Here is a 72089-nt window from a genome sequence, read left to right as displayed (position 1 = left end):
CCCACGCGGGTCTCCGATGCCTAAGTTTGAAAAAAGTCCTAGATGTAGGTGCAAAAGTATGTGAATGTATGTTCAATGTGTGTCTTAGGATGTATTCTAGTGTCCGATGAGTAGGGTAGAGGTCTTCCAGATAGATCTTAGAGAGAAATGGTAGAGTTCGAATAATCCTTGAAGGTTTAAAAAAAAGTCTATTTGCCTCAGAAGAGGCACATATTTATAAACACTAGGTGAGGCCCATGGTCGAGTCCTTAGACTCTTTCGAAGAATGCATCGGGTGAGATTGGAGGGCCTAAAGATGTCTTTGGGGGAAAAACGCCTCGATGACTATCTCTGAGTGGCTCGAAGGGATCTTTAGAGCCATTGGGAATACTTTATCCAGGAGACTCTAAGAGAGTTTTCGAACTTATTCAAATCAGGTCAAACCATCCTAAGGGACCTTCTAGAAGGCCCAGGTGATTGTTGTCCCGAAGACTCTCCAAGGATATATCTGGAAATTACTTAGGACTTAGGGAGGTTTTATTCAGGGCGCCCCACAACAAAAGGAATTGCTCTGAGAGGAATCGAGTCTACGTGCTGGCCAATGCTTCTTATAGAAAGTGTGCTTTGGGTGGAAGCTGAAAGTAAACCAAGATCGCTACGAGGCAAGCAGCGTAGTTCAAAAAAATTTGAACCTTACCCCGATCCTGGCAATTGGATCAACGTCGAAATCAAACAATCACATACATAATAAAGTAAATCTAACATTTAGATTTTCGAGTCGTTTGCAGATTCGAGCCATCCAAGTGTCCCGCCTCTAACTTGTAATACGCGGCGCTCGTCCGTTGGTGAGGAGAGCGGAATGGGACTGCTAGCTCCTTCTCCTAACAAGGCTTATGAATGGACAAGAAAAGAATCGATTTTTAACTCTTGAAAACCAACAAAAATGAAAGGCTTAATTTGGGCACCCCATAAAGGGCTATTTATAGAGAAACAACCTCTTAGGGTTTCCCAAACCCTAATGGATATGGATTGGGCTAGCCTATTAATCCTAATCCAACTAAAAATTAAAGTGGCCCAAATCCATATATAAAATATTTAGCCTAAATCTAATTCAAGCCCAAATATTTAATATTTAATATTTGGCCCAAATTTAATTTAGCCCAAATATAATATTTATTCTTTAATATTTGACCTAAATCTAATTTAGCCCAAATATTTAATTTAATTTAATATTTGGCCCAAATACTTTATTTAGCCCAAGTATTAAATTAAGCCCAAATTATTAAATTAGAAACTTCTTTCTAATTTAATCATTAAATTATAAACTTCTTTCTAATTTTCTAATTTAATCAATTGTTATTTTAGGAAAGTCTTTCCTTTATGACGACCCCTTGTCATATCGACGTCATTACGTCTGTTTGTTCTTTTCCCGTGAGAACCTACGACGACACAACTTCTTGCCGAAGTGTCCCACTTAACCATACGTCCGCTTTCCTGGTTTAAGACAGGGATCGTGCCTATTGAGTATAACTCATTAGGCTCCCGAATATGTTGGCAATGTGTCGGTACGAACACATAAGACAAGATTGGCCTCTAGTGTAACGACCCGCTCCCACTTACGGGGGCCACCGGTAAATAATCGATCGGATTACTCACCCAACGAACCACAACTGAAAGGTTGGACTATGTTTCAACAGGAAACGCCCTAGGTGGGAACTAGGCATCGTCTTTCCCTTCGCTGCACTCAGGAATTGGTCATTCCCTTCCCTTCATCCTTCCCTTCGTCCTTCCCAACTCAAATAAGAAAATACAGCGAACCAAGACCCGAAACCTGAGTGAGCTTCACCTTTCTTCGGCTCACCTCATGGCAAGCCAAAGGTGACCCAGGCACAACGCTAGCATAACAAACATTTCGCTAAGCATGAAGGATTTATGAGAACATACCTCGTTGGTCCTTACTCGATCTGAACTTGGCTTCAACGACCCAAGCCACATGTAAATCACGCAGACTCACAATCATCTATCACACTATTATGATTACAACAACTAGATACCTCTAGTGCTCAATATCGCTTACATTCAAACACATGAATACATATAAAAGAATATAGGAGATTACATAACAACACATCTCAGGCAACAAGCTAATTGCCACAATAGCCTCCCGAGGCCATCCTTGCTTGCTTCTGGACTTGTATCATCTACACATGAGGTAAAACCTCATGAGTCATAATGACTCAGTAAGGGTGCAATGCATGTAAATATGAATATAATCATGTTTATGTATGTCAATGCATGCAAGTGAGGCTAGGCCCACTCATCCTCACAACCCTCCAAGGTTTGAGGCATTAACCTATCAGCCCTTATAACACTAGTCCTCCATATGGCCATAGGTCCACTAGATCTCACATCACGCGAGTGTTAACCACTATATGCGAATGCAACATAAAAACATTATCAAACACATTTACCAACTTGCAAGGCCACCTCCACATGGGGTCGTCCCTTACCTGGCTCGAAGCCTCATCTCTGCCTCGGCACGAACTCCAGCCCAAACCCCAAGCTCTTCTAGGATCACCGCATCCCCGGTCGAACCTAGATGCAAACACACACAAACCCAACTCTATTAACATTCGGCATTAAACCAATGCCCTTAACTTCGCCACACACACCATCAGAACCATCCATTAATAATTCAACAAAAACAATACCAACCACGGCATAAACCAGACATCAACAACTTTCCAAACAACCCAACATAGGGTTTAATCCAACAAATAACTATTCTACATTAACTCGCTTAATGTAAATAATTTGGGAATGAAATATTAATTTACCTCGGCTCATCTGGAAAGAAATTCGAAAACGCCCACACCGACGTTGCCTCACGAGCTGCCCTTTGCGCCCAAAATCCCATTTTCGAGCTTTCGACACACTCCTCCAGCCCCAATTAAATTTCCAGAACTTTCCCTATTTTTCTGAAATATTTTTGGGATTTTTCCCTTATTTTTCTGAAATATTTTCCTTTTTATTTCTTCTTTTCTTTTCTTTTCTATTTCTTTTTATTTTCTTTTCTATTTTTCTCATCTTCCTCCCTGATCTTCTTTTCCCGCGCGCGCATCTCCTTCCTCATCTCATCTTCTTCCTCGCGTAACTGACCAGCGTGCGCACCAGCCATCGCCGAAGGCCGCCGGCCCTACTTTGGCCCGCCCCCTACGTCGCCAGCTCCCGAACCACCGCGCAACCATCAGCCGGCCACCATTGCCACGGCTGGTTTTCCCCCCGCGCGCTCGCTGCCTGCTCGCTGAAGCTTCCATGGGCGACGCCCCTACTACCCCCAGCCATCGCCGGCTTCCTCCGTCGTCACTGGTCACCGCGGCCACCACAGGTCGCCTCCACGTGAGCCACCGCTGCCATCGACCATTCCCAGAGCTCTAGCACCACGGCCGCTACAACTCCCACGCATCAGCCATGGTTGACGGTCGAAGCTCTTGGCTGCCCTATCGCGGCCGCCTTCCATCGCCATTAACAGCTCCTGCAACCCCCGCCATCCGACGATCGCTTGAAGCTGCTATACGGCCAATGCTTCAGCCACCACCAGCCCTCACCAGTCGCTGCTTCCTTGTCGGCCATGGCTGCCGACACCTCAAGCTCTCTCTCTCCCTCACGTTTTGCTTCACTCGGCCAAGAGCTCTCTCTCGATCTCATCTCTCCCTCACGATCTCTCCCTTCCTTGCTCAGCCTTCTCCCGCTTTGCATATCTCGGCCATTTCAAAACGGCAGAGACATTACATAGGAAGCTTCCTTGAAGCTTCCTCTCACGCGGGAATACATATACATATATATAACACACTAATTACATATAAATCCTCCATATATCTCATAATTCCACTTAAGGAATTAATAATTGCACTTGAAGATTTTTATAATTGCACTTGGGCCCACCCAATGCTTAAATTAATTATAATTAAGCTACTCTCAACTCGATTTTTTTGAAAATTAATATTCGACTTTTACTCGAAAATACCGACTTCGTCCCTGTGCTTGCACGGGACTTTTATTTCACCCAAAAACACTTCAGGGTTATCTTACTCGCAAAATCGGACCACCCTAAGGTCCCCTCATCTTCCCGAAGGTCCCCTGCAACCATTCAGTACTGGCACCCACTCGAGCTTATACAGAATTTTATTCCAAAAATTATTCCCGGTCGGACCGGTTCCAGCTTCATTATTCTCATCTCGAGACACTCACCAATCTCTTGCCCTCTTCCCTGGACATCTAAGTCCCGAGGCACTCCCAGCCGCCAATTCAACAAATTTCATTTATTAAATTCCCGGGACCGACCTTGGGCTTCCCAGACCACCCGAGATCCTGACAAAATAGTCGAAAATTATTTATTTTCAATACCATGTAATACCGGGTATTACGTCTAGCAAGGCATCATGCCTACCCAATTATTCAGAAGGATTCATAATCCGCAAATAACCTTTCACGAGCATGGTTACCGTGTAATTCGATCCTCTCGTCAATGTATCCTATGTGATCTCAAGTTGGCAATGTGTTGCTTGATTATGATCAAATATGTCTTTCTTCGATCATCCGGATATCTTCACTTAATAGAAAGTGCATCAATAACTCCTTATTGATCTCTTTCACCATGGCCATGGATTTAAAGTGAATATCCACCGAAAGTGCCTTAGATACATCATCCTCTATCAAGGGATAGACAAGTCCCATCTTGGTTATGCACCCATCTCCATAAGTCTCATGATATGCCCAACGATCGCCCACGTGCAGCCTTTATCTAGGCCCATCGAAACGATGTCAAAGCATATCGGTCTTTTTATGAGATGACCGTGACAACCTTAGGTCTAAGAATTAGTTACACTCATCTCGTATAAGAATTCCATCAACATATAACCAAAATGGATTCTCATGGAAAGTCATATCCAGTGACACGTTCTCCAACATTGGTCACCTATGTATTTGTCTAGGCATCCACATGCCTATGGGTGTGAGACCCCCCTTGCTATCACATAGAAAAAACATAGCACATACAAGTCTTACCGCAATTGTCAATGTCCATTCTTGACATTGCTACGACTTGGGACATTTAATGATGTCAAGAAACTGTGATGCATCATCTCACATCTTTAGAGATTAATTACAGTATACATCATATGGACTTCTATCTAGTTTCATCCGATCATTACATTAATAAGAAGAAACTAATAGAACGACTTCTTGTAGAATTAAATAACTCTTAATTCAATATGAAATATGATTACAAATGTCAGTGTACAATTTGCTCAATTTGATTGGGTCTAGAGCACCTACACTAACAATCTCCCACTTGCACTAGAGCCAATCACTCATGTATCTCATACCTGATGATCGAATATGACTTTCATGTTTCTCCTGGGACAGAGCTTTAGTTAAGGGATCTGCGACGTTGTCGTCCGTCGGTACTTTCTCTATACGCATGTCACCTCGGCTGATAACTTCTCTTATCAGATGGTAACACCGCAATACATGTCTGGTCCGTTGATGAGACCGTGGTTCCTTTGCTTGCACGATGGCTCCATTGTTGTCACAATACACTGTTATTGGATCAACAATGCTGGGCACCACTCCAAGTTCACCAATGAACTTACGGATCCATGCAACCTCCTTAGCTGCTTCGACGACTGCTATGTACTCGGCTTCGGTTGTTGAATCTACAATTGTCTCCTATTTGGAACTCTTCCAACAAACGGCCCCGCCGTTCAGGCGGAATATGAATCCCGACTGTGATTTAAAATCATCATGGTCAGACTGGAAACTGGCATCCGTGAACCCCTTAACCGTAAGCTCTCCTTCTCCATATACCAAGAACATCTCTTTAGTCCTTCTCAAGTACTTAAGGATGTTCTTCACTGTAATCCAGTGTTTCTCACCTGGATCAGCTTGATATCTACTACATATGCTCAAAGCATATGCGACATCAAGCCTCGTACATAACATGGCATACATGATCGAGCCAATGGCTGAGGCATATGGTGCTCGACTCATTCTATTTCTTTCATCTTGTGTCTTCGGACACATAGCCTTGGAAATATGTATTCCATGTGACATAGGAAGATTCCCCCTCTTATAATCTTCCATGCTAAAGCTCTTTAGCAGCTTGTCAATGTACACGCTTTGGGAGAGTCCTAGCAACCTCCTGGATCTATCTCTATAGATCCTTATTCACAGAATATAGGTTGCTTCTCCCAAATCTTTCATGGAGAAATTTTCTGAAAGCCATTTTTTAATTGATTGCAACATGGGAACATCATTCCCTATGAGCAATATATCGTCTACATAGAGAACTAAAAAGACCACCGCGCTCCCACTAATCTTATTATAAACACAAGGATCGTCTTCGTTTTGTGAAAAATCAAACTCTTTGATTGTTTCATCAAAACGTTGATTCCAACTCTGGGATGCTTGCTTTAGACCATAAATGGCCCTTTGTAATTTACAAATCTTATTTGCATGTTCTTGGATGACAAAACTATCAGGTTGTGTCATATACACATCCTCAATCAGGTTTCCATTGAGGAAAGTTGTTTTGACATCCATCTACCAAATCTCATAGTCATGATAGGCAACTATTGCAAGCAAAATCCGAATGGATTTTATCATTGTTATAGGCGAGAAGGTTTCGTCATAGTCAACTCCTTGTCTTTGACTGAAACCTTTGGCCACGAGCCTGGCTTTGTACGTCTGCACATTGCCTTCCATGTCAATCTTCTTTTTGAAGACCCACTTACACCCAATGGGTCTAATACCCTCGGGTGGATCGACCAAAGTCCATACTTGGTTAGTGTACATGGAATCCATTTCGGATTTCATGGCATCAAGCCATTTCCTAGAGTCAATGTCTGACATTGCTTCGTCATAGGTATTTAGTTCATCTTTCTCAACCAGAAGCACATCTCCATGTGTCGATATGAGAAATCCATATCTCTCAAGCTCATGATGAACTCTCGTTGACCTACGAAGTCCTTGTGTGGAAGATTGGGGAATTGATACAACATCTTGTGCCTGATCTTCCTCGGGTTCCTGGAGGGGAGTATCTATTTGTGGATCACCTCGAATCTCATCGAGTTTAACATTCCTCCCACTAACCACAGCATCTAAGAATTCCTTCTCAAGGAATACTGCATGCTTGGCAACAAACATCTTTTGTTCCTGTGGGTGGTAAAAGTAATATCCATTTGTTTCTTTTGGATATCCCACAAACAAACATCTCATTGATTTGGGTTCTAGCTTATTACTATCAACACGCTTGACATAAGCTTCACAACCCCAAATCTTAAGGAAAGATAAATTTGGCTTCTTTCCTTTCCATATCTCATATGGAGTCTGAGTAACTGATTTACTTGGAACCCTATTCAAAATTAAGATCACGGTGAGGAGTGCGTATCCCCAAAATGAAATGGAGAGTTCAGTGCGACTCATCATGGACCGAACCATGTCCAACAAGGTCTTATTCCTTCTTTCAGACACACCATTCATCTCTGGTGTTCCAGGTGGAGTCCATTGTGAGAGACTCTCATTCTTCTTCAGATGATCTAGAAACTCACTGTTCAAGTATTCACCACCTCGATCTGATCAAAGTACTTTGATGCTTTTCCCAATTTGTTTCTCTACTTCAAATCTGAATTCCTTGAACTTTTCAAAAGCTTCAGATTTGTGTTTCATGAGATACATATAACCAAAACGTGATCTATCATCAGTAAAGGTTATGAAGTAGACGTACCCACCTCGAGCCTAGGTGGACATGGGCCCACACACATCAGTGTGCACAAGCTCTAACACTTCTATGGCCCTCCATCCCTTTCCTTTAGAAGGAGACTTAGTCATCTTGCCAAGTAAACAAGATTTTCAAGCACCATATGATTCATAATCAAATGTGCTAAGGTATCCATTTTTATATAAATTGGATATGCGAGTCTCATTTATATGGCCAAGGCGACAATGGCATAAATAAGTGTTATTTAAATCACCTTATTTCAGTCGCTTAATATTTATGTTATTAACAGGAGTATCAACATCAAGAACATACAAACCATTACATATTGTTGCTTTACCATAAAACAACTCATTTTTATAAAATGAACAACTATTGTTCTTAAATAAAAATGAAAATCCATCTTTGTCCAAACAAGAAATAGAAATAATATTCCTAGTCAAACTAGGAATAAAGTAACAGTTATGTAAATCTAACACAAGCCCAAAGGGCAATGTTAATGAAAAAGTCCCTACAACTAATGGAACAACTCTTGATCCATTGCCGACGCGTAGGTCCACCTCTCCTAGAGTCAATCGTCTCGTACCTCTAAGCCCCTGCACAGAAGTGCAAATGTGAGCACCAAATCCAGTATCTAATACCCATGTGGACTGATCAGAAGTAGATAAATTAACTTCAATAACATAAATACCTGAAGTACTCGAAGTAGAACTCTTCTTTTTCTACACCTCTGCAAGGTATTCCTTACAGTTCTGTTTCCAATGGCCCGGCTTGTTACAGTGGAAACAGACCGCATCCTCCTTGCCCTTACGGGCTTTAGTCTTCTGGACTCCTCCAGATGGCGCTGTAGAAGAACTCTTCTTCTGTTTGGCTTTCTTACTCTTTGGCTTGCCCTTGCGCCCCTTGGGACCTCCAACTAAGAGAACACTTCCCTTGGCCTTCTTGTTTATCTCGATCTAGGCCTCCCACAACATGGACAGTAACTCTCTAAGAGTCTTATCCATATTCATCATATTGAAATTCATGATGAACTGTCCATAACAATCAGGAAGGGACTGTAACATAAAATCAAGGGTAAGTTCTACATTCATACCCACACCAAGCTCTGACAATCTGTCAATATAGCCTATCATCTCAGTGACATGCTTTTTAACAGATGTTCCCTCAGCCATACAGCACCTGAAGAGCTTTTTGGCAACGTCATAACGTTCATGCCTAGTTCGCTCCTCATTGAGATCCTTGAGCCTAGCCATGATCTCATAGGCAGTATAACCCTTATGCTGATGCCTATGTTTTGGAGTCATAGCTGCCAGGATGATACACTGAGCAGTGATTATATCACCCTTGTGTGTTTCCAGTCCTCATGTGCTATGGCATCCTCGAGTGATGGTTCGGGAGAAAGAGGTGTTTCTATCGTATAGAGGATCTTCTCATGAGTGAGGACTATCCTCACATTCATCTCCCAATCGAGGAAATTCGTCCCGTTGAAGGTATTATCGCCATCGAGTATCGATCTTATCGACACGTTTCCAGACATTCTGGATCAACAACCTAAATTATAGAGATAAATGTTATAATCATATTTAATTAAGAAATCATAAATTGCAAAAAGTAACATTTTATGATTACTCCCACTATTTTCTATGAGTTTGCCACCCTCAAGACATAACTCGGGAAATCATGTTGGAGGATTTCCTAATGGGCTAGGATCCCATATCCCTTGGCACAACCTTGAGTGACTCAACAAATTGTGCTAGGATCGATTAGATAGGTACTTGCTACCAATTGCATCTCCATGCAACTCCTAGATTCATTGGGTTGACAACTCCTTGTCAAGCACATTTTATGTGACTCCCAATCTTTGCCTCTATATTCAATAAGGCCTTGAGTGACTCAACAAACCCCACATTTTTAGTTAAGTCGAACCCATCATTCAGGGACATCTCATGGCCCATGAAACATAGGAATCATAGGTGACACATGACCTTGAGTGACTCAACAAATCAAGTGCCAGCTAGAAACCTAATGCTTCATAATGATGGAAGGCAAGTTGGCTTAATATTAATGAAGGATTTATTATTTATTTATTTAGGTCTCATCACATGCAATTAATCAAATTAATAATGCATAATAAACAACTCAAACTAGTGTATGGTATGGATAACTACAGCTAGCCCCCTTGAGCCATAAAAGGGAAGCTAGCGGGTCAAACCTAGGTGAAGAATCACAACTTGCTTCTCAAGTACATTCTTCAAGCCTTCATTGGTCTTCGAATCTTGTCTTCAATTTGGCTCCATCTCTTTCTCTTTATACAAACTACAACTATCACTACTCTATTCTATTCTACATACATTATATAGAATCAGAAACCTCGAGTTACATTTGGGGGGAGTGAGATGAGAAGAGAATGTACATCAAAGTATAAGAGAGGCAAGACACGCAGACCCTATTTCAAAAATCAAATTTACAAGCATTCATTCCTAATATAAAATAAATGATCGACTCGATCCATACCATACACCCATGCAATCAATCACATTGATTTATTCACAATTATGTTAATTAATTGTCGCATCTATTTCAATCTTAATGAAACACTTTCAAAAAAATTGAAAATTTGTATAATTTTGAAAAAACAAAATTGTTTTAATTGAGTTGGGCTTGGGCTCCATCCATTAGTCTAACTAACAAGGCTCAACAGGCCTTGTATCAACCAATGCATGTCAAACATACACTAGTAGCCTAATAATTAATAAATAACTCAATTAACGGCCCTCGCCCAATTTTAATAACGGCCCATAAGTGTCATACACTTATGGATCGGATAAAAAAAAAAAAATAGCCAAACAATTAGGCTGAGCCCCACCTAAGGGAACGGAATGCACTGGGCCACCGAATGGTCAGCCTGAGTGCTTCACGTGGACCCCGGGGAAGGGTCAAACCGAAGCCCGAGGGAGTGGGAGGGGCCGGGAGGCGGCAAGGCAGCATGTCGCACATGCTGCCAGCCCAAAAAGGGCCAATGGTCGCGGCTGGGGCGTGCTGGGCGCGCGGCAAGGGCCGCTGGGGGGTGAGCGCTGGCCATTGGGGCTGCGCGGGGCGCGCAAGGGCCACGTGCGGGTCATTCGCGGGCGCCTAGGCCGCGGGTCATGCTCGCTCCCAGCCGCCCCGCGCGCGTGCGCGCGGGCCTGCATGGCTGCGCCAGCGCACGCGCGGTCGCGCTTGGCAGCGTCCCAGCTCGCGCGGTCGGGCCTGGTCGGGCCCTGCACGAGCCCAGGCCATGCCCAGGGCGAGCGGGCCTCGCTCGGCCGCATCTTTCGACGCCCTAGTGCATCCGTATGCACCCCAAACCCTGTTTCGCCCTTTTTCGTGTCATACACGATCTTTTTCCCTTTCACCAAAAATGTTTTGCAATCCAAAAAAATACAAATGCAACAATTGTTTAATTATTTCATAAATAACAACATAACTGAATCCGCACGTAAGGAATTAAAATATTTCGACGATGGCTCTAATACCACTGAAAGTAAAGCAAGATCGCTATGGGGCAAGCAGCGTAGTTCAAAAAAATTTAAACCTTACCCCGATCCTGGCAATTGAATCAACGTCGAAATCAAACAATCACATACATAATAAAGTAAATCTAACCTTTAGATTTTCGAGTCGTTTGCAGATTCGAGCCGTCCAAGTGTCTGGCCTCTAACTTGTTATACGCGGCTTGCGTCTATTGGCGAGGAGAGCGGAATGAGAGTGCTAGCTCCTTCTCCTAACAAGGCTTATGAATGGACGGAAAAAGAATCGATTTTCAACTCTTGAAAACCAACAAAAATGAAAGGCTTAATTTGGGCATCCCATAAAAGGCTATTTATAGAGAAGCAACCTCCTAGGGTTTCCCAAACCCTAATGGACATGGATTGGGCTAGCCCATTAATCCTAGTCTAACTAAAAATTAAAGTGGCCCAAATCCATTTATAAAATATTTGGCCCAAATCTAATTCAAGCCCAAATATTTAATATTTAATATTTGGCCCAAATCTAATTTAGCCCAAATATAATATTTATTCTTTAATATTTGACCTAAATCTAATTTAGCCCAAATATTTAATTTAATTTAATATTTGGCCCAAATACTTTATTTAGCCCAAGTATTAAATTATTAAATTAGAAACTTCTTTCTAATTTAATCAATTGTTATTTTAGGAAACTCTTTCCTTTATGACGATCCCTCGTCATATCAATGTCATTACGTCTGTTTGTTCTTTTCCCGTGAGAACCTACGACGACACAACTTCTGCCGAAGTGTCCCACTTAACCATACGTCCGCTTTTCTGGTTTAAGCCAGGGACCATGCTTATTGCGTATGACTCATTAGGCTCCCGAATATGTTGACAATGTGTCGGTACGAACACATAAGACAAGATTGACCTTTAGCAAGGCGTCATGCCTACCCAATTATTCATAAGGATTCATAATCCGCAAATAACCTTTCACGAGCATGGTTACCATGTAATTCGATCCCCTCATCAATGTATCCTATGTGATCTCAAGTTGGCAATGTGTTGCTTGATTATGATCACATATGTCTTTCTTCGATCATCCGGATATCTTCACTTAATAAAAAGTGAATCAATAACTCCTTATTGATCTCTTTCACCATGGCCATGGATTTAAAGTGAATATCCACCGAAAGCGCCTTAGATACATCATCCTCTATCAAGGGATAGACGAGTCCCATCTTGGTTACGCACCTATCTCCATAAGCCTCATGATATGCCCAACGATCGCCCACATGCAGCCTTTATCTAGGCCCATCGAAACGATGTCAAAGCATATTGGTCTTCTTATGAGATGACCGTGACAACCTCAAGTCCAAGGATTAGTTACACCCATCTCGTATGAGAATTCTATCAACATATAACCAAAATGGATTCTCATGGCGAGTCATGTCCAGTGACACGTTCTCCAACATTGGTCACCTATGTACTTGTCTAGGCATCCCCATGCCTATGGGTGTAAGACCCCCATTGCTATCACATAACAAAAACATAGCACATACAAGTCTTACCGCAATTGTCAATGTCCATTCTTGGCATTGTTACGACTTGGGACATTTAATGATGGCGAGAAAATGTGATGCATCATCTCACATCTTTATAGGTTAATCACAATATACATCATATGGACTTCTATCTAGTTTCATCCGATCATTACATTAATAAGAAGAAACTAATAGAACGACTTCTTGTAGAATTAAATAACTCTTAATTCAATATGAAATATGATTACAAATGTCAGTGTACAATTTGCCCAATCTGATTGGGTCTAGAGCACCTACACTAACAGAAGCTTGCTCCTTTTGGGTGGACTAAGATCACAAACAAGGGTTAGAAGGCACACGGGGATTTTTCACCCACGTATTGTAACACCTTGTTTTTCCAAGGTACGGCATTAACCCGGGATTTCAAGAATATATTTTTTTCCAACGTACACTCAACATAAATCATTCCCAACAATCTCATTATACCTTCTTGGCATATCAAATTTATAATCAATAAGCTAAAACATGTAATATCATCATATATGCGGAAGCAAGATCGAAACCCGATATGGTGCATAACCGAATTCTCTTTAATCATAACATAAGAAACTGTACCATTTGTTCATCATGACATTTTCCCAAAAATATACATAAAGTCTCATTTCTCAGTGATAACAACCAAATACCTCCAATATACTCAAAAGATACCTCCAAATAATGATATTGAACCATAACAATATTACATGATCGTTCCTCAAACATCATTCAAAACACATAACGTTCTTTTATTCTAAGACACTGTTCACCAACGGAACATAAGTTTCTCAACATGAATAAAGCATATTTGAATATTCATGAAGAAGTAAAATACTGGAACAAATTTCCAAACCAATCGGAGATGTGATCTCGTGCCGTTACATCTCAACCACTTCCTTTCCTTTGCTACAAGGCCCAATTAGAACGTTTGAATGTTTCAAGGGCATAACCTAAGTTAAATGTTGAATCATCTAAGTGAGGGTTCAAAACAATTACATGAATGCATGATGCACGGACATGAACAAACAAACACCCTAGTGTAACTTCCCTAGCAATCTAGCCCGGTACGGAACCCTAGGCAGTCATCCCAACATGCACACACGGCACAAGATACCCCTGTACGTTATTCAGGTAAACACCCTTGAGGAATTGCAGCTACACTATCAGGGTAACATTCCATCCCATTCATAAGTATATCGATATGCCAACAATATTATGCCAAGTGAAAAATCACGACTATCGATGTAATAATACATGTACAGATATGTCAAGATGCACATAAATTACATATAACTTAACAACTTTGGTGAATATCATGCTCAACATAGGCAAAACATAACGCGTATAAGTTTGTGGGGAAAATCGTATGCATCAAAACTAGTTTAAAGGTAGAACCACTCACCTTGAACGTATCTTAGAACACCTCAATTCTCGTGCTTAATCTCGATTTTTGTGTCAGGACTCAATAATTGCAATATTACTCAATTATGAGCTTCAATGTACCCTAGCATCATATTTATTCAAAGAAATATCAACATTTATTTTTTCACAATTTCCTCATAATTTTCTCTTATTTTCTTCCTATTTTTCCTCGACAATTCCAAAATAAATATCTTCTCAAACATTTTCTCAAATTTTTCAATACCATAATTTATAAAATATTTTTCTAAAAATATTATAAAAAAATCCAAACTTACCCTGGGCTTCACGCGCCCTCACGTGCTGGGCGCATGTGTTTTGCGTGCACCTCACGCACATCATCTTCTCAAGCGAGCACTTCATCGCCGGCAACCCTTGGCTTGCTTTGATGCCCGATTTGATCCCACTATCTTGAAGTACTCTTCAAGTCAACCACAATGGCACACCCCTTTGCCTGAAAATATAACCGAAAGTGTCTCAATTTGGCCGATTTCAACCAGACTCTGACGAGGCTTGTGTTTTCCAACGAAGCTCAAAAGTCACTCAAGATAACTCCATAACGCTTCAAACTTTTCAGAATTTTTTCTCTTGACACAAAGAGCAAAAGCTGTTTATTTTCAACCCTTGATTCACTCTCAACCACGAGCAATTTGATGCCAAAAACCCTTGAAACTCTCAGCTTATTTATAGACAAAACCTGACCACCCCTCGGCCAATCACCAGCCAGGCTTGGTCCCCAAGCTTTGGCCTACACCTTGCTGGCCCTAGGCGGTCCCCACCAGACGAGATAAAGCCTCTCTCGATGGTGGTAGTGCGGTTGGTCGGCCATGGCAGATTTTCACACTTGCCATTCTGAAAATTACATCTTGACCCTTCTTTTATTTTTCAATCTCATTTTGGGGCTTTCCTCAAAGCCCCTAATTTTTCCAACTATCCCATTAAGACCCATAAATTCTAAACTTTTCATTTCACCCCCGAAGATTCAGAAAAAATAACTTTTTGACCTTCCTCGGGCAAGATTAAGAAATTACACTTAAACCCGAATGTAAGTTTTGATCACAAATCCTTTTGTTTCATCCCAAAACTACTTCAGGGTTATTTCTTATGCAACAATTGAATCGCCTTGGGGTTTTGTTGATTTCTTGGATGTCCCTTATGATCATTCGGTCTTTTAAGCTGAATCAGCTGTATCGAAAATCGTCTCTATTCTAACCGCTTTCTATGTCATAAATCTCGTCTTGAAATGCTCGTCAACGACATACATTTTTCCTTAGATATTTACCTTCTTGAGCATTCCCTACAGTTGATTCGATCACTTGCAAGTTTGAGAAATTACACTTTAACCCTAAAATTTCTGAAAATTCCACTTACACCCTAAGATAAATTACACTTGAGAGCTCAAGAAATTCTTGGGTGTTATATGTATGCCCTCCGATGCTTAAGCCAGTATAGAGTAGTCAAAAATGTTCCAAATGGACATTAATATCTCTTCGAGGGGGGGTGTGAAGTAGGTGATACAAATAAGGATTAATACTTTATATGGGTAAGGTCAATTTTACCCTATGTGGAAAAGTGTTTTCCTTTGTCTGGAGGTGAGGTATTTATAAGCATGATTCTCGAGAATCTCGTACTAAACACGTGTCTCGTTATGATGATGGCAACTATTGGATAGGCATGGGCAGAATCCCACTCAGAGGATTCCTAGCCTAGAGAATCCTTTGAGTACATGTGAACCTTGTGGTTGGCTGCCCCAAGGGAAGGGTCTTCTGTGTATGTCTACTTCCCCCAGAATGAATGACACGATTGTCTTTACCTTTGCTCATTGTGAATTCCACTCAGGGCATGTCTTGATTCCGCTCGATGCATATCCTTAACCAAGTGTACGCTTTACTCTTTTCTTGTCTCACTGGGTGCAATCCCTTTGTTCAATCAAATGGACACTCGGTGGAAATTAGTTCCACCGAGAGCATGTTTCCACCCGGAAAGGCTAGAACCTTGGCTAATTAACCAGTTCACTTGGGTGGACGTTTCAAGAGGAAATTTGTTCATCTCAAGGGATTTGGCACAACATTTATAAACTAACCTAATGCTATTGGGGTGATTTAAGGAGCTAAATGAGTTGTTTTAAAATATTTAAAATATAAACCCAAAAGGAGAATTGAAAGAAGTGCCCAATATTTTGTTTTAAAGTGTTTAAAACATAGGCTTAAAATATTATGCGGTCCAAACATCTTTAATTAAGGCTTTGCTCCTAGGTTGTTATAAATAACCTTATGTGGTTCTTTTCATTAAGCCTCTAAGCCAATGATGTCATGTGACATGCATGTGAGAGAAATCCAACATCACCCCTTTTGAGATAACACTCTCCAAGCTTCAGGAAGCCACCCATTTGGAGGTTCTTGGTGTTACTTGCGTAGATGCCATTAGAGGTTGGACACTTGGACAGCTTCATGATTACCTCCATTAAGTGTTTGTTTTGAATCTTTATTTCAAGAGGTAATTCTTTTGCCTTTTCTCCCTAATCTATTCCTTTGAAGATATCCTAAAAGAATTTATGAATAAATTTTTTTATTTTCTACTATGTACATGATCCATAAATTCCTTCATGAAGAAGTAGTGTGATGATGGTTTTTGGGACTGACCACCACGTGCCACCTCTGCGAATAGACCTCAGGAATAGAACCTCGGACTTAGTGATGTCGGACCTCGGTGATAGAACCTGCAAGACAACGGAGTGACGGGGCTAGGGTCCCCCGGGGTGGACTCTGACGCTTAAATTAGTAGAGTTAATGCAGGTCGTAATAAATGTACGAGTTAGAGAGCTTTTTATACCTGATGAGGACCCCGATCAAGATGGAACGGGTCTCACGATCTGGCCCAGATCTTGAGGACTCTGCACCGGATTGTTAACTTGCCACATGTCAGTCTCTCGGGTAATCCACGTGGCGAGCGAGGCCACTAGCGCATAAGGGTATTATTGTAATTTTAGGTAGTGCCACATCACTTGCCCCCCACTCCTTGAGCTGAGCTGAGAATCACGATGGGTCGAGGAGTAGCTTAATTTCTGAGGTTATTTGATTGTAGATTTTTTCGAAGGTGCATAAGAGTATTTTTAGCTCGGCAAATGATGATGATGATCTGTGAGACCAGCCACCATGCGCCACCTCGACAAATGAACCTCAGGAGTGGAAGCTTCAGACTTGGGTATTCCTAGCCTCGGATCTGTAGGCTGCACTTCGGACTTGGTTATACCTGGCGCTGTTTATGGGGATATAGCATGTAAGACAATGGAGCAATAAGGCTCGTCAAGTTGGGATTCCCTGATCAGGTTGGTTTGGCTGGGATCCCCTGGTTAGGCTGGGATTCCCTGGTCTGGTTGGGGTTTCCCCTGGTCAGGCTGGGATTTCCCCTGGTCAAGTTGGGATTTCTCTTGGTCTGGATTATCAGGCTAGGATATCCTCTGGTCAGGTTGGGATTTCCCCTAGTCAGGCTGGGATCCTTAGTCTAGCTGATCAGGTTGGGATATCCTCTAATCAGGTTGGGATTTCTCCTTGTCAGGTTGTGATCCCTTGATCTGGATGATCAGGCTAGGATATCCCCTAGTCAGGTTGGAATTTTCCCTTTGTCAGGCTGGGATCCCTTGGTCTGGCTGATCAGGTTAGGATATCCTCTGGTCAGGTTGGGATTTCCCCTTGTCAGGCTGGGATATTCTCTAATCAGGTTGGGATTTCCCCTGATTAGGTTGGGATTTCTGCTTGTCAGGCTGTGATCCCTTGGTCTGGCTGATCAGGCTAGGATATCCCCTGGTCAGGTTGGAATTTTTCCTTTTTCAGGCTGGGATCCCTTGGTCTGGCTGGTCAGGCTAGGATATCCTCTGGTCAAGTTGGGATTTCCCCTTGTCAGGCTAGGATCCCTTGGTCTAGCTTATCAGGCTACGATATTCTCTAGTCAGATTGAGATTTCCCCTTGTCAGGCTATGATCCCTTGGTCTGGCTAATCAGGTTAGGATATCCTCTGGTCAAGTTGAGATTTCCCCTGGTTAGGCTAGTATCCCTTGGTTTGGATGATCAGGCTAGGATATTCTCTAGTCAGGCTGGGATCCCTTGGGCTCTTGACCCATGGATTTCAGTCACTCCCACGCATAAACGGGTGTTGGGCTTTGAATTTTTTCCCACCATTAGTCTATATTCGACTTGTGGACGACCTAGGGTACTTGACCCTTGGATTTTTGCCACTCTCACGCAAAGGAAGGTGTTGGGCTCTGAATTTTTTCCTTGGCCATTAGTCCACCTTCAGCTTGTGGTTGGCCTATGGCACTTGACCCTTAGATTTTTGCCACTCCCATGTGAAGGAGGGTGTTGAGTTTATTCCAGCCATTAGTGCATCTTCGGCTTGTGGACTGCCTAGGGCTCATGACCCTTGGATTTTAGCCACTCCCTCGCGGAGGAAGGTGTTGGGATAGAGTTTTTCCTTGGCCATTAGTCCACATTTGGGGACGCCCTAGGGCACTTGACCCTTGGATTGTTGTCACTCCCACATGAAGGAGGGTGTTGAGTTTCTTCCGGCCATTAATCCATCTTTGGCTTGTGGACGACTTAGGGCTCGTGACCCTTGGATTTTAGCCACTCCTCGCAGAGGAGGGTGTTGGGCTAGAGTTTTTCCTTGGCCATTAGTCCAATTTTGGGGACGGCCTAGGGCACTTGACCCTTGGATTATTGTTACTCCCACACGAATGAGGGTGTTGAGTTTCTTCCAGCCATTAATCCATCTTCGGCTTGTGGACGGCCTAGGACTTGTGACCCTTGGATTTTAGCCAGTCTCTCGTAGAGGAAGGTATTGGGCTAGAGTTTTTTCTTGGCCATTAATCCACTTTTGGGGACGGCCGAGGGCATTTGATCTTTGGATTGTTGTCACTCCCATGCGAAGAAGGGTGTTGAGTTTCTTCAAGCCATTAGTCCATCTTTGGCTTGTGGACAGCCTAGGGCTCGTAACCCTTGGATTTTAGCCAGTCCCTCGTGGAGGAGGGTGTTGGGCTAGAGTTTTTTCCTTGGCCATTAGTCCACCTTTGGGGACGGCCTAGGGCACTTGACCCTTGGATTGTTGTCACTCCCACGCGAAAGAGGGTGTTGACTTTCTTTCGGCCTTCCATCTTCGACTTGTGGATGACATAGGACACGTGACCCTTGGATGAGTTTTTCCGTGGCCATTAGTCCATCTTTAGGGATGGCCTAGGGCTCGTGACCTTTGGATGAGTTTTTCCGTGGCTATTAGTCCACCTTTGGGGACGGCCTAGGGCTTGTGACCCTTGGAGTTTAGCCACTCCCTCGCGGAGGAGGGTGTTGGGCTAGAGTTTTTTCCTTGGCCATTAGTCTACCTTTGGGGATGGCTTAGGGCTCATGACCCTTGGATTTTTCTTTGGAAAAGTGTTGGCTTTGTGAGATTGCTATTAGATTGAGAGAATTCAAAGTCTTGCCATTAGTCATAAAAAGAGTACAAAGAGGTTTGGGGAATTCCCCTACTCATTGATAAAACTTCCTTAAGTTTTGCATATTCCAGGTATGTTTTAAGGGCTTGCCTTCCATGTCTTCTAGTCGATATGCCCCCGGACTTAAGGATTCCACCACCTGGTACGGTCCTTCCTAATTTGGAGTTAGTTTATTTGTGTCTCGATGATGACCTACGTGTAATGCCCCGCTCCCACTTACGGGTGTTACTCGTGAACAATTACCCGAATTGCCCACTTGCCTGGCCTTTGGTGAAGGGTGCACCATGTTTCAAGACGAAACGCCCTAGGTGGAAACTAGGCTCGTCATTCCCTTCTCTCAACCCTAGGATTCACTAGCTGAATTGGGCTTCAACCACACCGCATTTGGTTAAAAAGAAAACTCCTGAAGATGCCCAACCGCCATTTCCTTCTTTATATTTAATTCTTTTCCCATTCAAGAATTTTTATCGGGCTCCATAAAATCACCATTTAAATCAATCCATTGATAGATTACCAATTTAGGAGGAAAAACTCATAATTTTCAATTTTCCAAAATTTCGGCATTATTCTCCAAAATGCTCGAAAAATCTTTTTATTTTGAAAATTCCTCCGGGACCCAAAATCATATAAGAAATGCCCCAATTTCTCCCAAGAATCCAAATTTTAAAAAAAAAATTGGCCGACGAGGCCTACGGCGCGCCCAGGGCCTGCGCAGGGCCCTGCTGGGTGCTAGCCGCGCATGCCGCGCGCGCATGCCCGCGCATGCCCACCCGCGCGGGGCTGCTACCCCCCTGCTGCAACTGCTACATCTTCACTTCTTCTTCTTCTTCTTCTTCTTTTCTTTTTCTTTGGGCTTTTAAACCCATAATTTCCAGAAAAATAAACACCCTTAATTTGCATCAAATCCTCCACTTTTCTCATTCCAAAGTCTCATTTCATAAACAAAATCCATCTTATTTTTATTTATTACAACATACCTCAACATATCAAAAATTTTCCTCTCTTAGCTACCATACTCAACATGGAAGCTTCATACACATGAAACCAAAATAAAATACAATTTATTTACATTACCAACTAAAATACATAGGCTACCCAACTTTAGCCTTCAACACTCATAGCCATTTCTCTCCCATTTTCACCTTTTCCATGAGGCTTTCAACACCTACAAAGAGGTCCAACAAACCTCATGAGCTCAAAAGCTCAGTAAGGGTGCATATGCAAAGTAAATACAAGCATAACAAGTTTATGTAATGGCAAATGCATATAAGCATGGTTAGGTTATTCCATCCTCACAACCCAACATGGTTTGAGGCATCAACCTACCACTTCTTTCCCACCCCCATGGCCATAGGTCTCACGTACAAGTAAAGCATGCAAAGAGATACATAAAAATTTATGCAACCTACTTACAATGCAATGCAAGGCCTCCACCACATGGGGCCATCCCTTACCTCATTCTTGAACCTTTAAATCTTTATTTCAAGAGAGCTTCCAACATCATTTTCTCCCACCTAAAATGGCATTTCAACAAGCCACTTAATTTTTGCATACAAGCATACCAAAAAAATAAAGAGAAGAAAGTAACTTGCCTTTATTTCTTCATCATCTTCTTTCTTTCTTCACTTTTTCCTCCATGGAAGACTTCTTTCTCTCTCTTTTTTTCCTTCCTTCTTCATTTCTTTCTCCAAATGGCCAAAGGAAAAGAAGACTTCCTTACTTGCCATTTTATACTAGTTTTTCATATTTCAAGAATGCATCCTAGCCGCTCATAAAGGCACAATCCATGTGCTTAAGGGAAAACTAAATCTCAACCATCCATTTTAATAAACAAGACTTCTCCCTTGGAGAAAACACAAGAAGCACAATCCATGCCATTTGGTCTTCTTAGATCTCCACCCTTGATCTTGTCTTGAAATCCCAAAAATAGAATTTCTTTTCTATTTATTTAATTTGGTCATTTTCCCCCATCACATGAGAGACCACTTTGAATGACATAATCACTTTCTTTCACATTTAAATAAATCTCACAATTTTCCAAAGCATTAATGGGACCATTTTCTCATTTTCTTTTGCATTTATTTAAATCTCATATTTTTCAAGGCATTAATGGTGACCATTTACCATTTTCTTTTGGATTTTCTTTAATCCATATAATCATGCCTCTCATTAAATGCTTGAAAGACCAATTAGCATTTCTTTTTGCATTTAATTAAATCATTCTCCAACTCATAATTCCACATATATATATATGCCCCCACATTTCTAATATATATTTTTCTCTCAAATTTCCAAGATTATGCCAAGTGTCACTATAAGACACAAACTTGGCTTCCAATTCTTTATCTTGGTCCTCCATGTGGTATTACCACATTAATTCACCATTTTTAGGGAAAGATTAATTATTTTCTCAAATAATTCAATATACATTCTCCCTATTTTCGATAATTAAATTCCTTTATGGAAATAAATTCCAAAATTTCCAAAATACCCATTTCATGAATTATTAATCCCATATCTCTATATAATAAAAAATTGGGATTAAATTCACTTACTCACCTAATTCCACATTGGAATTATTTCCAATTTACCAAATTACCCTTTGTTGGATTTCACTATCCAAATTACCAAAATACCCCTATCATAGGGCACCCTCAAAGTCAATGATTCATCACCTCCTCAAGGGTATTTTTGGAAGTTTTCTTACTTCCTTTCCTATTCTCTTAACACCAGTTAAACCGGGTGTTACACTACGTCAAACCGTCGCAGTACAAGATCTCCTAGCATGAAACTCCTAGCGTGGACTCGTCGATTATAGTATCTAGCAATGCGCTGATTATACGTGGCTTGTTGAATTCGTGCCAGGTCTCGGAGCTCATCCATTAAATCCAAGTTGCACCTTAACGCTTGCTCAGGGGTTGGTTAAAGCCGAGATAAGGTAGCTATTCTTTTCCCCTCTTAAGTTCCTGAACTTGCCTCTCCAGGAAACGCAATCGCCTCTTCTACGAAGTCTCTCATTCTCGTGAGGGGGAAGAAGTAGTTCCTGCCACCTCAGAGGGATGGATTTCCTAGCCCGACTAGTGGGATTGACGAGGCTCCTGAGTAGGAAAATGTGACTGGTGCTCCTCCAGCTGAGAAGGCATAGCGGACGATGTTGTTCATTCTAGTGTAGATAACCAGTCAACAACTCAATTAACTGTTGGACCTAATTTTCCAGCCGGTGAGTTGGTCCTCTGGCATTAGATTGGTTGGAGGTGGTGGATTCTCCCCTTTTGGCGAGGCCTCTAGATTGGCACTAGCTTGGCTATGAGTCACGTCTCTTTGGGGAGCCATGTAGTTAATTATGGCGAGGAGCGAAAGTTGTTTGACACTTGTGGAAAGACTGAGGTCCGAGATGAGGAGTGAAAGTCCGAAGCGCGAGGTAAGGAAAGAAGAGGCTGGTGAGTCTGGACGTCGGCCCCACGATGGGTGCCAAATGATGATGGTTTTTGGGATTGACCACCACGTGTCACCCCTGCGAATGGATCTCGGAAATAGAACCTCGAACTTAGTGATGTCGGACCTAGGTGATAGAACCTGCAAGACAATGGAGTGACGGGGCTAGGGTCCCCCGGTGTAATACCTGGGAATAGTTTGAGGTTATAAATAATATTTGATGAAGGCTATAAATAGAATTTGCGGAAAAATGAGACTATAGGGCACACTAACGTAACTTTGGACGATCGAATTAGTCAAAGGGAGTACCCTGGACCCTAGATAGCCAAGAAAAATGGTATAGTATCGACAAGTAATACGAGTTATGATTTTAGGCATCAAAAGAAGATAGATCGGGAACAGTTTCCAGTACAGCTATCAACTAGGTTGAGAAAATCGAATGATCGTAAGGGATGTAATACTCAAGGTTTTTAGATTCAAATACTTGAAGAAATATGATATTTTAAGGGATTATGGATGTTTGTAGACAAAAGTTCAATTTCTAAGCCAGGGGAAAAATCATAATTTTTGAGGTTTGAGTAAAAGTGTAATTTACCTAAAAATTAGGGGTATTAGCATAATTAGTCCATTTTTCAAGGACTAAAATGCAATTAAAAATTAGTGCGGGGACCATGTTGAAAAGGGTCAAAGTGCAATTACCCAAAAGTTTAGGCCAAAGTGTAATTCTTGAAACCTTTTTATTATGGGCATTTGGAAGATTTAGAATGATTGCAGAATATCTTAAAAGATTTGGTAATGATTATATAATATCTTGAAAGATTTAGAATGATTGCAGAATATCTTAGAAGATTTGGTAATGATTATATAATATCTTGAAAGATTTAGAATGATTGTAGAATATCTTAGAAGATTTGGTAATGATTATATAATATCTTGAAAAATTTAGAATGATTGTAGAATATCTTAGAAGATTTGGTAATTATTATATAATATCTTGGAAGATTTACAATGATTGTAGAAGATCTTTAGAAGATTTGGAATAATTGTAAAAGATTTTGGAAGATTTGAAATGATTGCAGAATATATGTTTCTTGATAGCTATAAATACGGGTTCATAGCCAAAGGTTTCTCATTCGAAATTGTGAGAAGTTCGTGCTAGACAAGAGTGCTTCGGGTTTAGTGGATAAAGGGCTTTTTAAGCATACGCGAAGCATCACACGCGTAGAGCACTTAGGCAGCGCATGAGGGCGTGTAAGAATGTGGTTTGATCAAAATACTTGAGGAGTTACACAAAAGTCGAGGTTGGGCATAAGATTCAAGGTGTTCAGAGTTTCGTTCAAGGTGAGTGTTCGCCCCCAAAACTTGATTTATTGTTCTTGTTATATCTGAACATGTGGGGATTTCATGCAAAATGGTTTTGTGCATTGAAATGGTAACCGATGACGGTTGATTTTTGTGAGGGAGGTTCATCCCTAAACGTTTTGAACTTATGCATTGCATTTTATAAATGTTGTTTTTATATGATGCATTGAATTGTGAAATGTGCCATTGTCTTGCGTTATATGTGTACGTATGGAATGTCAGCCTAAGATGTTGTCTGGATAGTGTAGCCATAATTCTCCAAGGGCGTGATGGAATAATAGGGGTATCTGATGCTGGTGTGCATGTCAGGATAGCCGTCTTGGTTTTCGTGCCAGACCGTTTGGTTAGGAAAGTTGCACTAGGACGACTAGGTGGTCCATACAGTGTTGTTCGTGTGGGATGTCAGCCTAGGATGTTGTCTAGATAGTGTAGCCGTAATTCTCCAAAGGCGTGACGGAATAATAGGGTATCTGATGCTGGTGTGCATGTTAGGATAGCTGCCTTGGTTTCCGTGCCAGGCCGTTTGGCTAGAGAAGCTGCACTATGATGACTAGGTGGTCCATGTGAAATTTTGGAGTTGCGATTGTATGGTGGTTCCTGGATGCTTAAGGTGGGAACGTATTCTGGTGAGATGCGTTGGTAGACCCATTTAAGCTAGAATCGCGTCGTGTCGTCGAGTCGGTATGGTGGCATAGCTTTTAGAGAGATTGCTCTTTTCCCGTGATAGGGTTAAGTGCTAGGGATTCTCTTGGTTTAGGGCTTACCAGGTGTATTGGTTTATTTCATGTCTTGCATTCATTCATGAAAAATGTGATTTTGAACCTCTCACTTAGATGATTCAGCATCTAATTTGGACTATGTCACTGAAATATTCAAACGTTCCAGGTGAAGGCAACGGTGTGAAGGGAAAAGGAATTGCCGAGGAGTGACAGCGATTAGAGGATATTTTATATTATGTCCTTTAGTTATGTTGTTTATTTTGAGAACTTCATGTAAACGTTGGTGCAACTTTATATTATAAATAAAGTGATTTCGGTTATGACTTGTTAAGGTTTCGATTTGGCTTCCGCATTTGAGTTGATGAACCTGTCTTAGTTTATTGATAGTTCATAATTGATATACTGAGAAGGTGTAACGGGATCTTCTGGGAATGGTGTTTGAGTTGGGTTTATGTTGTTTATTTGGAAAAAAATTTATATCCCCGGAATCTTACGTTACGTTAACGCTGGGGTGTTACACCCGGGGTGGACTTCGATGCTCAAATTAGTAGAGTTAATGCAGGTCGTAATAAATGTAAGAGTTAGAGAGCTTTTTATACTTGATGAGGACCCTGATCAAGATGGACGGGTCTTGCGATCCGGCCCGGATCTTTCAGACTCTGCACCGGATTGTTAACTTGCCACATGTTAATCTCTCGGGCAATCCACGTGGCGAGCGAAGCCATTAGCACATAGGGGTATTATTGTAATTTTAGGTAGTGCCACATCATTTGCCCCCCACTCCTTGAGCTGAGCTGAGAATCACGATGAGTCGAGGATAGTTGAGAGCTAACCCGCAGTTGTAGGCCCCACGATGATGACACGATGCGTGTAATACCCCAAGAACCCAGAGGAGGGTAGTATATATCGAAAATAAGTAAGGAAGAAAACAATACCAGCTGAATACCTTTTGGGCTGAATGTAGGCAAAGAACTCCCAAGTTAAGCGTGCTTGACCTGGGGTAATCCAATGATGGGTGACCCCCCTGAGAAGTTCGCGTAGGCCCATTAAGGTAAGTTGTCTTAGACCTTCCTATTGCTCGATGTGGGGTGTTACAAAAATGTGTGTCAACATTTGGCGCCATCTGTAGGAAACCCCATAATGGTCCCTAGAACCCCGGATAAGGGAGGGGCCGATAGAGCCCCACCACACCTGTCGGGGGAATGGTGTGGATGCACCGGGTATGTCCTACATCGGTTGTCCAGAGGGCAACCATTGAGGGGCTCATAAGTGCAGTGGGCCTCCTGGTAGTCGAATGGCGATAGCTGAGAGCTAACCCACAGTTGTGGGCCCCACGATGCGTGTAATACCCCAAGAACCCAGAAGAGGGTAGTATATATCGAGAATAAGTAAGAAATGAAACAACACTAGCTGGATACCTTTTGGGCTGAATGTAGGCAAAGAACTTCCAGTTAAACATGCTTGACCTGGGGCAATCCAAGGATAGATGACCCCCCTAGGAAGTTCGCGTAGGCCCATCAGGGTAAGTTGTCCCGGACCTTCCTATTGCTCGATGTGAGGTGTTGCAAAAATGTGTGTCAACATTTGACGCTGTCTGTGGGAAACCCTATAATGGTCCCTAGTGATTAGTGGTTAATTTTGTAAAAATTTTGTTATAATTATACCATTCTTTTGAGCTTAAAAATGGTTTAAATTAGGTATTAATATATATTTTATGGTTACATGCAAGTTTAAATTGAAAAATGAATGAAATAAAATTTTAAAGTAAAATTTAATAATAATAATAATATATAAAATTATATATAATACATATACATCATTATATGCATGCATGTAATATATATATAATATAATCTAATATATATATATATGTGCCATGTGTAATACATATATATAATATATAATTTATTAATAACATTAAATTATTTTTTTTTAGGCATGAAGAATTCAAGCCCATGAAGACTTAAAGTCCATGAAGACTTAAAGTCTATAAAGAATTCAAGCCCATGAAAACTTAAAGTCCATAAAGAAATCAAACCCATGAAGAAATCAAGCCTATGAAAAATTAAAATCCATGAAGAATTCAAGCCCATGAAGAATTAAGGCTCAATTTGAGCAACCCATGGAAGATATTATTTGGAGAATGCCCAAGGATTATTTTTAATCCTAATGAAGATTAAAAAACTAATTTATAGAAATCTATTTTTATTTTTTATGTGAGAGCTTTATTATGTGTGTTTTTTTAGCTAAAATCCATTTAACTATTAGGTGGATATTATAGCTAAAATCCATTTAACTTTATGAGTGCTTTATTAGGTATGTATTTTAGCTAAAATTCATTTAATATTAGGTGTGTATTATAGCTAAAATCCATTTAACTTTAAGTGTGTGAGTGCCCATTAGATATAATTATGTCTAATTGAATAATTGAAATTGTGTGGTTTGTAATGCATCTTGTGGCCTATAAATAGGTCACTTGATTGCATTTGTAAGTGTGATTATTATTCTTGAATAAAAGTTTAGTTGTTTCCTTATAATTCTCTCTTAGAGAATTGTTCTTGTTCTTTCTCATTTTCTTTAGTACTTTCTCTTATAATCTTACTTCTTTTTTTTCTTCTTTTAAATTCTTATGTCATTTATTATTACTTTATTATTCACCGCCTAAATGGCCGGTTAATTTATGCTTTTAAATTTCTGTAATTTTAATTCTTGTCATTTAATTATCCACCGCCTAAATGGCCGGTTAGTTTTTACTATTTTAATTCTTGTCATTTAAATTCTGTTATTTAAATTACATCATTTAAATTCCTGTCAATTAACTTTCAAATAAAGATGAGTAGCTAAATCTAATATTGGGTTAAGGCAAGGACAGTGTCCAAAGCCAATGATTCCCAAATAAAGCTGCGCTTTAAATAAGTAACATTAATTTAAATTTCAGTATGAGTGTGTATTAATTATTGAAAAATCACTAGATTTTGATTGGAGCGTAAGCCTAACTTAACGCTTTCATGCCATGTATGAGAGTTACTAGAACTGGAAACGCTATCATACCTAAACCCGGATGATTAATTTAGTTGTTTTGTGTATTAATTGTAATTGAATTTATGGTGGTTGCTTAAATTAGAATCCCGCATATCATGTATGGGGATTGCTTAACCTAGAACTATTATAATCTCTAATTGCATTTAATAACAAACCCTCATATCTGAAATTAAATTAATGTTGCTAATTTTTTATGCTAAAATTTGGGAATCAACGGGTTGGTACTGAAATTGTCTTAACTCAAGCACTATCCAAATTCATATTTTTACGTTTAATGTTTATTTCAATTTCTGCCTTACTTTATTTTCTAGTATCTGTTGTCTAAAAAAAAACCCATAAAAAACCTTGTTGCCAATTTGTCCAAATGCGTGTGCGTGTGTGTGACATTCTTTTTCTTTTGCCATAAATAAATCTCTCAGTGGACGACCTGGATTCATCCAGAAAATATAAATTTAAATTTGGACTACAACTGCACTAGTACACTGGCGAGTATAAACCTCTCACTAAAATAAAAAAAATATAAAAGTTTTATTATGATTTGTTTTTATTGTGTTTTAATTGCAGGGTGAGAGTGCAGTCACCTAGAACCCCAGATAAGAGAGGGGCCGATATAGCCCCACCACACTTGCCGGGGGGGATGGTGTGGATGCACCCGGTATGTCCCACATCGATTGCCCATAGGGCAACCATTGAGGGGCTCATAAGTGCACTGGGCCTCCTGGTCGTCGAATGGTGATAGCTGAGAGCTAACTCGTAGCTGTGGGCCCCACAATGATGACACGATGCGTGTAATACCCCCAAAACCCAGACGAGGGTAGTATATATCGAGAATAAGTAAGGAATGAAATAACACCAGTTGGATACATTTTTGACTGAATGTAGGCGAAAAACTCCCAAGTTAAGCGTGTTTGACCTAGAGCAATCCAAGGATAGATGACCCATTTGGGAAGTTCGCGTAGGTCCATCAGGGTAAGTTGTCCCGAACTTTCCTATCGCTAGAGTGTTACAAAAATGTATGTCAACATAGTGTATAACAAATTTGCATACTATTAAAGATAAAGATAAATCCTAACCTATACAAGACTAAACAAAATAAGTTTGATCAAGAGATAAATGTAATCAAAATAATCTAATTATGGATTATCTCTAACAAGTAAAATAACTATATTTTGTGGAATATCCCATTTGCTATAAGATAGTGAACGTAGATTTTAAAGTCGAACTGCGTTATTTTTTTTTTTTTTCTCTATCTTCTCTTGATTTTTGTATGATTGTATCCAATCAAATTCCTAACAAATAGGATGAGAGCAATCCCAATTGCCAAAGTGATCCTCGCACACATATATAGTGTGCAAATGGAAATTGCTCACTCAAGATCCCTAGACATCATTTCTTTTTCTTTCTTACTTGGTTTCGGCTTCGAATTGCTATGTTTTTGGATTATCATTATTTGATTGTTTATTTGTGTTTTTGGATGGTTGTTTGTGTGCTTCAACATTCAATACCCTAGTCTAGTTTTATAAATATTGTTTAAAACATTAACTATTAATTTATAATTTAAAAATATCTCCAAAATTCCGGTAGTTTAAATTTTTCGTTTGGACACTCATGTTATCATAAACAAAGTTAATTAACTTTAACTAAGCTAAGTAAAACTAATTAAATAAAAATTAAGTTAAATTTAACTAACATGAAGAACAAAAAATAAAAAACAACGATCGCCAAAAATTGTAATCATTGAAACCAATGTTGGTTGATAGCTTCCATCAATTGACAACAATTACCAATCAATCGAGATTGTGGGGTTCTTTCGCTAATAAGTTTCATTCTCTAGAATCCTGAGAGAGAAAGAGAACTCATAAATTTAATTAGCGGTGTTTGATTGACTGAAATCTTCATCTATTACTCTTTTATAGTTAAATTTAACTTAATTTATATTTAATCAATTTAATCCAACTTAATTAAAGATTAATTAATATTGTTTATGAGAAAAAGTCTGAGGTGTCCCAACAAAAAATAATATCTATACAAATAACGCAAACAATAAAAAAAAATTAGGTGTAATATACCTATATTTATATATAGTTGTGAAAGATGCAACGAAAGCAACATTTTTGTGCATAGGGAAGGATACGGCCAGTCTTGCCTTCTATCAAACGCTCCGTTCACAATGAATAGTCTCCTGAAATTAACAATTAGAGAAGAACGCGAATCAAGGAACCCTAACAATGGAGGAGGAGATGAAACAAGGGGAAGAAAAATAGTGACGGATCTGGGAAATGGAAGCGAAGTGGTGTACTTTCCTCGATTTTTGTCGGCCGAGTCATGGAAATGGTTCGATTACCTCAACAGAGAGATTCCCTGGACGAGGCCCAACATTCGCGTCTTCGGCCGTTCTTGCATCCAGGTCCTCCGCCCCCCACAATCCACATTATATTCCCTTTTCTAGTTACTCCTTTGTCTCTATCTCGCTCTGTATATGTATCTTTGACATGCATGTGCATATATGCCTTGTTTCCTGTGTATCTCTCTCTGTCAGTTGCCAGAACAAGAGGAACCCGGGGTCACATTCTGGATTGCATGTTTGGTTATTTTTGTTAATTCCCAGATTATTTGCTTCCCCCAATTTCAAGTTTCAATCGGAGCTTGTGGTTGAAGATGATAGTTACACCAACTAGTTCAGATCCACTTCTTGATTTTATTTGTCGAACTAAATTTTCCTTACTTTGATTGCCGTGAAGCTGCGTAGCGAGCGTCTCCATGCATGATCTAGTTTGTTAATCACATTTCCTTGTAAAGAAATTTCACCCAGAGTGAACCGCCCAGCCTGTGGCTACTAATATGGTGCCACACTTTGCATTGTATTTTCACAAAGATTGCTTGCATAAAACTTGCCTATGTATGTCCTACTTTGGCTGTCACTAGCTCACCAAGTTGTGCAACACTTTAGTATTGAGTGGCTTCTGTTACAGGAATTTGTTCTCTTGGGATAGTAAGCCACTGTGATGCTTGTGGAGGCAATAGGCTAGCCAATGATACATATATATATGAATGTATGTATGTCAAAATATGAACATGATTTGGGGGAGTTTTGCTTGATGTGTGTGTCATATAGCATGGATTTCGTGCTGGGCTTCAAAACAAATATGTATTTCATCACCACACAAATTAGATGTTGGCGATGGGTGAAGGTTTATGGGAGTTCAGCATGTATTCAGCTTAGTGGTTCTGATTTCCCAGTATTGTAAATCCGGTCTTCGGTTTGTAGATGTTATGTAAAGTGCCTGGGTAGGACTTGTTCCAGTGCATTATGAATGGCAGGGTGTTCAGAATGCAATAGGCTTGTTTCAGCATATATTATAGGAACAAAATATGACATTTAACTCATATACTGTATGAGTTAAATATCATATGAATATTTAATGGCCCGTTTGACTGCAATTTTGTTTTCAGTTTTTTGTGTTCGTTTTCAAAATGGGATAGATGTTTAGAATTACAATTTCTTTGAAGTTGTGTGACTAGTTAATTGATATAGGTGAACATGATCCTAAATGAAATATCAGTGTAAATGAGGGTATGTAAAATGTCTAGAGGTGTCACCCATAACTTGAAGATACCCCCCACATAGCAATTTGGAAGGTTTGTACTATAGCGGATTGAAGGGAAATGTTAAAAACCACTGTTGTTAGAATCTTACGATTCATGATTCGAATTATACGATTCGACTCAATTCATATAGAAATCAAGTCGAATCTATAGGGTGAATCTAAAATCCCTTAGAATCGTACGATTCATGATTTGAATCGTATGATTCGACTCAATTTATATAGAAATCAAGTCGAATTTATAGAGTGAATCAAAAATCCCTTAGAATCAATTATGAATCGACCGTGAATCGCATGAATAGCATGATTCATCCAATTCGTGTGACTTCGTCTGCATGTGCGCTTTAATCAAATATTCGTTCGATTTGGCTATCTTTGAAAACAAAGAAGATGATGGAAATGATGAAGATGAAGATGATTGATAACTAGTGAAGATTATGGATAATGGAGTTTATTAGTAACCTTATAGTTGTAGGTTTTTTTTTTTTTTTCTAACTTGTTATTTTGAAAGTGGTTTGGTTTGGTGCAATTTGAATTTAAAGGCAACATGAATATACTTTTTCCTTTTGGTATAATTTTAAACTTAGCAAATATATTTAGAAGTTTATTTATCTATTTATATTTAAAAGAATTGATCATGGTGGGCACATTAATTATTTTCTATGGATATATGTTATTTATAGTTGAAATTGAGAATGTGTACCGAATCTTACGATTCGATTCAATTCTCGATTCACGATTTATAAAATAAGGATTTCGATTCTTGATTCGAATATCGATTTAACAACTATGTTAAAAACTTAGGTCTTGTTCTCTTTATTGTTTTCATGCCATTTTCAGTTTTTCAAAATAGTAAAAACGTGTTTATTTTCATATTTTAAAAAACAAGGAAAAATTTTGTAAAGAAAACTCAAAAAAATAAAAAGTCGTTTTGGCTTTTTTCATCACAAACATGTTCAAAATTTTCAAAACGTGAAAAATGTTACAGAGAAAAAGAACGTATTTTCAACAATCTCAAAACAGACATTCAAAACACAAAACTGAAAATGAATTCAAAACTGAAAATTGAAAACTGAAACACAAAGAGAATAACTCCTTAGAAACTGTGCCTCTGTACTTTTTGAAACAGAAGACCTATTTAGCTGTGAAAAAAAATTTAAATGGTTGAGTTTCCCTTGCATTATCGTGTAGAAGGGTCATGGGATTGGGTCTCAGAAGGTTAGGGTTTGACACTCTTTCTTTGTTCTTCTCTATTCTGTAGATATACACTCACTTACCTTTTTCTCCATTTTCCAGCAACCAGCCTTTGCCAATGCCCATCCGTGTTCCATCTAACACTTAGAAATTTGAATTGATGACTTCCTAGAGGAGTATAAACCACAGGGAATCAAGTGAGGGGCATTTTGTTAAGCTTAAGAAAAGATGAACAATCTGGTGAACAAAAAAACTCAAATTCAAGCTAAGCTTATTGCTGGTGTATATGAGCAGGCATTTGAAATCAAGTATGGATTAGGATGAAGGAGAAGAGGCATGGGGGTGTTAGCTTCTCATGACTATAAATATGAGCCAAGGGAGAGTTTGTGGAAGCATCAACAAGAGAGCGAGAGAAGCAACTCAATCAAAGTAGAGAAATAGGGTCACAAGCAAGAGAAATAAGAAGAGGAGATGATAAAAGGTGAAGATAAATCAAAGAAGGCAGCAGGAAAAAAAATAGCAGAAAGCAATGTAGAAGAAGGTGTACCTACATTGCTGACAGACCTCTTGTAAGAATCGCTTCCCCCATTCCACTTAAATCTTTAACTTTTGGCTTGGCAATCCATTCTCAGGCCACTGATGACATTGGCAAAAGACCTTTGCTAGATTATAGTGAAAGTTTGATTTATGTTTATGTAAGAACATTAATATTTTCATGTTAAATATAACAAGTACATTACAGAAGGATCGAGTGATTATTTCCGTTAAGTATTTACTTTCAAAAAATTATTCTCATGCACTATTGTCAAATTGATTTAACATGATTGTGTCCTCAATTCTACTTACTAATGTATGAAAAATATTTTGGTTTAGGAAATTACATTGAGCACATATAATTGGAAAATTGTTCTGCCAACATTGGGTAAAATACATTTTTTGTGATGGTGTGGTCTAATTTGTTATACATATGGAAATCTTTATATTTTAGATATTGCTATATATACAAAATAACCATTCACTAGGCTGGGAGTTCACCACTGCCTATCATTTTTAGGTGACCAGCAAAACCCATGGAGTTGGACTTCATACGAAGTCTATTAGGGATTGCCTTCTAGGGCAACCAAATGTTATACCTTTATGATTTGTGTATTTTTGATTGATTTTTTTTGTACTCATTGATGACCACTACTATTGTTTTATATTATAATTTTGTCATAATACAACACTAGAATTTTTCGTTGCATCGTTTGGATGAACTTTCTACTTCCTAAGTCAAGGCTTGGGGTTCACAATTAGTTATTGTTGTTGCTTGAATACAACAATTAAATTTATGTCTTAGGAAACAGTTTGGTAGAGTCCCAGCGAGGAGGTGAGGTCCGTGACGGCAAAGGGGGTTAACGGGTGCCTGATTGGAATGTGGCTCGATCCGCTATTTGGGAGAATAGGTTTCTCAGGGCAAGGGTTGATCCGCTGTTCGGGAGAGCAAAGAGAGTGCCTTGAGTCTTTGGATGGCTTGGGGAGTTTTTGGGAGCCTTGGGAGCCTTACTCCCCAATGACTCGAGTCGAGTCTTCGGCTAGCTAGTCTTTGGATGGGTTTGGATAGGCTTCGGATGGATGGGCTTCGGTTGTGTCTAAAATCAGTGTTATTAAAGGCGTGCCTAGGCACACCTTGGGTGCTTCTAGGCGGGTGCAGACCAGGCGCGCCTAGGCTCGAGCCGCCTGAACTTTTTTAACTGTTTTTTAGGGTTTTTATTTTACTATTTATTACTTTATTTAATTTTTTTACTGGTCAGGGTTTATATATATTGCTTCAACTACAAATTTGACAATGAGTAAAAGGACTACTATTTCAAATGGTCCAATTGAATTTGAACTTGATGAAGATGGAGAGGGAGATTGTAACGCCTCACTTTCAATTACACAATGAAGCAATAAGATGTTCATTATAAGCTAATAATGACCTTGGGCGTTATTGGAAATCCTTTATCAATGGAAGCACAGATCGAACCTGAGTATGCTAAATAGCTAGGATTTCCTCAAGTTTAAATAAAAGTCCGTCACATACCCATATATCAGAAAATTATAGCAGCTTCACAAATACATAAATTTTGCGGTATAGTCGTAGAACCGTATACAAACACCATACACCCTTAAGTATCTTAACTGCTATTTAAATTACAACATTGGGATTACACGGGTACACAAATAAATCCAACTCTAAATCAGCCAAGCGCCACCTCTGAATCCTTGCTCGTGCTGGAACCTGGAGTACCTGATAAGCTTAACATACTTGGAACGCCTGACACTTCTCATAAAGCTGGGACGATGAATGCTCCAGGGGTAAGAAACACCTGAGTTAGATTATTACATCTAAGTGAGTGGTAAGAAAGAAAGAAACAACGCATGCAAGAGTAATATGCAGTTTTGCCAAGAAACATGTAGAAATAAGAATAAAATCTCCCAAGATCACAGCTCACCGCAAGAGCACGAGATCCCCTGTGATACCCCAACAAATAGCTACAAATACAAATATTGAGATGCATGTGCAATAGGCAAGATTTGCTCAAAAGCAACAAACACATAAGATATAACCTCTCGGCCCCCTTACACAGGCACGAGATATCCTCCTTACTTGCCGTGTATGAACCCCTCGGCCCCCTTACACAAGCTCGAGGTAGCCCCCTTACACAGGCCCACGTGGTCAGCCCCTTTACACAGGCCCCCGTGGTAGTTCACACATGACAAGCCACCAACTAGCCACAACCACCAAATGACAAGATCTATGACAAAGCAGAAGGAATATGATCACAAGCCACCGAGTCACCATCATCCTTGCCGGCACTTGTGTGAAACATCTCAGCCTCACCTCTAGGCTAAGCCCCACCTCTTGGCACGTGATCATGGTCCAATCCCTCAGCCTCACCTCTAGGCACGGCCCCACCTCTGGGCATGGGATTGCCTCCCCGATCATCGTGATGTTCCCAACAAGCGGCCAACCATCATATATAAGTTCCCAATCCACTAATAGCAACTATCACCAAATAACATGTTGAAGACAAAGCAGAAGGAGTATGTACAAACTAAGGAATATCAAGTAGGCACGATCTCACCTGTAGGCATAGTGTACAAACCAAGGAAAATATGATATGCAATCCACAAGCTACGAGCAAGAGTAGTCATGTTTAATTCCATCGACGAACCACAACAACAAACTCTGTGATCAATCAAAATAGGAAAGAAATGCTCGAAAATAGGGAAACATGAGATGTAAGCATCAAACTATCCACAAGTGGAAACCAAGAGTGATCAATAGGAATAAGAATCACTCACAAATGAAACCAAGAATAATCAAGAGGAAGCATGCACAAAACCACTCACCTTGATCGTTTCTCCTTCGATAGCACTGTTTACGGCCCGATTTCGTGCACTAGGGGCTATTTCTGCAGAAATCATGGATTTAAGTGAACCAAAGTTTGAATATTTTTATATAGGGTTGTAGGTAATTAAAATAGGAGAACAACGGTGAAAATTTCAGGCCAATCGGAGGCCGGATGCGCTCTCACACAGCCCCGGAAGAGTGGCCACGCGCCTTCTTCTTTGTTTTGCAACCAAAAATTAAAACGGCCATATCTTGCTCATTTTTTTCCGATTCGCTCTCCGTTTGAACCTATGGACTCCTCTTTTCATACTCTACGATCCTACAAAAAGAAAAGTAGCTTACCTTCTCATTTTCCTTTCTGTTTTGGCAGTTTTCCAGCCAGGTCTCTCTTTCCTTTCTTCTTTGCTTTTTCTTGCACTTGCTTTCTTTCCTTTCTCCTTAGCTTCTCGTGGCCTTAACTCCTTCCCTTTATATAGCCTTTAAATGCCCAAATCATCAAGATTTCACTTGGCCTCCAAGTTACTTATTTTCCACCCAAGTAATCATCACATTTTGAAATTTTTGCAATCTTCTCAAGCAAGCCTCCACTTCTTCCAATCTTAGGCCACCAAATACACTTTCAAGATAAGCCTTATCATCTTTTTTCCTTGCAAGCAACTCCTAGCCAATCCTAGTTTTCCAAGTTTAGACTTTTAGGGTAAAAATCCATCATTACAACCTTTGAATATTCTTATCTTCCTATTCAAGCTTCTCATTTCTTCCAATCTTAAATCTCCAAATACTCCTTCACGTGGCTTTAGGATAAGCTCCATTATCCTCTTCTTTTGCAAGCCAATGTAAACCTTCCAAGTTTCATTACTTTTGACTTTAAGGGTGAAAGTAATTATTATCATCATAAGCTTTAGGACTTTTAGGGATAATCCTCCAATCCCATCTTTCCAACTCAAGACTTCTTGCATAAGCATTTATCATTGCAAATATTCCTATTTGTTGGAGAAGTTATCCTTTGATATTTGCATTTAGGTCCTTAAAACCATTTCCATTTACACTTAAATCCAAAACTTTCATTTAAAACACTTTATTGCATCATCCAACATTTTCATTAAATTTTGGGGTATTACAGAGATGATGTGAAAGAAGAGGATATTAGGGATGATGCTTCTAATGATGAAAGTATGGAAATGTTTGATCTTGATGATGAGGATGATTTTTAGATTATTTAAAATGCATAATTAGTTAATCTTAATTAAGATTTAAGACTTATAAATTGTTTAAGATTTAATTTAAGTTGACTTAAAAGACTTTTAAATTGCATCTTTTGATATTTTTTTATTGTCTTTTCATTGATATATGTTGAATTTTTTAATTTTCTTGATAACATATTTGTGAATATGTTATTAAGAGTTATGACCTATTTTATACCTTATTTTTTAATTAGAATATATATATATATATTTTAATTAGTGTGCGCCTAGTTCCATTAGGCGCTCACCTCGCCTTGCGCCTTAGGCCTTTAATAACACTGTCTGCAACACATGAACAACCAAAAAGCATGTAGGGAGCTCCCCCACACGGGCCTTCCGATGCCTAAGTTAGATGATGCCACGGTACAGAATGAAGTATGTATGTATGCTGTGAGTTTTCGGGTGAGTATCTTCGGATGGGAGTCTCTCGATGGGTTTGGAGTGAGACTTGGGTTTGAGTCTTCCCCCCTTTTTGGCATGTAGTCAGGGGGTATTTATAGGCACTGATGGTGGGGGCCACGTGACACGTGGCATGCTAATGTGGCCTAAGAGACTTTTTGGGCGAGGAGGCTACGGATGAGGCTGGAGGGCCTGAAGGTACCTTTAGGGATGAGATGCCCCGGAAAAGAATCCTTCGAATGAGGTATCTTCGAAGATTCTGAGTCATCGAGAGACTTGGGCTCGGAAGATTCTTTGGATAAGTCTTGGGCTTAGATGATTATACGGTTTAGCTAGCCCGGAGACTTTTTGGAGTCTTCGGAAGACTCTTATTTGGAAGACTCTTCAGGGTCATCTAGGTCTTAGGCCTTCTTGGATACTTCTAGGATTTTTGGCTTTGATTTTTCTAGGGCATCGCACAACAATAGCTCCCCACTCTTGTCTCTAGTTGCAAGGCAAAGGGAAGAGTATAATGTTTTCAGGTGCCCGATGCCTCGAAGACTGGGATGCAGGTTGACTCAGTGTGGGAGTGCGATATGCAATAAGAAACTAAGTGTTTAGAAGCGGTACCTGATCGCCAATAATTACCTGTATAAAGAGGTATGTGGGGTTTAGTTGTCTTGAAGGATACTATTGCAACCCCAGGGGTAAGAAAGGGTTTTGTCAATAAATAACAACTATATTAGTTAGCTAGTAGCTGGTAGTTGTGAAGGGGTTAGATAGTTGGCAGTGGTCTGTTAAACAGTTAGGGAGATGAATCACTAAAACACCCTAACCTCTTATGTTATGCATGTTAAGAGGGAGGCTATATATGTAACCAAAGGTGATGGAGAAAGGCATCAAAGAACAGAAGTTAACCCTCTTGTCTCTCGTCTATCTTTCTCTCTCTCTCATTCTTGCTCATTCTCTCTCGTCTCTCTTTCCCCATTCTATTCTGTTATAATGACCAAAATTCCATATTTGTACAAGCCCAATTCTTGGGGCTTGACAAGTGGTATCAAAGCTGGTGATCCCCGGCAGCTTCAAGGTGCGAGTCGAAGACAAAGGTGGAGTTTTAACGGACGACAATAGATTCAAGCAAGATTGATGGTTGGGAGGTGATGACTGTTCCTCGATTGTAAATTTGATCGTTCTCGGAAGGCGGTAACAAAGCTGGTTGACTTTAGGCTGTTAATTTTGTCGCCGATTTAGCAAAGGAGAGCCCAGTAGATTTTAGGTTGTGATTTTGTTGCAACATCACTCAAATTGCAATAGGACGAACGGACGAAAGCAAGGCAGCGATTAGGTAGGAGAGCATGACAGATGCAACATGGTTAGACCCAAGGGTTTGCGACTGGTGCGGAAGTCTGACAACAGTGAAAGAACGATTCTTGGTGCGATTGATTTCCAATGCTTCTTGGTTGTCAATTGCATTTAACACCCAAGCAAATTATGACGATCTTGGGTTGAAAATTGAGGGCGATGCAGGTCAGAAGAGACAAGCGTGAAGTGGTGAAATTGTGATCGGTGGGTAGCATCACGATGAAGGGTGAGTGTCAGTATTGATGGGTGAAAGCTACGTTGGCACGATTAGGCAAGCACACATATCCGAACGAGATCAAGAATGATCCAAGATTGCAAGTGAATTCAGGCAAGCGTGGGCGATCGTGGAATCACAGTGATTGCCATTGTGATCCCAACGAGTAAGGGAAGTGCGAAGCAAATGCAGTCAAGCACAACAATCAAAGGGGTGGTCAGGTCGATGGATGCCAGCAAGAGCGCGGCCCAAGGTGCGTCCCAAGAAGAGGTAGAATTGAAGGACACGAGCAAAGGTAGCAACCGAAGTGGTGAATTGAGGTCTGTGCAGATGGCGGAAGGTACCAAATTGAAACAATTGGATGGGTGGATGGAGGCTTTGGAGTATGGGTTGTCGCAAGCCCAGGAGGCGATGGTCCAAAGTAGGGAGGACATGGTGGAATTAAGGGAAGCCATGCGAAGGGCGTCAAAGAAACACCAAGAAGCAATTGAGAGTTGCCCAGAAATGATGGAACATCAAGGGCCGAGGATTAACAACGTGATCAACATGCTGTCCTCCCTACCCTAATTCCAGTTATCGTCAGAATTTCTGCCTAGGTAGACCTCTGATCCAATGCTAAGATTGGAGATCCCAATGTTTAAGGGGATGAAACCAAGGTGGTGGACAAGGAGATGTGAAAGATTTTTCCAGTCCTATAGGATCCCAGAAGAGCAGAAGATCAATTTGGCTACGGCTTACTTGAACAATGCAGCCAATTCTTGGTATCAATGTTGGATCCAAGATGAAGGAAATCAGGGAAGTTGGGTAGAATTTGCGGAATGGTTGTGTAAGTGATTTGGTGATAGAAGCACGACCAATGTGATTGAGTAATTTAGTAAATTGAAGCAAGAAGGGTCGATGGTGGAGTATCAAGTGAAGTTTGAAGAATTGAGATCTATTGTGTATACTGTGCAACTGGGATTGACAAAACAATATTTGGTGTCCAGTTTCATTAGCGGGCTGAGGGAGGAATTGAGATTAATGGTGAAGATGATGATGTTGACATCCGTAAGGCAAGTGGCTAAAAAGGTAAGACTGCAGGAGCTCACGTTGGAAGTGATCTACAAATAAATACACGATGGCAACAAAAATTTAGCCTTCGTTCTATCAACCTTTGGAAGGGGATCAAGTGAACGTGCATTCTAAGGATTTCCCTAACCCTATTGCAACTAAATCAAGTACTATGGGGCAGTGACGGAAGTTAGGATTATGTTATAAGTGTGGCGCCAAATTCAGCCCCGGCCATCAATGTCAAAAAGAGTTACTCAACATGGAAGGTACAAAGGATGAAAATGAAGAAAAAGAACTGGCTGGAATTGGATGAAGAATAGGGTTAGCAGATGCAAGTTTATGGGGACAAGAACTTTTTCGAGGAGGGGGGAATTGTCACGACCCCAGTGGTAAGAAGGAGATTTGTCAATAAATAACAATTGTATCAATTAGCTAGTAGCTGGTAGTTGTGAAAAGGGGTAGACAATTGGTAGTGGTTTGTTAAACAGTTAGGGAGTTGAATAATTAAAACAGCCTAACCTTTTTAGTTATACCTGTTAAAGAGGGAGGCTATATATGTAACCAAAGGTGATGGAGAAAAGCATCGAATAACATAAGTTTACCCTCTTGTCTTTTGTCTATCTCTCTCTCTCTCTCTCATCTCTCTTTCCCCATTCTATTCTATTCTAACGACCAAAATTCCATATCTGTACAAGCCCATTTCTTGGGGCTTGACAGATACTTGTTTGTTTTATGGGTACCTGCACATTTATGTGGCTAGTGGGTGGTATCACTGCCTTCACCATGACTAGGGGGATGGGCATAACTCGACCTCTGGGGTTGCCTTAGACTCGTAGATCTTACTAGGGTTTGACGGTTGTCGTCGCATACCCCATCTTTTTCGTTGCTACAGGAGCCTGTAAATATAAATGTCCAGTGCGTGCCCTCACGGAATGTGGGAGGGAGGACATCGAACCCCGTAGAGTTTCTTTGAGAAAGGTTTAACCACAGATAGGTGTAGGAGTGTCCATCGGGCGCCCTTGTGTGGTGTAAGAGTGGAGTACCACCTTATTGCCTACAAACTGATGATTGCGCATAGGATTAGGATTATAATTGTCCCAAGTGGGAGTTGCACGTTTTGTGAGTACCTACGCACCTGCGCACGCATATATACAAAGAAAACCTGGCTCCCTAGTGTGACTGTCTTGGAGATGCTGATTTGTCCCAACTTTTGGGGAGCAAAGTAGTTGTACATGAATAAGGGATAAATGCATGAATGACAACTTTAATAAATGTATTCGTTGGACGTGTTGTAAGATGAAGTGCTTTGTTAAGCGTTTAAAGCTTGAGGCTAGCGGGGGGCATTACTGCCTCGACCACAACTAGGGGGATACGTCATACCCCAGCCTCCCAGGTTGCCTTAGACTTGTAGATATTGTCGGGGTTTGACGATTGTTACTGCATGCTTTTCTTTTTTGTCGCTGCAGGAGCCTGGGAAATTGTACGTCCAGTACATGCCCTTGCTAAATGCAAGAGGGAGGACATCAAAACCTGTAGAATCTCCTTGAGAAAGGTCTAACCTTAGGTAAGTGCGGGTGTGCCAACCAAGCTCCTTAGTGTAGCGCATGAGAGTTGAGTTCTACCCTCATTGCCTGTAACTTGCGTATTATATGAAAGGAAACTGTGGAATTATACTTGACCATTCATGGCCATGTTGGCGCATGCGAGTTGTTTCTTCCTAGTGTCCCGTTCCATATATACTCTTGCGGGAGCGTATCTGACGGCCTGCGTACGTGAGTGGGACTTTGTGGCGCGATGTGTGTCCTGTGTTGCTTTCTGTAGCATTCCCTGCAGAGTAAAACAGGTAAATAGGGTAGATATATTGTTAGCAGATGCATGCACCCCTAGCAACTATATGACATAATACACTAGGAGTTTTATGTGATTTGGCTCATTTGGCTTGCGTCCACGGGAATACAGGGGGTATCTATGCATTTTAATGGGGAAGTTTACAATGTAAGTATAACGCGATACAATTTACATGGAAAAAGAAGTAAAATATCTTCTCAGGTGCATCGTGTTTTTAGTCTTGCCAAGCGTTTCTCCTTGATGCATTTGGAGGACGCAGGTATTTGGGCCCATCATTTCTTGAATTTTGTAGGGGCCTTCCTAGTTCGCCTTGAGCTTGCCTTCTTCGCGAAGAGCGTCAATGATAATAGATTTTCTAAGCACCAAATCGCCCAGTTTTAGTGGTCTATCTCGAACGCGAGCATTATAATAGCTAGCTACTCTCCGGTGATAGGCTGCCAATCGAATGCCAACTTGTTCCCTTAACTCGTCAATTAGATTTAGGTTGTTGGACAGTTGCTCTGAATTTCTTTACTCATCGAAGGCTAATACTCGTGGGGATTGAATGTCGACTTCCATAGGGATAAGGGCCTCAGTCCCATACACAAGGTTGAAAGGGGTCTCACCAGTGGACACTTGACTAGTAGTGTGGTAGGCCATAGGACAGTTGGATGCTCTTCAAACCAAGCACCTTTTGCCTTTTCTAGTTGGGTTATGAGGCTATGGAGAATGATCTTGTTGGTTGCTTCGGCTTGGCTATTCGCCTATGGATAAGTAATTGATGCTATGTGAAGGCAAATCCCCCATCTATGACAAAAGACACAGAAAGCATAAGAGTTAAATTGCGTGTCGTGGTCTGTGTTAAGGATCTTGGGGATTTCGAAGCGACAAATGATGTCCTTCCATACGATGTTCTCCACTTTCTTTTCTATGATAATGTCCAGGGGCTCTGCCTTTACCCGGTTGGTGAAATAGTCAACAGCCACAAGTAGGAATTTACGCTATCCAGAAGCAACAGGAAAGGGACCAAGTATATCCATTCCCCATTGTGCAAACGGAATGGGTTGGAAAATCTGCTGGATGTCCGCCGTAGGCGTAGAAGATAATGGTGCGTGCCTCTGGCATTTGTCACATGTTTGAATTTTTGTAGAGGCATCTTTATGTAGTGTCAACCAAAAGAACCCTGCCCTCATGATCTTGGTAGCTTGTGATCTTCCCCTAAGATGTTCGCCGCAGTCTCCTTCATGTACCTCAGTTAGTGCTTGTTGTGCCTTGTGGACCAAGGCATTTTAAGAGTGGCATGGAGAAGGCTTGCTTGTAGAGAGCACCGTTTATGATTACAAAGTTTATGATTACAAAGCGGGCTGCCCGGATTTTTAGTAGCTTGGCCTCTATAGAATTAGTTGGAAGCTCTCCAGTGAGCAGACATCGTATGATAGGCAATCTCCAGTCATTGGCTGTCTCAATAAATTGTACTATTCTCGCCTCTTCATTTTCTTCTATGCTAGGTCTTTGCAAAATTTGCATAAGGATCAAGCGCCTGGGAGTATCTTTTGTCGTTGCCAATTTAGACAAGGCATCTGCATGTTGATTAAGGGTGTAGTTAATCTGAATCAGCTGGAAATCATGGAAGGAATGGGCCGACTCTTGTAGCTTTTGTAGGTACCGAGTAAGTGTTGGATCTTTGGCCTCATAGGTATCCTAAAACTGTTGTACTACAAATTGAGAGTCACTGTGGGCTACCACCTTCTTCACCTCTAATTTCTTGGCAATAGCCAAGCCGGCGATGAGGGCTTCGTACTCTGACACATTGTTTAAGCTAAGAAAAGTGAACCGCAAAGAGTACTCTAGAATTTTGCCATCAGGAGAAATCAGTACAATACCGGCCTCACTGTCCTATACTTTTGAAGCTCCATCCACAAATAACATCCACTCGGGTAGAGACCTTGCCTCAAATTCTAGCACATGGGTACATTCAACTATGAAATCCGCCAATGCCTGACCCTTGATGGCTTTATGAGGCTCAAACTAGAGATCGTATTCACTAAGTTCGATGGCCCACTTGGTGAGTCTTTCTGAGTGTTCGGGCCATTGTAGAATTTGACGCAGAGGCTGATCGGTAAGTACCACGATGGTGTGGGCTTGGAAGTATGGTCTGAGTTTCCTTACTACTATAACCAACACAAAGGCCACTTTTTCTGCATCGGGGTAGTGAGTATCGGCCCTATGAAGTACCCGACTTACATAATACACGGGTTGATCCACCTGGTCAGTCTTCTTTAACAGCACCGCACTGACTGCTACCTGGTAAACCCTCAGATAAAGATATAGTGTCTCCCTGATCTTTGGCTTGGGAAGGAACGGTATTTCCTGGAGGTAGTCTTTGAATGCTTGGAATGCCTGTTCATAGCTGTCATCCCATTGAAAATCTTTTTCCTCTTTTAATACTTGAAAGAATGGTAGGCTCTTCTCAACAAACTTAGAGAGGACACGATTGAGGGATGCAAGATGACCAGTCAGCCGCTCAACCTCTTTCACATTGGAAGGAGACTGCTTGTCTAGTATGGCTTGGATTTTTTCTAGGTTGGCTTCGATTCTGCACTATGTGATAAGATAGCTAAGGAATTTACTTGATCGAACACCAAAGGCGCACTTGCTTGGGTTGAATTGCATGCTATATTAACGACACACTGCAAACACTTGTGCCAATTTCTCCACGTGCGACTCCTCACAGTGGCTCTTGACCACCAGATCATCAACATAGGGCTCCATGGTGGTTCCCAGCCTTGAACACTTTATTGATCATTCACTGATAAGTTGCCCTCGCATTTTTTAGCTCAAAAGGCATGACCTTGTAGCAATAAGTCCCTATCTCAGTGATGGAGGTCTTTTTAGCGTCAGGCATAAACATGATGATTCGGTGATACTCGGAGAAAGAATCTAAGAAGCTCAACATATGGTACCCTGAAGTGTTATCTACCGGTCAATCAATACACGACAGGGGATAAGAACCCTTCAGGCATGCCTTATTCAGGTCAGTAAAGTCCATGCAGACCTGCCATTTTCCACTGGGCTGTTTTACCATCAGAACATTGGTGAGCCAATCCGGGTAATGGACTTCACAAATGAATCCATCTTTCAGGAGCTTGTCAACTTCCTCCTTGAGGGTCGGTAACCTATTGGGTGCAATGTTTCTCTTCTTTTGTTTGACAGGTTTAGCTCTTGGTCTTACATTTAGTTGGTGGGAAATCACTCCAGGGTTAATCCCTAGCATGCTTGCGAGTGTCCATGCAAAAATGCCCTCATTATTTTGTAAGCACCGTACAATCTCCTGCTTCTCTTGTAGCGGCAATTGGCTCCTGACATAGACCAATTTTTCATCGTCGTCCTCGTAGAGTTTGACAGGCTTTAGAGCTTCCACTAGCTGTGGCTTCAGTGATGCTTGTTTAGAGATGGGCATGGTCTTAACTGGAGCTTGGGAAATCTCCTTGCCTGTTGCAGTCTTAGTGGATGAGACGTAATAGATCTGAGCCTTCTTCTAATCACCTTGGACTTGCCCCACGCCACCAGGGGTTGGGAATTTCATTAGAAGGTAGCTGGGATGGATAACTGACCTCATATTATTGATAAGTGACCTCCCTAAAATGACGTCGTACGTTGTGGACAATCATCTTTATCTCCATGAAATTTATCGGGCAGTTAACGTTTTGGGGGGTCCGAGCCTAGGGTTAGGCAGTTGTATAGAGCCCACCATGGGTATTGCCAATGAAGCTGTACAACGGTGAAGAAACAGGCCGGAGGTGGTCGTGAGCAATATGCATCTGCTCAAAAAAATTCCAGTAGATCAAATTGATGGAACTGCCACTGTCCACAAGTATGTGATCAATTAGGTTCTTAGCAATCACAATAGAGATAACTAGAGGATTGTCGTGAGGCATGAGTATGTTCCTCTAGTCTGCAGGAGTGAAGGTAATGGGCTCCTCATCAAATGCTACGTGTGCCACAGAATCTACGTGCGTAGGGCCTGGCGCACATATGATTTCCTTGTTGATGAAGGTTTCCCCTCTAAAAATAACATGTATGTGCTCTCGCGTAGGCTCATTGTCTATTGGCGGCATGGATGTTTCACCCCCTTGAGGCCTTCTCTGCTGCTGTGGTTGAGCTCTATACTGCTAATTTCCACCGCCTTGAGGTTGTCCCCTCCACGGGCCACAGTCCATTCTGGGAGGCTTGTCTTGTTGCGGTGGGTTGCCAAAGTGTGGGCTCCTCTGTTGGACGGGGGCCAGCCTTGGTCGATCTAGGAGGAATCGATTGAGCTTACCTTCTTTGGCTAGCCTCTCAATCTGGTCGTGAAGTTGGCAGCAACTTTTCGTAGTGTGGCCCAAGCATTGATGAAAGTGGTAGAAAGATTGCAGGTCTTTGCCTAGTGGTATGTCAGAAGATGGGGGAAGTTGATAAGACTAGTGTGTGCTACAGATGAGAGGATGGCTTCCTGGGGAGTAGAGAGAGGGGTGTAAGCCTAGAATCTGGTCGGGAGTGGCGTGCATGTCTGTAGTTGAGGTCGATGATAGTCATCAGGCCTGGGTGCTTTTATATCGTGTTGCTTGGACCCCTCACCAGGGGGTTGATTCCTCTTTTTTGCCCCTTCATCAGGCTGTTCTGGCAGGGGATCACAAATGCACAAAATATCCAACTGCACCACATAGCTGTTGGCGCAAGCAAATAGATCGGCTAATGTGGTTGGCTGGTTAAGAGGTAGGGACTCCCTTAGTGGCAAAGGGGTGGTCTCCTGCAGAAAGGCCGATATTGCTACCCCAACTGGTAGATCTTGGACCTCCAACATTGCATTCGCGAAATGATAGCGTCTCCTTGGGACCTTGTTGAATGCTAAGAAAGAAGGTAGGATCCTTCTTCCTTGAGGGATTAGTTGCGAAAGATGCAAAAAACTCTGCTCGCAGCTGCTTGTAGGAAGTGATGTAGCCAGAAAGCAGCTCACTGAACCAAGCATGAGCATATTCTGTCGAGGATTAAGGGAAGACCAAACACATGGTGGCATCACTCCACTTATGCAAGTATGCTAGGGATTCAAATTGCTGTGTGTGGAGGATCGGATCTTCTCTCCCACTATATTCATGCAACTGTGGGGGTTTAAACTTGGGAGGAAGAGCATGGGTAAGTACATCCTTAGAGAAAGGGACCTTCCGTGGCTGCTTGTCGTTGGACACCATCCCTGTTATCTTTTTCTCAAAGACTTCTTCAATCAGCTTCTTAATTTCTAAACTCCAATAAGCTAGAAGGGCCTCGGGGTTAAGAGTCCCGCGTAAGCCTGTGCACATCCCTGGCGGAAGTAGTGCTTCCCAATGTTTCTTCCTGCACGATGGTTTTGCTTGCGTTCCTACGCCTTTCTGCGCACAACTCCTCTACTGCAAGAATATGCTACCGTGGTCTAAGTGGGGCTATTGGTGGCTGAGACAAGTGTTGTTGTGGAGGCATTGAAGTTTGCTTGGGGGAGGTGCTAATGCTGATTTCACTTGAGGCAGGAGGCATTGGGGCATGAGGCTCCCCAGGAGTAGGCAAGAGTGCGCGCAACAATTAAGACAGGTGCTTCAGAGTCTTGGACTTCTCTTCATCGCTCTTTCTCAAGTCTTTGTACCTTTGTTCTAGCTTGTGAAATTCTTCGAGAGATACAGTAGAGGACTTCTTGGCCCTAGAGGTTCCTGGCACATCAGCCTAGGCTTGATCACCTTTAGTGCTACTCTGTTGGGCTAGCTCAGGGATTTGTCCAGTGGGGCACCCTCGTTGCTCAGAGGGCTGCTGGAGGCGCACAAAGGCTGGGTGTGTAGGGGAGGTAGGTGCAGGCGATGTTTGTTCAATGGACTAGTCTTGCTTTAGTTGGCATCGTTTATTGGCGATCTGGCTCCCCTATCTCCCCTGTCTCCTTTGTGATGCTATTGGGTCTGTGGCTAGGGAAATAGCTAACGGATGTTCCCCAGTAGCAATCTCCTATTGTCTGGGGAGACTAAAATGTGTAGTTTCAAGCTGAGATCCCCTTGTTCGTGTAGACCTTATGCCCTTCGCCATGGAGTATGACTTTTTGCTCATTTCCCACAGATGATGCCAAATTATTGTTACTTGAATACAATAATTAAATTTATATGTCTTAGAAAACAGTTTGATAAAGTTCCAGCGAGGAGGCAAGGTTCGTGACAGCGAGGGGGGTTAACAGGTGCCTAATTGGAACGTGGCTTGATCCGTTGCTCGAGAGAGCAAGTTCCTCAGGGTGAGGCTCGATCTGCTGTTCGGGACAACAAAGAGAGTGCCTTGAGTCTTCGGCTGGCTGGTCTTTGGATGGGTTTGGATAGTCTTTGGATGGATGGGCTCCGGATGGGTCTGCAACATATGACCAGTTAGAAGGCATGCGGTGAGCTCCCCCATGCAGGTCCTCCGATGCCCAAGTTAGATGATGCTTTGCAACACACATGCTGGTGTCACAAAACGAAAGGAAGGTTGAAATTTGGGCCAATTTTGTTGCAGAGTGTGAAGTAGGCATAGCTGTTTTCTTTCCAATATTAATTATAGCTTTTATAATTTTCAATTGGTAGTTTGTTAGGCAGTTATGCTAGGTGTAAAGATAGGACAAAATAGTCTGTTAGAGGGATGATCTGTTGTGGTTGCACCTATGGGTTTATTATATATAAACCATGTCAGCATTATGTAACGACATCAATCAATTTATCCAAAATTAGATTCCTATTCTCTCTCTACTTTCTCTCTTTCTTACACTCTCTTTACTCTCTTCTCCTTTCTTTCTACGGTTCCCTAGCGATTCCTTTAATTCACATTGAATTAGGAGGACTGAATTTGTCACGACACAATTGTGACATTTGGTATTAGAGCGTCAATTCCGGCAAGGAATATTATCGGCGTAAGAAATGGCCGAAGGGACTCGCATGAAGAATATGGAGTCGCAGCTCTAGCAACTCAGTTTGGTTGTGGGGGAATTTCAAGATCGGGTGTATTGACTGGAAGTTAGCAACCAAAAAAACCATGATGCGATCATGACAGTTGATCGCAAGATGGAAGGAGGACTTAACCAAATGAGAGTGACATCGACCATATGAGGGAGGAGATGAGTAACCCAACTTCAATAATTTATGTTGATGTTCACTCGACAGAACCAAGTAAGGTTGTCTCCCGACTTTCCTCATAGAGATAAGAATGACCCCATTTTACAAAATGAAAGAGTGAACCCAGAAAATAGAGCCCATGATATTGTCGTCGAGCAGGGTGAGGACACTGAGACGTTGATAGGAGGGGGTTGTGAGGACCGGGTTATTCTTCCACCACCGCAGGGGTTTCCCATGCCCTAGATGGAAATACCCATGTTTGAAGGGACTAACCCAAGATGGTGGGTTAGGAAGTGTGAGCGATTGTTTGAGTGGTACAATGTGCCAATGGAAAGACGAGTAGCCTTGGCGGTTGCCTATTTTGATGACGAGGTGGATGTATGGTTTCAAGGGTGGACACGAGTAAGAGAGAATTATACTTGGAGGGAGTTCTCGGAAAGGTTATGTGATAGGTTTGGAGAGAGGAGGTTATCGGATACCATCAAGGAGTTCAACAAGCTAAAACAGGTGGGTGACGTGGGGTTATATTTAAGGAGGTTTGAAGAACTGAGATCATTGATGAGTAGGCATGATCCTCATCTAATGGAGGCATATTTTGTTTCTAGTTTCCTCAGTGGCCTAAGCGAAGAGTTGAGGCCCATGGTGAAGATGATTAAGCCAAGAACGGTTGAGTAAGCAACTGAGAGTGCCAAGTTACAAGAGATGGTGGTGGAGGCACTGTTGAAGAAGTAGAAGGCACAACAATAGAAGGTTGTACACATGGGGAGTTGGCAACAAGGAGGGAACAACAAGGGGGTCAACAAGGAGATGGTTAGAGGTAATGCTGGGGAAGAAGAAGAAGGAGAGGAAGGGGAAGGAAATGATGAAGAGGGGGTAGAGGACAATAGAGAGATATCCCTCCATGCACTCAAGGGAATCACCAATGACAAGATAATTAAGGTGGAAGGAAAAGTGAAGGAAGGCAGTTTGTCAATCCGAATTGATAGTGGAAGCACACATAGCTTCCTCGATGATAGTACTACCAAGAAACTAAAGTGTCAACTCACAGGTACCTTGCCTTTGAGTGTGACTGTTGCTAATGGGAATCGAGTAGTGAGTAACTTAGCTTGCCTAGGGTTTGTGTGGGAAATGCAAGAAGAGAAATTCGAGGTAGACCTCAGGTTGCTACAACTAGGAGGTGTGATATTGTTTTAGGGGTGTACTGGATGAAAGGGGTGAGCCCCATATACTTTGATTTCAACCGGATGGAAGTGTCATTTGAAAAAGAGGGAAGAAGAATGACTCTTACTAGTGGGAAGGAGGTTGCTACCTGCAAGATTATTATAGGTAAGAGGCTACAAAGGGTCCTCAAGAGCAAGTGGAGTCAACTCACACAGCTGTTTTCCATTGTGGAGGTGGAAGAAAGTCCTAAGGGAGAAGAATTGGGGGAGCTACAATTGACTGTCAGCCACCAACAAAAAGGTACTGGCCAAGTATGCACATTACCTCTTATTGATGAATTATTGGAAGAATTTAAGGACTTCTTTGTGGAACAAAATACCCTTCCTCCTAATTAGACTTTGGACCATGCCATTAACCTAAAACCGAATGTTGAGCCAGTCAATATCAGATCCTACCACTATACCCCTATCCAAAAGACTGAAATTGAAAGAATGGTGAAAGAAATGATGAGCCAAACCTTCATTAGACCGAGCTAGAGTCCTTTTGCCTCTCCAGTTCTGTTAGTTAAGAAAAAGGATGGCTCTTGGCATTTTTGTGTAGACTATTGCCAACTTAACACCCTAACCATCAAAGATAAGTTTCCCATAACCCTTATTGAAGACCTCATGGATGAACTACACCAAGCTAGATTCTTTTCCAAACTTGATTTGCGCTCGGGCTACCACCAAATCAGGATGAAGCCCCCCGAGGATATTCACAAAACTACCTTCTGAACTCACCATGGCCATTTTGAGTTCTGGGTTATGCCCTTTGGGCTCACTAATGCCCCGACCACCTTCCAATCTCAAATTTTAGCCTTCCTTTCGTTTTGTAATTAGGTATTTGAACCCTACCTAAGGAAATTCATACTTGTGTTTTTTGATGACATCCTTGTCTATAGTCCAACTTTGGACCAACACCTTAACCACCTAAGAACCACCCTTGAGGTCCTTAGAAACAACCAATTGTTCATCAAAAAGTCTAAGTGTGCATTTGGCCAGGACCAAGTGGAATGTGTGGGTCACTTAATTTGGGAGAAAGGGATTAGTACCGACCCAAGGAAGGTGGAGGCTATGCTTAGTTGGCCAAAGCCCACTACCATAAGGGCCCTTAGGGGTTTCCTAGGACTCACGGGGTACTATCGCAAGTTTTTTAAAGGATATGGAGTTATTAACAAACCCCTTACAAACTTATTGAAGAAAGAGAACTTCCAATGGGGGCAGAAAACAGAAGATGCCTTTAAAAAATTAAAGGTGGCAATGAGCAGGGTTCCCACATTAGGGCTGCCGGACTTCAACAAGCCTTTTGTTCTTGAAACGGATGCGTGTGGAGTAGGAATTGGGGCCGTTTTGATGCAAGATGGCAGACCATTGGCTTTTTTAAGCCAATTCCTCAGTCCAAGACATTTAGGCTTGAGTATATAGGAAAAGGAGTTTTTGGCTGTTCTTATGGCTTTAGAGAAGTGGCGACATTACTTGGACGCGGGGAGATTTGTGATCAAAATTGATCATGAGTCTTTGAAGTTTTTGTTACAACAAAAGCTCCAAACTCAATTGCAAAAGAAGGAAATGGCCAAGTTAATGGGGTTAGATTACTCCATACAATATAAGAAGGGCAAAGAAAACTTGGCAGCGGATGTATTGTCGAGATGTCAAGGAGGTAGTGCAGCCACAATGACTATAGTGATCCCTGAGTGGTGCAAAGAAGTGGTGGACAGCTATAAGGGAGATGAACACATAAGAGGAATGTTGGAGAAATTGGCTCTGGGAAATGAGGAGGCAGAAGGTTACACTATGGTGGATGGGCTGTTGAGGTATAAAGGAAGAATTGTGGTGGGCCACAATGAGGAACTCGAGGAAAATCTTACAATCCCTACATGATTCCCCTTTGGGGGGAGTGCGGCATCCAAAACACTTATTTGAGGGTGAGACAATTATTTCATTGACCGCAGCTCAAAAGGGCAGTGAAAGATTTTGTAATGGGGTGTGATACGTGTAAGAGGTGCAAGGAGGAAAACGTGTGGCATATCCAGGGCTGCGGCCAATGAAATAATTGCCTCACCCTCAGATAAGTGTTTTGGATGCCCAAAGGTTTGCCAAAATCTAAAGGGAAGGATTGTGTAATGGTGGTGGTAGACCAACTTACTAAATATGCACATTTTGTAGGGTTGACTCACCCTTACACAGCCCCAGAAGTAGTAAGGGCATTCATGGATCGAGTGGTAGTTATACATGGGGTTGCTAAGTCCATTATATCTAACCGAGATAAGGTGTTCACAAGTCATTTCTGAAGGGAGTTGATGGAGAACATGGGCACGAAACTCAACCTTTCAACAGCCTATCATCCCCAATTCGATGGACAAACTGAAAGGGTAAACCAAAGCCTAGAAACTTACCTTCGATGCATGTGTTTGCTGGAGCCTAAGAGTTGGCATAGATGGCTGGCTTTAGCACAGTGGTGGTACAATTCCAGCCACCATGCTTCTATAAGGAGGACACCATTTGAAGCAGTGTCTGGGTATAAACCCCTTACCCTATTAGCCACTGGTGGGCATGCCTTTGCCCCAGTTGTGGAGGAGTATTTGCAGCAGAGAAGAGGGGTATTGCAGCAACTTAAGCAAGAGTTGGCATTGGCCCAGAACTGGATGAAACAATACGCCGATAGAAGGAGAAGTGACCGTGAGTTTGAAATTGGGGAAAGTGTCTACCTAAGACTCAAGCATTCACATCTAAAGTCCATCTCTCAAGGGCCAGTTTCCAAACTCAACCCTAAGTACTTCGGGCCGTTTCCCATCACCGCCAGAATTGGCAAAGTGGCTTACCAATTGCAGCTGCTGGATGGATCCAAAATCCATCCGGTCTTCCATGTGTCCTTATTAAAGTGAACCATAGGCAAGGAGCGGGTTAAACTTGAGCTACTCGTGCTACCTAAGGAGAAAGAAGGAGCAAAAGAGCCAGAGGCTATATTGGAAAGAAGGGTGGTCTATCACCAAAGAGCTCCTCCCATCCAAGTGCTGGTTACATGGCAAGGAGAGCCTTCGGTAGAAGACACTTGGGAGTACCTTCCTCAACAACTTCAACAGTTTCAAGGGCAACCAACCTCTTGAACATTTTTGAGGACAATAAATTGCTGAAGGAAGGGGTATTGTCACAAAACGAAAGGAAGGCTGAAATTTGAGCCAATTTTGCTGCGGAGTTTGAAGTAGACGTAGCTGTTTTCTTTCCAATATTAATTATAGCTTTTATAATTTCCAGTTGGTAGTTTGTTAGGCAGTTATGCTAGGTGTAAAGGGGGTTAGAATATGACAAAATAGTCTGTTAGAGGAGGGATGATCTGCTGTGGTTGCACCTATGGGTTTACTATATAAACTATGTCAGCATTCTGTAATGACATCAATCAATTTACCCAAAATCAGATTCATATTCTCTCTTTACTTTCTCTCTTCCTTCCATACACTCTCTCTCCACTCTCTTCTCCTTTCTTTCTACGGTTCTCTAGCAATTCCTCTAATTCACACTGAATTAGGAGGACTGAATCTGTCAAGGCACAACTGTGACAATGAGGAGCTCCTCCACGCGGGCCCTTCGATGTCTAAATCAGATGATGCTTTGCAAGACACGAACAGTCAGAAAGCACACAGGGAGCTTCCCCATGCAGGCCCTCCAATGTCTAAGTCAGATGATGCCATGTTACAAAATGAAGTATGTATGTATGTATGCTGTGAGTTCTCAGGTGAGTATCTTCGAATGGGAGTATCCCGATGGATTTGGAGTGAGACTTGGGTATGAGTCTTCGGGTCCTAGATCTGGGTCCTCTCCCTTTTTGACACGTAGTCAGGTATTTATAGACACTGATGGTGGGGGCCACATGACACAAGGCACGCTGATATGGCCCGGGAGACTCTTTGGGTGAGGAGGCTGCAGATGAGGCCGGAGGGCTTAAAGGTACCTTCGAGGATGAGATGCCTCGGAAGAGAATCCTTTTGATGAGGTCTCTCCGAAGATTCTGAGTCATCAAGAGACTTGGGTTTGTAAGACTCTTCGGATAAGTCATGGGCTTAGCTGGCCCGGAGACTTCGAAGAGTTTCGGAAGACTCTCCCTTGGATTTTTGGATTTTATTTTTCTAAGGCACCCCACAACAGTTATACTCAGGGAAGTGGGTTTCACCATCAATTACACTTTCTTCTGGCTACCACCCCTGTCATCCCTATTATTAGCTGCACTGGTGACCACAATACAGTGCAGTCATCTCCCTTTTTGTTTACTCTGTGTGTAATAGGGCTTGCTCCTGTTTCCTTTCTGGTTTATCATGAAAAATGGTTGTACTGGATTTGCAATATGTTTTCCTTTGGCTGTTGGTTACTTCATTTTGTTTGGACAAATGTCTATAAAATATGTAACTCTTTATCTTCTTTAGAGTTATCAAAATGCCCCAATAAAATATTTTTTTAAATAACTTTGAGAAACACTCTGTACATCTCTCTTGACTGCCCCCTTCATTTACCTGCACCTTCTGATTTTTGTCTTTTATGTTAATAAAGAAGACGAAAATCAAATTCTTATGCAAATACTTAACCTGAACATTGCCAATATGCCTCCTTTGTGCTTTATTATCATTCACGTGAAAAGATTTATGCTTATCTCCATGGGCATGATAGTGAATGCTGGTTTTCCATTTTTATCTCTTGTCCACAGCCTAGAGACACTTGTTACATTGCAAGCACAGGATTGCCAGAATTAAGTTACAGTGGCTATCAACCCCATGCGTACTCTTGGGATGATTTTCCTCCACTAAAGGACATCTTGGATGCAGTAAGAACACTATTTTTAAATTTCCTTATCGTCTTTTTCAGAATATGTCCAGCACAGGTTTCTGTGTTTATTCGGAACAACCTTATATCTTTACTTTTTTTATGTAGGTTCATACTGCCTTACCTGGGAGTTGTTTTAATAGCTTAATATTAAATAGGTATAAAGGTGGCAATGATTATGTTAGTTGGCACGCTGATGATGAGAAGGTCTATGGTTCGACTCCAGAAATTGCCTCTGTTACATTTGGTTGTGAGCGTGAGTTCCTGTTGAAGAAGAAACCAAGAAAAACGTCCAAAGGTATAACCGGGCATCTTATCTCTCTATTGTAACCGGACCTGTGTCGTCATATTAACAGGTTTTTTCATCCCCTGGTTTGACACAGATGCTTGTTACTTTCAAGTGCTTTATTTTTTTTGGCTCAAAGGCAGCTATTTGTATAATACGTAGTTCCTGACTTCCAAAAATCTTCTTGGTGATTCATTTACCTGGAATTGGAATGGCATCAGAATCATTCACCTAGGGATTTTATTCCTTTTCTTTTCTACCAGGTTGGCCCCTTTTAAGTTGGTTTCTCTTTATGTCTCAACATAATTTGGTGTATGAGGAAAAAAATGTGTCTGGGGGGGGGGGGGGGGGGGGGGGGAGAGAATGTGTTGTGGATCAGTGCCTTGGATCGGCGACACATTTATCCAACGGAAAATGTTATTGGTATTCCATGAGTTACATTATGGGCTACATAATATAGTTAAAATGTCTAAAATATCCCTCACTTAAGGTGATGAAATGAGGTGGTGAAGCGACGTAAAGTAGTGAGATACATGACTAAAATATCTCTCACCTAAGGTGGTGAGGTGACACGAGGTGAGGCGTAATGAGGCACGAGGGGTATTTTTGTCATTTATGATGCATTGTATAGCCCATGAAGTACCTATAGCATGGCCCTTTATCCAACCATCCCCACATTTCTCAAGATTTAAGTTATGTTTCCTTGTGCTTTTTACAACTTAAAACACGTGACACTTGGAATTACCTTTCTTTGATATTTGTTATGTAATTGGCAGCAGATAAAAGAGTTGATGCTGAACCTCCTAGCAAGCGATCGAAGAAGAATAGCAATGCCGACCAACACTCATTTACATTAAAGCATGGCTCATTGTTGCTTATGAGAGGTTATACCCAAAGGGATTGGCTCCATTCGGTGCCTAAACGAGCAAAAGCGGAGGCCACACGGATTAACCTCACTTTCAGGCGCATAGTATTATGATCTACCCTTCATGAATGATCCGTAAACAATTCTTGTATTTTCCCTAGGAATGAAGACTCGCTGGCGTGTCTTTTCGCTTGTTTGTATTACGCCAAGTTTGATTGGTGGACATTGCTAGTCTTCATGACCGGCAAGTGCAGTGCTGCAGTAGCAGCATCTACTTCTGTACAGTTCACTTGGCACCCACCTTGCCTACCTGAATGTTGTGAGGTGTCTTTCTTTTGTTGTTTTTGGTGACTTGTTGGCTTATTCTGGACGCTGATTTCTAATGTGGACATGAGTATTTAATCATTAATATTGAGTGTTATATAGCGTGTCAATAGTACGTAACATTTTCTTGTATAATTTTAGCCATTCTTCTTGGAAGACATACCAAGAAGGGGTAGTTCGATGGTTTTATGTTTTTTTTTTTTTCCTTTTTACCCTATAAATTGCACCTCAAGTAGTGCTATATTCGCTAAGCACGAGAGCGGCGGAACTAACTATTCATGTTGTTGTGTAATAGGAAAAAAATTAAAATAATTAATTTAAAGATAAAATCGGGCCAATCCACAAAATCGGGTTGGCCCAGAAATTGGATGACCGCGGTCTCCCGCGAAGTGGGCCGCGGGAGACCCCAGCCGGGGACAGCCTCCCGCTGAAGCCGAAAGCAAGGTGGAAAGGATGTGAAACAGCAAGCCAAGGCTGCCGCGGGCCTGCCGCACCCCCACAAATCCCACAATAATTATTATTTAGTTATTAATTAAAGATTTGAGCATTCCACGGGGCATGATTGATGTGCCTCAATTGAATTAAAATCAAGCCTTCCTGAACGCGCAAGCAGTGAATCAAGCCTTCTTGAAGCACGCGCTAGCACTGAAGCACGAAAATAGTTCGGAGGTATTATTTTGGCATCTCTAAATTGGGAAATATTTTTTTGTCTTGGAATTGTTTATATCTATTTTTTTAAAAAAAATATTTATTTTTCTATTTCCATTTTTGTGTAACTTAACGTGCAAGCCCACCGTGATTCAATTAAAATTATATTAAAATTATCAAAAAGTCAAAGCAAAGGCCAAGGTCATACGCGAGAAATTAAACTTTCACGGGAGACCATTGAAGCTCGAGAGACCATCGCACTCAAGATTGCTGACACGAGATTGTCGTAGTTGACATTGCTAACTAGAGGTTGTTAAACTATTACCCCATGTACGGGGGAGGCGCGATGTATAAATTGAATAACTTTGACATCTGAAAATCTCTCTAAAGAATTTGTAAAAAATGATAGGCATCATTCGTAAAGAATTTTAATCCTAATAAGACCTTGAAATATGGGGACAAACGTTATCTATAAAAATCTTAATCTTAGTAAATTTCAGAGTGTCAAGATAAACATTATTTGTAAGAATTCTAATCCTAAGAGATTTAAGATTGCTTCATGCTCCTCTGTAAACAGACCAACTCTCATTTTAGAAAAGATACGTATTTGATACTTGTGTGAATACTAGTCTCGGGTTTTCAACATCCTCAATATCTGACTTAAGTAACAAAGTGTTTACACGAGAACTTTCTCGTGCCCTCTGACTGTTTTCTTCCTTACAGACTCAAACAGTCCGATGACAACGTTTTCGGTCAAATAAATTCATTGTTGTATCTGGGTAACAACAATTGGCGTCGTTTGTGGGAACAAACAAAAAGCCAAGGAATCAATCTGCAATGTCCTGAACGAGAAACACTACCAACCAACAAAGTCAAGAAAAAGCGGAGATCCAATCTCTGAGGCACTTACTCAGGATGCGAGATGTTCTTCCTTACTCCATGAGGCCATCATAGGATAACCCTCCTCATGCCTATAATGACTCGCTGGTGGGTCTAGAGTTTTACTTGAATTATGATTTTCTATGGGTGATAAATTAGCCTTAAGAATTAGATGCTATAAATATTGTGAAGTGCTTAATTTAAGAGATTGGGCTTTTAAAGAAAACATAGATTGAAACCATTTGTTTTGGGTTGTGTTTTATTTAAGAATGAGGTTGAGAAGCCCTTGGGCCTAAGAATATATATATTGGGCCCATTGTGTTGGGCCAATGAAATGGGCATTGGGCCCATGAGTATAAAGTTTTGTGTATTTTAATTAATCAAAATGAATGAATTATGAAAAGTCTAATGAAGGCTTGATGTTGTTCATTGTGTGTGTGAAAAGTAAGGGTAAAATGGGAATTTCATAAATGGGTATTATTATAAATGGATTTATGAGTATTATGGAGTAAAAAAAAAATGAAAAAGAAAAGAAAAAGAGGTAAAAGACCAAAAGGGGTTTAATGAAGTGTGGTGTGTGTGTAAAAGAGAGGGTGTAGTAATTTGGCCAAGGGAGTGGTTGGAAAGCTGATGGGCAGCCATTCCTCTCCCATGCTTCTTTCTTTTCCATGTCTCTTTTCTTTTCCTTCCCTCTTCTCCCGATCAATCGACCATTTCTTTCTTCTTCTTCATCATCTTCTTCTTTCTTTCTTCTTCTTCCATTGTCAATCTCCATTGAAGCCCAAGATGGAAGTTGCAACTGGTTATTCTTCTCTTTGGACCAAGCATCATTAAGGCAAGTTCTTCTTGCATTTCTTTTTGGTTATGCAAGTTTCTACTCTATTTCTTTTACATTACAAGTTCATGTTGATTCTCCTTGATAATGCAAACTTTGGTTCTTTTTCTCTTGGGTCAAGTTGGTTTCCTTCTTGGTTCCTTTGTCTTCGAATCTTTTATTTTATTAGAAGATCTAATCATAAGCCTATATTGATTGGTGGATTATTTTCTCATTTTCGTTAAACTCTTGGTGTTTCATTATTGATGGGTCTTTTTGAGAGTTTTCATTAGGGTCTAGTCCACCCTAAATTCTCAAAGGAATGACACTTGATTGATTAGGAATGTTAGAGAAGCAAGGTTTGGTGTATCTTGCTTGGGATGTTGAGTTTTTGTGGGTTATCGTTGTTATTTTTAAGTTTCAGGCCTTTGTTGGTCGACCAAGTATTTCTATCGGTCGACCAAGTATGTGTTTTGTTCTTCAGTTGGTCGACCAAGTATTTCTATCGGTCGACCAAGTATGTGTTTTGTTCTTCAGTTGGTCGACCAAGTATTTCTATCGGTCGACCAAGTAAGAGTTTTGTTCTCTATTGGTTGACCAAGTATTTCTATCAGTCGACCAAGTATGTGTTTTGTTCTTCAATTAGTCGACCAAGTATTTCTATCGGTCGACCAAATATATGTTTTACTTTCTGTTAGTCGACCAAGTATTCCAGTCGGTCGACCAAGTATATGTTTTGCTTTCTGTTAGTCGACCAATGGTTTCAGTCGGTCAATCAAGTGGTAAATTAAGCTTCTGTTAGTTAACCAAGCGTTTTTACTCGGTCGACCAAGTCCCTATTTAGTCAACTAACTCTTCTTTATCGGTTGACTAAGTCCTTAGTCGATTAACTAACTCTTTTATTCGGTCAACTGACAGAATGTATTAATTCTCTCTTTTTGGTTCGATTCATTTCTAATGCTTGTAATTCTTCCCCAAAGCTCTTGTGATGTTTTAGTTGGCTTCAAAATCATTTCGGGGATATGCAGGTGTTCCAAAAATGGGGAAGTTAGTTAATGGTGAGAATTAAAAATAAAAATCACGAGCTTTTAATGGTAAATTCATGTAATCAACTTGTTTGACCTTGAGAAATGGTATGGAAATGAATTTCAATGAATGATGCTAAATTATGTGATGAAAATACCATTGGCTCATGTAAAGATAAAATCTTGAAATGTCTAAGTGCGCATGATGATCATGATGAGAACATTTCTAATAATGAAGCATGTTCGATATGTTTACTTGAAACCTACATGAGCATTGCATGGTATTATTATTTGTGCATTTATTATTTTGCACGACGGCTATGTACCGCGGAGTGAGAAAATGATATCCTAAAGAGCGCCTGACGCGGGTAAGGTGGCCATAAACCCAGTAGGCGATGCTCAAGCCAAGTGAATGGCTAAATGATTTTTCTATGTATATCTATGCATGCATGTGAATGAAAGGCCTTGAGGGTCGATATGCTGCATGGAAAATTATATATTCATGAGAAATGAAATGATGCATGAAATGCATAATAATAAAGGCATGGAAATGATAATAATGATGGGATCTAATGGGAAATGCTACTCGTACTTGGGAAGTTGGGTTTATTCCACTTTGGTTTATCCATGCCTTGACTCTATTGTTTCATTTGTTGTAATACATACTTGCTGAGCCTTGTGGCTCACCTTGTTTATTCCTGTCGTTCCAGGTAAGGGAAAAACAATTGCTGAGGGCGAGTCCAGTGAGGTTAGAGCCCGGGTCTAGTTGTGTACAGAGATATCCCAGCCGAAAAGGTTCATGGGAGTGATTTATTTTGAGGGCACGTAGAGTGAGATTTATTTTGTAAATGATATTTGCCCTTATATTTTGATTGTATGGCCTTGAGCCTAAAGAATTGTGTAAGTTAAATTGCCATTGAAAATGCTTTCTTTGGCTCCTGAGGATTAGTGAGCAAGAAAAAAAAAATATTTGATGTTTAATTTGAGTTTTTGTTTCTGTATCCATTTATGTGACGATCTCCTTTCGGATTTTCCTATGCTAGCGGGATTATCCGGGAGAGGGCCGCTACAATGCCACTCAAGGCACCAAATTAAAACTTATGATGTTGGAGTTGGCATAGAATATCACCTTTTCTTGTATCTCTTCCACGATAAAACCATACCATTTCGGAGGACGAGATACTTTACTAGATCTACGAGCCTCATGTGGAATGACACTACTTGGACCAACTAGTTCAGGATCAGTTTCTTCACAGGGCTTAACTTGTGGCTCATAAGACATATTTTCTAATTCTATTTTCTTTTTGATGCCGCCTTCCCGAAGAAACGCTTTGCCCCAAAAAATGTGGCATCTCGGTTGATCTTCTCTTTGATCACTAGGTGTTGTGGGGTGCCCTAAAATTCCTAAGTCTTAAGAAATTTCTTGATGTATCCAAGCTCCCCTGGGAAGTAGTCTCTTGGGTCCCCTAGGAACGATCTAACTTGTATTTTTGCATAAGTTTGGAGACACCTTCAGGGTCTCCCGGACTAGAGCCACCCGGTGGCCTCGAAACCCTCTTCGAGACCACCCGGAGACAGCCATCGGGGCGCTTAACCCCTGTAATACCTTGTATTGCGTGATGTTAAGTAAGTTCAAGGAACTCGAAATCGGTTGGAGAATTTAGTTAATTAATGACCGAATCAACGGAAGGGAATACCCCGGAACGTAAATATCTAAGGAAAAAGGTATGTCACGCCCCACTTTTCAGATATACAATGAAGCTAAATACAAGCTAATATCCCACTAGGGCATTATGAAAATTCTTACCAATGGAAACAAAGGATCGAACCTGATAGGTAGTTAAAACTAGATAAAAAGGATTTTCATTAATAAAACATTTAATATAAGCACACCAAAATACGTGACTTCCAAAATTCATCAAATATCTCTTACCACGTTCACAATACATAGTAATCACGACTTATAACTTTAATAGCATAATAAGTAAATCCAAGCCTTACGTAACCCCTATTTATACAACTGCAATACACAACTCTCAAACAAATCCAAAGATTACATAAGATCCACAGTACATGGGTAACAGGAAGTTAAACTAAACTTCGGCCTCCTCGTAGCCCTTTTCTCTTGCTTATCTCCAGTATCTGACATGTTGAGATACCTGGGAGGTCGAATATCCTAGGGGTATGAAACACCTGAGTTAGATAGTTACATCTAAGTGAGTGGTATGAGAAAGAAGATACATACATGCTTACGCGAGACAATAAACATCTCAACGAGTAATCCAAGAAAGGGAATAGTTCGTGCATAGGCAAACAAGTACAAAGAACAACAAGAATCTTCCCTTATCACCATTTCCTCAGCCAGTCATCATGTTAAACATCTCAGCCTCACCTCTAGCTTAAGCCCAACCTTTGGGCACGTGATCGTGGTCCAACCCCTCATGCCTCACCTCTAGGCCAAGCCCCACCTCTAGGCACGGGATTGCCTCCCCGATCATCGTGATGTTCCACCAACAAGCTGCTAATCATCATGTTCAAATTCTAGTCCCACCAACTAGCCACAAAATACAACACCGAGATGCGTATATGTAGGTAGGATATGCTCAAAGTAAGGAAATATGAGATGTAAGTCACCAACCATGAGATGTTGTATGACAAAGCAAAAGAAATATGATATGCAAGCCACAAGCCACGCACGAAAGCTGTCATGGTCAATCTCAATGCAATAAAGTAGAAAGGAAATGCTCGAAACCAAGAAAACATGAGACGTAAGCAACAACCACCCACAAATAAAACCAAGAGTGATCAAGAGGAAGCAAGAAGCATGCATAAGAACCACTCACTGAAGGTTTTCACTTCTCGATTGCGTAGTTTAAGGGCCGTATGTTACTCTAAGTGAGCTATTTTTGTAAAAATCGAGACTTTTTGGTAATAAAACCTCAAATATTTTTGGATAGGTAGGTAGCCATTAAAAATATGAGTTCCCATAGAAAATTTTAGGCCCAGAGGGGCTCTCATGTGCCAACATGAGTGCCCACAAGGGGTTCCCACGCGCCTGGATGCGCAGCCCTGCTGGGCGCGTGTGATGCACACGTCGCCACGGATTCTGCTACTGAAAATTAAAAATGGCATAACTTGCTCATTTTAACTCTGATTTGAGTCTCGTTTGAACCTACAGACTCCTCTTTCGCCTTTCTACATTATTACAGAAAGAAATTGAGCTTCCATCAAAATTTTGATGACTGTTTTGCATGAAATTTGAGACGGGATCGTCACTATCGGCGGCCTGATTTCTTCTTCAACTCGAGCAAAGCTTCCTCCTGTCTTTCAAGCAGAATTTCTCCTCTTACATAAGCTACTTACCCCCTTGATTTGGTAACCAAAATCCAAGCTCAATGCATGCTTATATAGAACCTTTAAACTCATAAGATTGTGACACTTGGCTCCTTAGGATGGTGACACTTGTCCTTGAGATTTGCACCCTAATCATAACTTTTCTCCCCTTGTGACAAGTGGCCCTAGAGATTTGGGCCTAATCATGACATATCAAACCTCTCGACAAATAGTTTTACGCCATGTGTCACCCTTAATTATAACTCATCATTACTCTTTTATCATTTGCCATGTGTCACCACAAGATTTGGCCACTTGGCCTTGAGATTTGAGTCTCATAATTTCCTTTCCATGTGTCCCAAGCCCATGGTGCCAAGTGTCCTCTAAATTAGCCTTCATTATGACCATTCCTTTGGGCTAATCATATCGAGCCACATGTTGCCTTGATCTTTGTGCACAATTATTACCATTCATGTGCATCCAATGAGATGGTGTCACTTGTCCCAACCCTTATCTTGCCACATATCCAAAACTGTATTTGAATTTGATTTGGAATCCAAAGTTAAATCGGAATGTTATTTGGAGTCCACAAGATAGATTTAAATGTGATTTGGAATTCAAATCTTTCAAAGGCATATTGGAATGAACTTTGGAATCCAACACAATCCAAAGCTATATTGGAATAAGGCTTCTATAATCCCTTGAAATGACCTATTTTCTCAAGTATCAAAACCTAATAATCTCAGGTATTACATCATATTTGAGTTTAAAATATGAGGTATTACAAGGTAAGTCATTGATGAGTATTTCGAGATGAGATTTATGGCAATGGAAGAAATTAGGATGGAGATAGTTTCTGATACAACTAAGTTATAGCCTAAAAGACCGAATGATAGTAAGGGACTTTTGAGAAGTCAATGGAACCCAGATAAGGTTTATATCTTGCATAAGGAATAACCCTTAAGTGGTTTCGGGATGAAACAAAAATGATTTATGATCGAAACATGCATTCGGGACTAAGTGTAATTTTAATTATAGTTGAAAAATGGTTGAAAATGATATTTTCAAATTTGTTGAGCCAGTGAGAAGCATGGCACTTAGGGGTTCAAGTGGTAAAAATATCAAAACTTGAGGATTTAAAATAAATGCCAAAATGGCATTTGGAAGAAGTTTAGGGTATTAGCGTAATAAATCACCTTAGATTTCAAAATTTATTCCAATATAGTTTTGAATCACTTTGGATTCCAAAATTTATTCCAATATAGATTTGAATCATTTTGAATTTCAAACAACATTCCATTCTAGTTTTGGATCACTTTGAAGTTCAAAGTTTATTTAAATCAAGTTTAGGGACATGTGGTGATGCATGATTGGCCTAGAAAATCTATAAATAGGGTCATTGGGTTGTTCACAAACCATTCAAAAGTGAGTTTAAGGATTGAGGGATTCTAAGGTAAGGATCTTATTTTTGAGAGAGGGGAGAAAATTCTGCAAAAAAGAAGGGAAAGAATTGAAGGAGAAGCGAAGGAGAACGGGCCTCGCTAGAGTTTCGGGTCTTCATCGGAGTTCATGCCAAATAGTCAGAAAAACTGCGAGGTAAGTCCGATTTCTTGTAATAGTCTTGTAGAGGAGGAAGAGAGGGACCCGTAGGTTCAAATGAGGGTCGAATTGGAGCTAAAATAAGGAAGTTTGGCTAAAATATGAAAAGTGCGCAAGCTGTTGTGAAAAATAAAGGCGGTGCATGTGATACGCGCGCCAGGAAAAGGCTGCGCATGAAGGTGAAAGTAAAACAAGATCACTATGGGACAAGTAGCGTAGTTCAAAAATTTGAACCTTACCCTGATCCTGACGATTGGATCAACGTCGAAATCAAATCATTCACATACAAAATAAAATAAATCTAACCTTTAGATTTTTGAGTCCTTTGCGGATCTGAGTTGTCCAAGTGTTCAGCCTCTAACTCGTGAAAGCGGAATATGAGTGCTAGCTCATTTTCCTTTTTCGCAGCTTGTGTATGGAAGGAAAGAACCTCCTATTTCAAATTAATGCAGAATAGAAATGAGAGAGAATGTATGGCAATTTTTCAACTCTTAAAAAACCATCAAAATTAATATCATTTGGGCAATCCTTAAAGGGGTATTTATAGAGAAGCGTCATAGGGTTTCTTAAAAGCTAATAGATTGGGTCGGCCCATTTATCCTAGTCCAACTAGGAATTTAATTAAATGGGTTTATCCTAGTCCAACTAGAAGTTTAATTAAATAGCCCAAATTCAATTACAAGTTTAAATAAAATATTTGACCCAAATCTAATTCAAGCCCAAATATAATATTTAATTTAATATTTGGTCCAAATCTAATTTATCCCAACTATTAATTTAATTTAATATTTGTCTCAAATACTTTATTTTGACCACATATTAATTTAAGTCCAAATATATTTTATTTCCTATTTGCCACTCCAACAAATAGAAAATTATTAAATTAGAAACTCCTTTCTAATTTAATCAATTACCATTTTAGGAAACTTTTTTCTTTATGATGACCCCTCGTCATATCGATGTCATTACGTCTATTTATTCTTTTTTCGTGAGAACCTACGACGGCACAACTTCTTATCGAAGTGTCCCACTTAACCATACGTCTGCTCTCCTGGTTTAAGCTAGGGACCGTGCCTATTGTGTATGAATCATTAGGTTTCTGAATATGTTAGCAATGTGTCGGTACGAACACATAAGACAAGATTGGCTTCTAGCAAGGCATCATGCCTACCCAATTATTCAGAAGGATTCATAATCTGCAAATAACTTTTCATGAGCATGGTTACCGTGTAATTCGATCCTCTTATCAATGTATCCTATGCAATCTCAAGTTGGCGATGTGTTGCTTGATTACGATCATATAAATTTTCTTCGGTCTTCTGGATATCCTCACTTAATAGAAAGTGAATCAGTAATTCCTTATTAATTTCTTTCACCATGGTTATGGATTTAAAGTGAATATCCATCGAAGGCGCCTTAGATACATCATCCTCTATCAACGGATAGATGAGTCCCATCTTAGTTATGCATCCATCTCCTTAAGCCTCACGATATGCCTAACGATTGCCCATGTGCAGCCTTTGTCTAGACCCATCGAAACGATGTCAAAGCATATCGATCTTCTTATAAGATGACCGTGATAACCTCGGGTCTAAGGATTAATTACACCCATCTCGTATGAGAATTTCATCAACGTATAACCAAAATGAATTTTCATGGCGAGTCATGTCTAGTGACATGTTCTCTAACATTGGTCACCTATGTACTTGCCTAGGCATCCCCATGCCTATGGGTGTGAAACCCCTATTACTATCACATAGCAAAAACATAACACATATAAGTCTTACTACAATTGTCAATGTTCATTCTTGACATTGCTACAACTTGGGATATTTAATGATGTCTAGAAACTGTGATGCATCATCTCACATCTTTATAGATTACTCACAGTATACATCATATAAATTTCTATCTAGTTTCATCCAGTCATTACAGTAATAATAAGAAACTAATATAATGACTTCTTATGAAATTGAATAACTCCTTATACAATAATAAATATGATTGCAATTGTTAGTGTATAACATGCCCAATCTAATTGGGTCTAGAGCATCTACACTAACAGAAGGCGCGTGGGCCACCTTCCCAGGGAGCGTGAGGGTGCGTGTAGGGCCCCCTTGCCCTGAAATTTTCCATCTTTACTCCTTATTTAATACCTTTTAACTTTATGTAAAAATATTAGAGGTTTGGTTTACCGAAACTCATGTTTTCTGTAGAAACCAAGGCCCACTTGCTGTAAACTGTAACTTCCAAAGATAAACCTTCAAGGTGAGAGTTCCTAATCAAAGTTGATTTTATTGTAAGAGTTTCTACTTCAAACTTGGTTTATTGTGAGTGGTTCGACCCTATACCTGGTTTGTTTTTAAGCAAATGGTTTTTGGTTGATTTCATGTGAGTGTTCTTATTGAAATACTTGATTTGGTTTCATGCAAATGGTTCGAGCATGTGAATGGTTGATTTCAAATGGTTTAACCTGTGATGGGTTGATTTCATGTGGATGGTTCATCCAAAATGTTTACATATATGTGCATTGAAATATCGTTTTATGTGATGCATCATTACATGTTGTGGTTATGGAAATGTCATTTTATGTGATGCGTCATTACATGTTGTGGTTATGGCATTGGCATGTGTGTTGGAAATGGGTAGTATTTCCAGAATGCTTTTGAGTGAGAACGTAATCTCTGACGTGATTTTGGTGAGCTAGGCTCCTGCGTTGATGTTGACCCTTCTATAACGGGAGTGGTAAAAATTGTTCTTGAGATGCCAGAGAGATGCATTGATGTTGCCTCTCTTAATCTAGGATTGTGTTATGCCAATGCGTCGATGTGATTATGTTGCCTATAAAGAGATTGCTCTTTTCCGTGGTATGGGTTAAACGCTGTGTGGGATTCTCTTAGACTGGGACATGTTAGGATATATCGGTTTGTTTCATGGTTTTGCATACATTCATGAAAATGTTTTGAACCTTCCACTTAGATGATTCATGATCTAATTTGGACTATGTCTCTAGAATATTTAAATGTTCTAGGTGAAAACAGTGGCGCTAAGGGAAATGAGGTTATTAAGATGTAGCTGTTGATTACATTGGAGACCTTTAGTATATATTTTGATTATGTTTGAGATATTTAGTTGTGTTGCTGAGGGATTAATCTCTATGTATTTTGTTTTGAAGATGTCATGTTAAATAATGGTACAATTTCTATATTAAAAATAAAGGAATTACGGTTATGTATCGTTGAGGTTTCGATTTGGCTTCCGCATATGTGATGATTACCTGTCTTAGCTTATTCATTTTTAAGTTTGATATGCAGAGAAGGTAGAACGGAATTGTTGGGAATGATTTATGTTGAGTGTATGTTGAAAAAAAGAATAAATATTCTTGAAATCCCGGGTTAACTCACGCTTGGGAAAAGTGGGGTGTTACAACCTTGAAGACATATCTAGGCCCTTTGGCCTCCTTGATGCATTTCGCAGAAGAGTCCGAAGACTCGATTGTGGGCCTCACCTATTGTCTATAAATATTTGCCTCCTCTAAGGCAAACAGATCTTTTCTAAATCATTTGAGTCCTACTATTTCTCTCTAAACTCCATTCGGAACACCTTTTTTGGGACACCAGAAGATGCTATACATACATACATTGGACATTTACTTGCACACTTCTCATTCTTCTCGAACTATTGTCTAACTTAGGCATTGGAGGGCTTGCAGACTAAGGGAGGACCTTGCTCCTTGAAGACTTTGAGGCCCCTTTCCCCAAAGACTCTTGGGGACCCTCTATTGGTCCCCTAGAAGACCCATCTGGGCTAGCCATCCTAAAGGGCCCCATCTGGGCTCCTGAAGCTTTGGGCTCCTAGGTTGTAGACTCAGTCTTAACCCAGTTAACCTCACTCACGACATCTTGGGCCCTTTGCTTCGATGAAGGGCTCTGCTTTGAATGATCCTAAGATAAATAAATTTAATTGTAGTAGTTTGAAAACAACGGTTTAGCACCATCTATGGGAATCGTGCAAAACATCCTCCTTCTTTGTAGCCGTTGTAAGGGTCATTCGTGTGAAGATGTTGCCTTAGCACTCCCATTCCATCCCATGGTGCCTCCCAATGAATCATGCTCTGAATCCTCCAAGAAGTGCTGGGGAGCTTTTTGCAAGGCTTTTCTCCTGCTATTATGAGTCTTCCAAGGCTTTTCTCCCACTATTACACTAGCCCTTGGGAGAAAAATGCACTTCCCACCTTACATCCAAGCTGGGTATCCATGTTTTTCTTTAAAGCAGGGAACTAGCCAAGGAAAGTGGGAAGTGAGGAGATTGGACCCCTTGTTAATAAAGACCAAGTTTGGGAGCTTGTCACTTCTCGGACTTATATTTGATGATAGGGGCCATTCTCCTTAGCAATGTCGGCCTCTCCCAAGGGAGAACTCCTCCTAGGATGTGATGTGTCTACAAGTGCGTTCTATGAACTTACTAACTCAAGTGGAGGCAAGAGTGATGAGGAACGCCATTAATAGGTGTACCAATACAAGGGTTTAATTGAATTTTCAAAACTTTTTCAAAAAACCAATAAAATGGCAGTAAAAACATAAACCAAAATCACCTTACAATACTCGTTTTGATGTCCATATGCTAACTGAATCCGAACCATGCCATAGGGGGTTTAGTAGGTATACCTTTCAACACTTAAAGGTCGATAAAGAGACTGAAATCCTCCCTGAGGCAGCAACACCTTGCTTTTGAATAGCTCCCGAATAGCCTTTTTGTTAGAAACTGTCGATCGTGAAGGCTTCGATTTTTCTCGGTTCCAATCCGTAGAGATGCAGGCGCAATCTCCTCTAAGTTGGTCCACACGATCGACCCTTCCACGAATGCCTTGAGTAGTGCTAGCAACCCTAGGTGCCTCTTGAGAGAATACGAATTTTATTCTTCCTTTTCCAGCTTCTTATGTGGCATATAAATAGAGTTCGAAACCCTAATTGTGCCTTGGAAAAACCCTAAACAATTTAGGCTCGGCCGCTAATCACATTGGGTTGACTCTCTTTTTTAAATAATTGAATGGGCTCGACCTAAGTGTGCGACCCCTTAGGTCCATCATTAGACTAGATGTAGGGCTAATTCTATTGGGCTATATCAAGGCCTAACTTGTTAGATTAATTAAACTCTTTAATTAAACTCATGGGCTTTGAATTAACACATCTCATGGGCTTCTTAATTAAACTATTTAATTAATAATTTTTAGAATTAATCAAATTAATTCTAAAACCCTATATATCATGGCTAACGTCTAGCAACATGCCATGAATGCCTAGCCAACGATGAAAAAACACGAACCTTTTCAATTGCAATTAGCGTGCAATAAAATTCTTTCATCAAACTATGTCCCGATTGAATTTAGGGTATGATTTTATGACAAAACCCTAATCATTCAATAACTATGTATCCATTCTAGATTCATGACTTGATAGGTGAAATCAAAACACCTTTTGATTTCCACCTCACATTGGCCAAGGATTTCCTTAGTTATAAAATCATTGAAATACATAGGATATTCTCTCATCTTAATGATAAGTGATGAATCCTATTTCGACATTCACATGCCTTCATATATGATAAGGCCACGCCAAGTGATAGTTTGTTAATGACTCCATAGAATCCAAAAAAATACCAAAGCGTAACCAGTCAAATATAAGACTACCATGATGTCTTAAGTCTAAGGATCAATCTGCACTATTGCAACACAGGAATTCCAATTCGACATTAAACAACAACCATTAAGAATTCTATAACAGGTAAGTTCAGTGTACTTATTCTTATAATAAGCACCCACATATATGCACTAGTGTCCACACACCAATGTCCATGACACAAGATATTCTCCTGATTGAGCATGCATCATATGTGCTAGTCTATCCAAGTTATTAGTGTCCAATCCTAATAACTCTATGACTAGGAACATTTAAGATCAAGGCTTGTAAGGAATATGTTTCATGATCGTTATCTCTATGCACGACCATATTCCATGAGCCTATTTGATCTATGGACTTTGTCAAGTATAGATTGCAATAAATAATAACGACAACCATTAATGACAAATAAAAATATAATGCCTTGCAGTAATAATTGATTGAAAATAAAGCATTCCAATGTAAAATATGATCAATTACATAAAACATGATTGGCTTGTGGGGCATAACTAACACTTTTTGGTTAGACCAAATTGTCTTCTAAAAACATGAGAGGCTTAGTTAGTTCACACTCTAGTGAGATGGTGAATCCCAACACTCTCTCTTTGTGTTAGACATGGAGAGTAAGGGAGATATAGGCTGGAAATGAAAGTGGGTTCAAATGAAATGACCTAATGACAAAAATAGTCTCATTATTTTGCTTGGGTTTCTACTATAGCAATGGAAGAACAAGAAGCTAAGGAAAAAGGGTAATTAGTGAGGGTTTCGAGCTTTGAAAAAGATGAGAAGAAGACTTCAATGCAACAGTTGCATTTCCTTTCTTCTCATCCATTTTTAGCTTATATATCAAATACACAAAACCTTAGCTGTCCAGTCATCCTCATAATGGACAAGGGACATGAAAATCGAGCTGGGGACATGGAAGAGACCAGAAGGACGCACGTCGTCCTCCCTTCAT

General features: G+C 40.6%; 1 protein-coding gene across 2 annotated transcripts; it reads left to right on the top strand.

Annotated features, from left to right (window-relative positions):
• Positions 1-30404: 30404 nt before the first annotated feature.
• On the top strand, positions 30405-57275 carry LOC127793832 (DNA oxidative demethylase ALKBH2). 2 transcript variants are annotated; one of them, XM_052324577.1, is made up of 4 exons: positions 30405-30696; positions 55565-55681; positions 55789-55978; positions 56746-57275. In XM_052324577.1, the coding sequence occupies exons 1-4, from the start codon at positions 30460-30462 to the stop codon at positions 56943-56945; spliced, it is 744 nt and encodes a 247-aa protein (XP_052180537.1). In that variant the 5' UTR covers positions 30405-30459; the 3' UTR covers positions 56946-57275. The 2 variants fall into 2 exon arrangements, with proteins under 2 accessions (XP_052180537.1, XP_052180536.1); XM_052324576.1 differs by having other exon boundaries at positions 56743-57275.
• The last annotated feature ends 14814 nt before the right edge of the window (positions 57276-72089 follow it).

The sequence above is a fragment of the Diospyros lotus genome, chromosome 2 (assembly GCF_014633365.1).
Source record: "Diospyros lotus cultivar Yz01 chromosome 2, ASM1463336v1, whole genome shotgun sequence".
NCBI lineage: Eukaryota > Viridiplantae > Streptophyta > Magnoliopsida > Ericales > Ebenaceae > Diospyros > Diospyros lotus.
Note: the sequence above shows the minus strand (reverse complement) of the source record. Positions and strands in the feature narration are given on the sequence as shown.

Excerpts from the sequence above, each read along its gene's own strand:
- LOC127793832 (XM_052324576.1), top strand. The coding sequence starts at position 30,460 with ATGAATAGTCTCCTGAAATTAACAATTAGAGAAGAACGCGAATCAAGG. Across the intron at positions 30,697-55,564 it reads TCGGCCGTTCTTGCATCCAG|CCTAGAGACACTTGTTACAT; the intron begins GTCCTCCGCCCC and ends TCTTGTCCACAG. Across the intron at positions 55,682-55,788 it reads TAAAGGACATCTTGGATGCA|GTTCATACTGCCTTACCTGG; the intron begins GTAAGAACACTA and ends TTTTTTATGTAG.